General features: G+C 38.1%; 2 protein-coding genes across 2 annotated transcripts in view; one reads left to right on the top strand and one right to left on the bottom strand.

Moving 5' to 3' along the window:
- Nucleotides 1-2,292, bottom strand: part of LOC117715125 (killer cell lectin-like receptor 2) — an 18,387-nt gene extending 16,095 nt beyond the window's left edge. Inside the window, exons 1-2 of the mRNA XM_034511788.2 lie at nucleotides 2,155-2,292; nucleotides 372-484 (exon numbers count right to left, since the gene is read on the bottom strand). Coding sequence (XP_034367679.1) covers nucleotides 372-483 — 112 coding nt within the window. The 5' untranslated portion in view covers nucleotide 484; nucleotides 2,155-2,292. The remainder of the gene's footprint in view (nucleotides 1-371; nucleotides 485-2,154) is intronic.
- A 27,876-nt stretch (nucleotides 2,293-30,168) lies between these two features.
- On the top strand, nucleotides 30,169-49,854 carry LOC117714914 (killer cell lectin-like receptor 4). Its single transcript, XM_076940662.1, has 8 exons — nucleotides 30,169-30,284; nucleotides 32,048-32,211; nucleotides 33,588-33,677; nucleotides 34,550-34,771; nucleotides 38,562-38,704; nucleotides 42,570-42,673; nucleotides 49,395-49,550; nucleotides 49,630-49,854. The coding sequence occupies exons 2-7, from the start codon at nucleotides 32,100-32,102 to the stop codon at nucleotides 49,528-49,530; spliced, it is 807 nt and encodes a 268-aa protein (XP_076796777.1). The 5' UTR covers nucleotides 30,169-30,284; nucleotides 32,048-32,099; the 3' UTR covers nucleotides 49,531-49,550; nucleotides 49,630-49,854.
- Nucleotides 49,855-66,501: the final 16,647 nt, after the last annotated feature.

A 66,501-nucleotide genomic window follows, 5' to 3' on the forward strand; every position in this document is an offset into this window, starting at 1 on the left:
TCCCATTGTTCTACTCCGACCATCTGATTGTTTTTAGTTATAAGCTAACAACTAGAAGAAGAATTAGAGTTATAATTTCTTTCTTTTTTATTTTACTTTAAAAATTGATTTTCTATCTTTTAAACTAACTTTAGAACAATTTTGTATATTGTTCTAAATATAATATTCTCTATTCTAAATATAAATTTTGTATATTGTTCTAAATATAATATCCCACTAATATTCTCTTCTCTCTCTCACATCCTTGTAAACCACCAAGCCCAGATAAAATGGAAGGTTATAGTTTTAACAGAAGTCAATAGACAATGTATTCAAAAGTCAAAAGTCACAGTGCATAGAAGCAGGTGAATTTAATCACTTAAAGCACTTACCTCTGTGGCTAGCTTCTCTGGGTTCTTGAGTCTCATCTGGCCTCACTTGGTTCTGCAACCCTGAAGACTTATGAAATCTCACAGTTGCATAAGTGACCTCCTGCTCACTCATCCTGAAAGTATGTGAAGTATATTCTCTGTTAAAATGTGGCCTTGAGTGATTTCTAAAGAAAAAGTTGAATTGTCCACCAGTAGGAAGGTACCTAGATCAGGTGCTATGGTGGTGTAGGAAGGGGTAGGGTCTGATTAACTCCTTTAGGGATGCAAACATCACAACATAGACTGGCCCTGGTTTCCATTACAGGTGAGAACTTTTTGCAGATTTCTGTTAAAATCGTTTATACTTCTAATGGTCACAGCAATTATTATTAAGAAATGTGGAAAGAACTCAAAAATTTTTAATAAGTCATCATAATATTGACACAGCCTATTTGTTCAAAAATATCCAGCATATAAAATATTAAGGAAAATTAGTACCACTGAAAAACTTTTAAACAATTTGTTCAGATAAAAGATTCAAAGCTTTCTGAATAAATAAAAATTTTGCTTTAAAATTATTTACACATTTTGATAAACACATGACTTTAAAAATGTTATTGCACTATTTTCAATGATACATTTCTCTCGGAGTTTCCCAGACACTACTTTCAATAGAATATCTGAAAGTTGATATTGCAGGTGATCCAAGACTCTTCAGTTGAAGCCCCAATCAGCTGAGATGTCCAACCTCTCCACTCAGCCATAGTGTACACATTCTTCTCCATAGCTGGACCTGGTAAATGGTTTCAATTACGAAAGATCCTACTGAGTGAGGTAATCCAGACCTAGAAAGACAAATGCTCCTTGTTCTCTTTATTCTGAGGCTCCTGATGCAAAGTTTTAAAAAATGATACATAACCTGGAGTAACTTCAGCAACCAGTAAAGTAGAAATGGGACAATGCAGGGGTGGGGTGTGGGAGCAACAGAAAAAGGCATAGATGATACAATATGAAGTTTTAATCTCAAATAATTCCATGTAAAATCATGTCACATATAATATACATGCATATGATGTTCCTAGAGGAGGCTATATGAAAAATAAATTCTGTCATTATTCAGCAGACATGAGCTAATGCCCATGAAGGATACAATCTGATAATAGATATCCATATAGTAGTAAATTGTAAGTATTTGTAACTGAGCATGTGATAGCATTCTTATCTGGTTTTTTAGTTTATGGTGTTTTCTGACATTATTTACATTTTGCCTTATTTCTTGAGAAAAAAGAATCCTATTATAGAATTATTTTTCAAAACTGTTTTTTTTTTTTTTTTTTTAAGCATTATTATTGCTCTTGGGGTGGAGTTGCCCAAACCAAGGTGCAAGTGTTCAGAGGACAACTTTATAAAGTGAGACCTCTCATTCTACACTCATGTTAGTTTCAGGGATCAAACTAGGTGGTCACTCAGGCTTGAGTAGCAGGTATATTTACACACTGGTCCATCTCACCTGACTCCTAAAATGACATCTGTCAGATGAATAATATATAAATATTCAACCCTGTTAACTAGTTATGAACTCCATAGATCCCTCTACCTTAATTTCCTAGCACACAACATAAGTCCCAGCATACTTTGGAAGAAAATAACCAGTGCAGAATGACAGTTTTCACATGCTGCCAGAGTTAACCTGATCTAACACAACCAACAGGGCTTCCCCATTAATTCTGCTCTCATGTCACACCATATGAAGTTCTCTTGAGTACACTTGATCATTTGATAAAAAAACAAGAGAAGCTGTTACCTGTGTCTCTGCTCAGAGGTGATTCTGGTGGCTGTAATTGTTCCCCCAATTGGGGAAAAGTTGACTTTTCCCAGTATGTACCACTGAAGAGGCTCCAAGAGAAAAGGCAGAAATGAACTTCCTCTAAGTGATACTCCAGTTCATGATTTTCTGCCCTTCCTCTTTGCTAAAGCAAAAAGAGGAAATTACTTAATTTAAGCTGACTCTGAAAGAAAAGGAAAGTACCAACATATTGTGCCAGATGCTGCAAAAAAATGTCCTTAGTTGATATGTGAAGACTGAGAAGATGAACACACCTGCAGTGAGAGCTAAGCCAGTGTCCATAGCAAAACCACTAGGAAAAAGAGGGACTGAAGTTCCAGGGCTACAGCCTTGTAATAGATTGTTGGAAATTTTCTCTTATGTTACTATTTTCTGAATGTTACTTCTTGATTTTTAATTATGTGAATTGCAGTAAGTATGTAATAAGAATGCCTTAAAGCACTCACATTTCCACTGGTAAAGTCTTCCTTTACACTCTTCTAGCTTTTTTTCTTTTTTTCTTTTTTTTTTTTTTGGTTTTTCGAGACAAGGTTTTTCTGTGTGGTCCTGGTTGTCCTGGAATTCATTCTGTAGACCAGGCTGGCCTTGAACTCAAAAATCCTCCTGCCTCTGCCTCCTAAGTGCTGGGATTAAAGGCATGCGCCACCACTGCCTGGCTTTCTGCTAGCTTTTTAATCATAGATAATATTTACTATGAACATTGATGTCATTCCATATGGTTTACTGCTAATGTTTTCAAGGTGCTGGGAAACCAAATCTAAGAAAATGAGCATGGTCAGCAAATACATTTCCTCTGAGCTACAGACTCAAGTCTGGGTTTTGCTTTGTTCTGTTTTATTTTTGTTTCTTGTTTGTTTGGTTTGTTGATTTGTTTGTTGTTTGTTTTGATGTTGGTGTCTTTGTTGTTTGAGACAGTTGTTGTAACTCACTCTGTGGCTGAGGCTGACCACACTCACAGTCCTGTGGTCTTACTTTCTTCACTGCTGGATTTATACCTGTACTTCATAAACTTGGAGCATGTTTCTAATCCATATTCCTTAATAAATAATAAGCATGTCTTCATTTTATAAGTATTGATCTCAAGATTTTTAAAGCATATATAACTATTAATCATATATATATATATATATATATATATATATATATATATCATACATGAATTAGATAATCCTCAAATGCTGAACATTCTAGTTGTTATATTTTTGTTGTTGTTAGTTTAAAAACTACATGGTATATGCATATTAATACATAATATTTTTAACATATTAAGAAAGATATTTTATGCATGAAGTCATGGATTCAAGGAGATTTACATTTAAGGAACTCTGATATGACATCTAGTTCATTACAGTCTACCATCTAGACATGAAAATATTCACAATTGATATTTAGAGATGAGAGAGGGCAATCAATTTTTGTATGAGTTTTGCCCATGAGTTTATGATGAGAATTCCTGGAAAGAAACTGTTTCACCAAAGAAAGATTTACTGATTAAACTATAGTGGAGAGTTGGAATGTTTTGGGTTTAGCCTAGTGCTCAAAGTCACCATTCCTTGCCCACCTATGTCAAAACTAACGTTCTGTGAGTAATAGATAAAACCTTCATGGATTATATGAACTTAGCAAACCTGTAACTTCTATAAACCTGAAAGCTAAAAATGTCATGTTGATGACCTACTAAAAATCCTCCCCTCCTTGCAGTAACCACCTCTCTGATGTACTCACCAATATATGCTGAATTTGACTTGACTGATGACTTTCTTAGTTATGTAAAAGTAGAATTCATGGAACTACTTCCACATTGAAACATGGAGCCATGGTCACTAAAAATGGCTCTAGAATATACTGCCTTTCATTCCTTTTAAGGTGAAAGCTGTTTTTTGCATCAACAGGCCTTCATTCATAGATCTCATTGTTCAGGTTCTGAGAGGCCTCACATTCTAACCATGACAAAGACTTGAGATAGGTCATTAGGATCAAGGGTACATTTCAGAGTAGGACTGTGCTTGGCACATACAAAGGCCCAGGCTTGACCTTGAACAGCACAATAATGATAAATAAGAACAATAATACCAGTAAAAAATGATCACAACAAAATCAATGATAACCGTAACAGACAGGAGGTAAAATACTACTAGATTTCAATAGTTTGTTGCCATGAACTCATCCTTTGTAGAATATGTTCAAGTCTCTTACTAAACTCTACATTAATTTGATTGTAGTGTTTCCAACTTGTTGGCTCATTTTCTATGAAAAACTATTTAAATTGTTCTTCAATCAAGTGACAGTTATTAACCAAGATCTGGGAAATGGGAAATGGTTTGAGAATAGAAAAGGAACTGAAGATGCACTGACAAGCATGATGCCTAATAAAGTGTGTGTGTGTGTGTGTAAGAGAGAGAGTTTGTGTGCGTGTGCGTTGTGAAAGAGAGAGTTTGAGTGCATACATGCCATGTGGTGTACATGGTGGTCAGAGGACAATGTTGGGGAGTTAGTTTTTTCTTTTATCATGGATTCCACGGATCAAGTTTGAGAATGTCATCAGGCCTATGTGGCCAGTGCTTTTACCCACTTAGATATTTTGAAAGTCCCACTTTTGGTTCTTTAACTAAAATATTTCAGTCACCATTCAAGTCTGCCATTATCATGCACCTGAGGTCCCCTGAAAGAGTTGACAGATATTAATTCATCTAAAAATTATAAGAAAAGTTCCTTGTGTACAGTGTGGATGCTTTCATAATAACTCTAGCTAGGCTCTTTTATCTCTACTACCTTGCCATGGAGGAATCCCTCTCTTACTAGCCTACACACACACACACACACACACACACACACACACACACACACACAAAGAGGACATAGCAAATGGGGTGGAGGAGCAGCAGTTTTGAAGAAAATGGTCACAGTGTTCCAGTGCAGGCAGATTCTTGTGCTGTTTCAGCCTTACATGAGAAAGAAGTCAGCTGACTTACTTAAAAACACTGTGTAACTAACACTGGGCCTATGCCTCAAATACATCATTAATGCATGCACAACAGACTGATACAATGAGCACTTAGAAGGGCCTGGGTTTTAGATTTCCACAAAGCATGAGTCTGGCAGCTTGGTGTCATGAGTGAAAACACCAATCCAGGTTCCTGCGACTTCATGTGAGTCTCATCATTCACAAATTTTTTGATCACCATAAATCAGAAGGCCCGTTTCTTTATAGGAATGCTATGAAGGTTTTATAAGATACACATATAACATTTTGTTTTCTTGTGTGTGAGAAAGAGTCTCACTCTCTCTGGCTGGCCTGGAACTCACCATATAGACCAGATTGGCCTCTAAATCAATAGAGATTGCATGACTCTCCCAAGATTAAAGGTTTGAATTACCACACCCATCTTCAAATAAAGTTTTTAATCACACACTGGCAAATGGATAGTAAGTTGCAGTAAACTTTAAACATTATTATTTGCAGTCCAAAACTCCAATCTTTCCTTAGCATATAAATTTGAGCAAAACATTGACTCTTCAAACCTCTGTTTTCATGTAGTCATCAAGAGTGTGTCACCAAATTCTTAGGTTTTGAGTCAGGAATATAGACAGGAGCACTTATATTTCAAAAGAAATTTTTTTGAGCATTTTAGCATCCAAAAGCTTCTCTACGTCACAAAATAGACTAGATTTTCTATCTGATCATTTCCAAGAGTGCAGGTAATTGGAGGGTCAGCACAGGGAGGGTACATTAGCTAAAGTGAGAAGCTGACACATCTCACTGAGCCATTGCTTCTCTAGAAAACTCACATTCTGCCTACATCAGAGAGGTATACGTCACACTGCCTATGAAAATATTAATGTTGCTAAGACCATTTTATATCCTTATCTCTGCTGAAAGTGTGACATCTTTAACATAGAGGCTAAACACATGCACAAGGCACACCTCTTTGTGTTTTTGCATATTGTTTGCCTCTTATAATATCATGCAAAGACAGTAAGCAAGAGCTCCAGAGCTGTTTCTTCATTACATTATTAGTGGCAGATAAATAGATTACCAGTGTACTTGATGAAGAGGATGGTAATTAACAGGAACTGAACACTAAGTGATTCTTCTTTGTACAGAGCTAGGAGAACACCCATAACTGTAATGTTAAAGAGCAGCAGCTTCCTCTGAGCACTGAACAAATGAGCTCTGAATTAATAGAAAAATGTAAACTGTTAAGGAGCACAATTTACAGTAAAACTTATAGTAACGTCAGCCTGAACTGACTGACACTCCCAGTGTGCTTCTTTGACCAAAATGCGTCATAAAACAGGAAGCACTAAAATTAACACGACCAGCTAATAAAATAGAGAAGTGAAAAATGTAGAGAATTTTTCACACACACACACACACACACACACACACACGAATATATATTCATTTCCATGGCTGCTTTTCTACAAAAGCCTTTATTTGTGAAACCACAACTGCCCACACATTCATGTTGAGACAGACACAATCCAATCATAGTCCCACATTCAAACCTTCTGGTCATACCCTCTGACTGCAATGCCATCATTGCACAGCTGTAAGTTGCTCTTCCTATCACAGGCTGAGGTGAGGGACACCTGGAGTAGCCACCAGACTGAAGAAAGGTTGGGCTGATCATTTGCTTTACTGGGAGGAATGGATGTTCCTGGCCAGTGTTCCACCTCTTTGTAGTTCTGTCTTAAGGTGGAACTTACACCACTATGAAATGTGGTAAACTTCACAAGTTTTAAGAAGACCCCAAACAGCTCTATATTGAGATATCCTGTGCTTGTATCCACCCTGTGCATTTATACTCACAGCTATTTTAATACTCAGCCTAATCTGCCTACACACATAGTCCTTGATGGAATGAAGCACTGAGAGCAAGAAAATGAGAAAGATGATTCAGGAACGTAGTACAATAAAGGGGGTTCACAAGAGGGTTTCATGTGAATATCTGGACTTTTTCAAATCCATGCTTGGAGAAGATAGTTAGGCAACAATCCATAAGACCTTTGCTTTTCAGTCCCTGTTTTCTCACCATGTCATACTTCCGAGCAGAGACTCTATGCCAGCTCCTCCACTGCGTCCTCTGTGGAGTCTGCAGACTAAGCTCATCCTCCTTAAAGTGCTCATTATTTCAGCATTTTTTGGATGTTTGTTGTGATAAGAATGTGATTAAGAATGGCCTCTATCTAAGACAGATCTGGAACTTATGATCTTCTTCTATCAATCCTGTGAGTCTGGCATAACAATGTGAGCTACTTGAGTCTAACTTTTACATTTTTCCTGTGCTGTTAATTGTATATTTTTCTTGTTTGGATGAGATGTTTTATCCTGGCTCGTTATCCAGTAAACCAAGAATTATAGCTATTAAAATAATCAAATGGCTATATGGTGCACCTTACACCTTAGCTCTTTGTAACAGCTCTCATACATTATAAGTAAAGGCATAGTATAATAGTCGGATATTCACATAATATCTGCTTTTATTCATATTACTAATAAATATATTCACATAGAGGGCAAGAGAGATGGCTAGGGAGTTCAGAGAAATTAGCTATTTTTCCAGAGGACCTAGATTCATTCTCATGGTATCAACATGAAATTTAAGATCTTAGTGACTTTTTAGTCTTTAGACATTTTTATGATTATTTTTCAGTTAAATTCACTACAAGTTAGAATCAGCTGATATTAGACCCAGCATTTTCAGGCTTCTATTATGGTTTAAGAGCTATCTGCTCTTTAGGAATCTTAAAGGGTTTTGATACCACACTGGGCCAATTGAGGTTTCCAGTCATATGTACTAAGCAACCACTAGATTGTCAGCTTCCCCAGTAAGAGACAGTCACTGTGGGACTACTCCTTATGTTGAGACACCAGCATCAAGGACCAAACAAATAAACAGATCTTCAACTCACCATTGTGATACAGCCATTGTCAATTGTTTAACATGAGCAGAACTCATAAATCCTTATATATGCTGTCATAATTTGAATAAAAATGGCCCCCATAGGTTCATATATTTGCAAGCTTGGTCAACAAGTAGTGGCAATAATTGAGAGTGATCAGAAGGTGTGTGTGTGTGTGTGTGTGTGTGTGTGTTGTAGTAACTGTGGCCTTGTTGGAAAAACTGTGCCACTGGGAATGATTTTTGAAGCTTCAAAGCCAAAGACCCTCCCAGTCTCTGTCTCTGTCTGTCTCTGTTTCTGCCTCTGTATGTCTCTGTCTTTCTATCTGTCTTTTTCTCTCACTCTTTCTTTCTCTGAAGATCAAGATAAAGAATTCTCTGTTTTTTTTCCAGCAATATGTCTGGGCTGCATGCTGCCATGCTTCCTGCCACAGTGACAATGGAGTAAACTTCCAAAACTATAGACATGACCCATTTACATGAATTTTGTATAAGATTTATAATGGTCATGGTGTCTCTCTACAGCAAGAGAACCCTCACCATGTCATATGTATATGTATTTGTATGTGTGTTTGTGTTTGTGTGTCTCCTCTTTTCTTTGGTTTATAGATTGGTCAGATTGTTTAACTTAGGGAAATTCCAATGACTGTGTGCACATCTGACTAACAAAACAATTTTTCTCTCTTTTTTCTTATACTGATGGTTTAATAAAAGGAATGATGGTGATATGTTCTATGCTTAGCTTTCATCCAGTCTTGTCACTTTAGCACAAATATTTGTCTACACAAAAAAACATGTGATTAGCATTGTCTTACACAATGATAGATAAATCAACAGAGTTCACACAGCAAAAATGAGGAAAAGGATCACATATTTGTGAGCAGTAAAAGGGGCCAGATATTGTCTCTTGGCAAACAGGCTGCTAAGCCAGGACCTACAGATACACTGAACAAAGGAAGTAGCTACCTGAATACCTAAACTAAATCAACATTAAACAATAAAATATTGTCAAAGACCAGATTCAACACCACATGTCAACTGAGGAAGGCAGAGAAGTGTGGCATTGGTGATTAGGGAGGAGGCTAATAGAAGTTGATGGTGCCCCCTTCCCTGACAGCAGCAGCCCATTTACAAAATCAGCAGTAGTATTGCTGATAGGAGCAAAGTTTAATTAGCTGAGGCAGGTACTCTCTGTGAGTTGCCAGAAACTCTGAATTCCTTTAACTCTTTAGGGGCTTGCAAGAAAGAAAAGGAAAGAAAGAAAATTCCTACACTCACACATGCAAACTTAGTGAGTGAAGCAAACCAGGTTCTAACAAGATAGGTTCAACAAGCAAGTTCCAGCAATTTCACACATACACAAAACATACATACATATGTTTGTATATACATATATGCAGACAGATAGACATATATACACATATACACATATTTACAGTTTATCTATGCAGCAAAGCTGTAATAAGCAGGCTGCAGTAACTTTATTTTTTTCTTTCATCCATTTATATCCCCTAAGACAAAGTTTCTCTACCTAAGGAAAAATTACCTCACAGATTAAATGTTACAAAAGAGGGAGTTATAGCAGGATTGTTGATAATATATTCAAAAGAGTAATTTTATTTGCATTTCAATCTATAAGGTAATTATAATTTCAAAGCAATAGTTTTATATATTCATGACCCAGTTTTATCATGTTGCACACTTATAACCTTATCCATAAACCTGACCTAAAATTCATATTTTTCCTTAATCATAATTCTGTCTGAAGCCTATTTCTCTTCCTAGTACAATTTACATGCTTGTAGTGGAAGAAAACTCAAAGGATGTACAGTCTATTTTTGACTCTAACTTCAAATTTTCTATCTACTGTTTTAACTTCTTAAAATCGAATCAAATCGAGAATTCTATTAATCCATTAATTCATCTAAACAGCATTATTTCATGAAAGTTCATCTTCATGGTGATGTGCAGGAAATTTGTCCAATATGGTGGGTTAATACCCAATAGTTAATCATTGCAGACTATAGGCAGAAAGGGACTGTCTTTGCTCAATCATACCATAGCAAAAATATAAGGAATAGAGCAATGACAGGCCTGAGAAGGCATAGCAGCAGCAAGAAGCAATCCTGGGCCAAACACCTGGAGCCATGTTTCCCCAGAGTTCAACCATAGCAGTCATGTAAAACAGGGGGCTATCTCTAGGAAGCTGACTTGTCCACTGCAGTTCCTCTTGCATGACACCCACTAAAAATTAAATGAGAACATGATCTCTACTGAAATGAACAAATACAAACAGATACTTGACAAAGGAAAATATGAGAGTAACCAGTAAGCACTTAAAAATGGTCTGTATCACTAATGCTTTGAGAAATAAGAATTCCTCAATTTGCCATAATGTTAAATTTTTAAACCATTGATTAATATCAAGTATTGGTAAAGATGATAGGCAAATGGAATTTTCCCATACTGTGAAGAAACTAAGAAATTCAAAACATGTTAGAGGTTTTTTTGAAGTGAAAATGTATTTAACTTAGGGATTCTGATATCAGAGTTTTAGATGTTTACTAAAAATGTTAAATATATTTTCACACAATGACATACACACAGATTGGCATGAGAACTTTATTCATAATTGTCAAAACTCATAAACATATCATATGTTCACATGTGAATGACAAAATATTATATAATATTTGTGTAATAAAGTGATCTGTAATGAAAATAAATAACTGACCTGTAGAAAAATGTCAAATCTGTAAATGGCATAGAATTTAAGACTGGAAATAAATCTAAACAACTATAGACACTTGATCTTTGAAAAAAAGCCAAAACTATACAGTGGAATAAATAAAGCATCTTCATAACTGGTGTTGGTTAAACTGGCAGTCTGCAAGTAGAAGAATGAAAATTGATCCATATTTATCATCTTGTACAAAGCTCAAGTCCAAGTGGATCAAAGACCTCAAAATAAAACCCAATACACTGAATATAATAGAAGAGAAAGCGAAAAATAGCCTTGAATGCATTGAACAGGGGACATTTTCCTGAAAACAATACCAATGGCTCAGACTATAAGATCAAGAATTGTCAAATAGAACTTCAGGAAACTGAAATGCTTCTGTAATGTAAAGGACACTATCAATAGGACAAAATGGCAACCTACAGATTGGGAAAAGATGTTCACTAACCTTACAACCTCTATGGTTGTATATAATATACAAACACATCAATATATAAAGAACTCAAGAAGATAGATTCCAAGAACCAAATAACCCAATTAAAAAATGGGGCACAGAGATAAGCAGAAAATTTTCAACAGAGGAATCTCTCATGGTTGAAAATTACTTAAAGAAATGTTCAACATCCTTAGTCATCAGGGAAATACAAATAAAAAAGACCTTAAAAATCTACCTTACACCAATCTAAATGGATAAGATCAAAAACCTAAGTGACATCACATGCTAGTGAAGATGTGGAACACTCCTTCATTGCTGGTGGAATTGCAAACTGGTACAACCACTCTGGAAATCAATCTGGACATTCCTAGGAAATTGAAAATAGTTCTACCTGAAGACCCAACTATACCACTCCTGGGCATATACCCAAAAGTACTCCACCATACCACAAGGACACATGCCCCACTATGTTCATAGCAGCTTATTGGTAATATTCAGAAACAACCCAGATGTTCCTCAAAAGAAGAATGAATACAGAAAATGGGGTTCATTTACACAGTGAAATACTATTCAGTTATTAAATACAAGGACATCATGAATGTTGCAGGCAAATGGATGGAGCTAGAAAATATCATCTTTAGTGAGGTAACCCAGATGCAACAGAATATGCATGGTATATACTCATTGATAAGTGAATATTTGCCAAAAATCCGAATATTCATGATACAATATGCAGACCATATGAAGTTCAACAAGAAGGCCCAAGTGAGGATATTAGACTCTCATTCAGAAAAGAGAACACAATAATCATAGGTGGCGGAGGTAGGAAGGGATCTGGGTGGGAGAGAGGAAGTTGGGGGAAGAGGACCAGGTCAGGTATGGGGAGAGATAGGAGAGAAGGCCTGAGGTGAGGAGAATGAATGAAAATATGTAGCTGTGGGGGATGGAAGAACCTCTGGAAAGTTTTAGAGACCTGGGATATGAGAGGCTTTCAGGACTCAGTGGGGATGACCTTAGCCTAAATGCTCCACAGTGGGGATGTGGAATCTGAAGCGACCACCTCCAGCAGATAGACAGGGTACCCAGTGCAGAAGTGGGGCCACCCACATAGCTTTAAAATTTCTGACCCATCCTTGAATCACCACTGCTCAGAGGTTTCCTTAGGTTTTTTTTTCAACTCCCATCTCCAATGTTTTCTCCTGCTGCTTTGTCTAGTCATGTCCTACCAATAGACTGTTCTACCTGTGTCTTAGATGACAAGGTTCTGTATCCTAAAATTATTCCATTCATAGACTGAAAAAAACTTTTATGTTGATCATTATTATTTCCTCTGTGTGTATGTGTGTTTGAGAGAGAAATGCAGAAACAGAGACAGAGAGACAGAGAGAGAGGTTTATACATGCCATGTGGTATACATGGTAGTCAAAGGACAACTTTAGGGAGTTTGTTCTTTCTTACACTGGATCAAATTTGGCCATATCATCAGGCTTGTGTGGCTAGTGCTTTTACCCACAGAGACATCTTAAAAGTCATGGTTTTGGTTCTTTAAGCCAAATGTCTCTGAGTCACCACTCATGTCTGCCATTATAATACACCTGAGGACCATGGAACATTTTACAGATATTAAATCATCACAACAGTGTAAGAAAAGTACTATGGGTGTAGTGTGGATGCTTCCATAATAGCTGAAGCTAGTCTCTTTTGTCTCTTGTCCTGGGGTAATCCCTCTATTTATAGCCTACACACACACACACACACACACACACACACACACACACACACAAACACACTTGGAGGACATGGGAAGTGGATTGGAGGAGCAGCAGTGTAAAGAAAGTGGTTGCAGTGTCCCAGTGCAGGCAGATGCTTGTGATGTCTCAGTTTTCCACAGAAAAGACTCTGAAGAAGTCTGCTGACACTGGACCTATGCTCCAAATGCATGCACAGAATATGGATACAATGAGCACTTAAAAGGGCTTGGGTTTTAGCTTTCCACAAAGCATGAATCTGGGATCTGGGATGACATGAGTGGAATCACCAACCCAAGCTCCTATGACTTAATGCAAGTCTCACCATTCACAACTTCTTTGACCTCAAAAATCAGAAACATTCTGGGAGGACTGGCTGGTTTTGGCCAGCATTCCACTTCTTGGTACTTCTGTAGCAAGAACTATAGTTCACAACATTGAAATATAGTAAACCTCATAACTCTTCTCTCTGTCTCTCTCTGTCTCTCTCTGTCTCTCTCTGTCTCTCTCTGTCTCTCTCTCTGTCTCTCTCTCTGTCTCTCTCTCTCTCTCTGTCTCTCTCTCTCTCTCTCTCTCTCTCTCTCTCTTCCTGCAGATCCAGATGTAGAGCTCTCTGCTACTTATTCAGTACTATGTCTGGCTGCATGCTGCCATGCTTCCGTGTCATAGTGACAATTATTAAACCTTTGAAACTCTAGACATGACACACTGAAATGTTTTTCTTTGTAGGAGTTGCTATGGTCATGGTGATGGTGTCTCTTCACAGCCAGAGAACACTTACTAAGACATATATACACGTGTGTGTGTGTGTGTGTGTGTGTGTGTGTGTGTGTGTGTGTGTGTGTGTTCTTCTTTGATTTTTGGTATATATTACCTTATATTGGTTATCTTACAGAATTTCCAATGACCGTGGGCACACCTGCTTAGCAAAAACAATTTTCCTCACTTTTTCCTTGTAATGATGGTTTAAATAAAAGTAATGTTGGTTTAGAGGCCAATCCTACTCCATCTTGAGATTGTGTTTCATCTTAAAAGAAAAACAGCGTGAGAACTTGAGCCATAGCTGAACCCAAGCTGCACCCAAGTACCAGGAAAGACTGCATGGCTTGTCCTTGGCCCATACCTTAGAGTTACTCCCTAGTTACTTTCCTACAACAGGCAATCAACATAAGTCAGATTGTTTCAGATGTACTTTCAGATCATTTTATTGTTCATGGTTTTGCTTCAGAGCACATACCTATCAGCTTACAATAGTCATTCAGTTAGATGCTTGCCAAGCTGAAAACATTCTTGCTTGCTTGCCACTTCCTATAAAACTTTGTCCTGCTGAGCACTTGAAGCTCCTTTGACATCCCATCCTATGGCATCAGGGTTTGCTTTTACATCAGATTCAGCTCCTGGGTGGTGCTTTGGGGGTCTCATGAATGAGGCACAACAGTAGTGACATGTTCTATGCTGAGGTTTCATCATTTCCTATCACTTAGGGACAAATGTCTATCCTTAAACAAAAAAAAAAAAAAAAAAAACAGAAGGCTGCAATAACTTTATTTTTGTCCTTCAGTTGATTTATACCCCCTAAGACAAAGTTTCTCTATATAAGAAAGAATTACCTCAGAGATAAAATGTTACACAAGAGCAAGTTAAATCAGGTTTGTTGATAATAAGTTCAAAGCAGTTGTTTTATGTTCATTTCAATCTATAAGCTCATTATAAGATCAAAGCAATAGTTTTATATATTTATGGCCTTGTTTTATCATGATGCATACCTGTAACCTCATCCTTGGACCTAACATAGAATGAATGATTTTCCTTAATCATAACTCCATCCCAAGACTATTCTTCTTTCTAGTGCAATTTACATGCTTTTAGAGGATAAAGGGTTGGTGGGGTCATATTATATTCTTGATTCCAACTTTAAATATTCTATCAACTGTCTTAATTTTTAAAATTATTGGAATCAAATCAGGAGTTATATGAAGTCATTAATTTATCTAAACAGCATCATTTCATAAAAATCCATCTTTATGCTGATCTGCAGGAAATTTGCCCAATAGGGTAGGCTAAAACCAAGGAATCAATCATAACAGACTATTGACAGAAAGTTACTTTCTTTGTGAAATCACACCAAATCAAAAAAATAAGGAATACAACTATGACAAACACACATCAACAGCAAGAAGTAGTATTGGGATGAATCTCCTGGCAACATGCCTGGCCAGAGTTTACCCATCAAAGACATGTGAAACAGGGGGTCATCTCCAAGAAGCTCACTTGATCACTGTAGTTCCTTCTGCATGGCACACACCAAAATAAATAAAAATATAATCTCTACAGAGGTGAACAAATATGAACAGATATTTGGCAAAGGAAAACATGTGAGTGACCAATAAGTGCTTAAAATTTGATCAGTATCATTAGGTCATAGAATAATGATAATTTCTCAATTAGTCATAATGTTAAATTTTTAAAGCATTGATAACATCAAGTATTGGCAAATATGAGAGGAAAAGGGAATTTTCCCATTGTGCAAGATTTAAGATACTCAAAATGTGCTAGAAGTTCCTTGTGAAATGAACCTGAATTTAATATAGGGATTCTGATATCACAGTTCTGGATGTTTACTAAAGAAGTATTAAATATATGTTCACACAGAGACTTATACACAATTTGTCATGAGACCTTGATTCCTGATTGTCAAAACTTATAAACACATCATATGCTCACATGTGAATGACAAAATATTTTGAAATATTTGTATAACAATATATTGCTTTGTAACAAAAATAATCAACTGACTTGTGAAAAAAGCTTGAGTTAGTTAAAAACAAATAATGATAACAATGACAATATTGAAAGGTACAGGGATGTGTGGAGCCAACAACCAGAGAAATTACAGAAAATTACAGAAGAATATTACAGAGGTCTCCAACACAGCACAGGCCCTAAAAAGAACCTCCTATAGTCTCTCTGCTAAGTGATTAGGTGGCCAAATTGTACTGTTGACATTCATGTTTATGCTGTCAACCTTGGCCAGGGAAAATTCTCTTTGCAGTAGTAGGTGAGCAGTACAAAACTGCAGAAATCTCAAAGTGCTGAAGAGAAGAGAAAATGTATTTGGCTATATGGGGACATCTTGATCAAATCCCTCCCTTCACACCACCCAAAAGACTCAGAGAAAATCAAGGCAGAGGAAGCAGAAAGAGTGTATGAGACCTTTGCATCCTATAGCAGACAGTCCTCACCTGTGTTCATTATGAGCAATTACCTTCTGGACCATTGCTCTTCGTTGCCTAAGATTTGATCAAATACTGCCTTAAGCATGTTATCCTTTTCCCTGACCCCACCACAAATAACATGTACTAAAGTTAAGTCAAGATCACGTAAACTATCTAAACAGTTCCAAAACAACTAAGGAAATAGAAGCAGATGTTAAAATCCTCTCAACAACAACAACAACCAAAAAAAATATATCCCAGGGCCAGATGGTACAGAATTCTATCAGACCTTCAAAGAAGAGCCATTACCAATACTCCTCAAACTATTCCACAAAATAGAAATAGAAAGTGCACTACCTAATTCATTTTATGAAACCACAGTTACTCTGATGCCCAAACTATACGAAGATCCAACAAAGAAAGAGGATTTCAGACCAATTTTGCTTATGAGTATCTATGCCAAAATACTCAATAAAATACTGACAAGCTGAATATGGGAACAATAGGCTTCATTCTAGAGTTGCAGACATGGTTCTATTTATGACCAACATAATTTACTATATAAACAAATTCAAAGAAAAAATAAGATACAGCAAAAGATTTTGACAAAACCAATACCCCTTCATGTTAAAAGTCTTGGAGAGATCAGGAATTCATTGCACATACCTAAACATAATAAAAGCAATGTATAGCAAACCAACAGCCAACATCAAATTCAATGGAGGGAAACTTGAAGCAATCCCACTAAAATCAGGAACAAGACAAGTCTGTCCTCTCTCACTTCTTATCTATTAAATATAGTAATTGGTTCTAGCTAGAGCAATTCAAGAAGAAATGGAGATCAAATGGGTAAATTGGAAAGGAAGATGTCAAGATATCACTATTTGTGGATGATATGAAGGTATACAAAAGAGACTTCAAAAATTCTACCAGAGATATAGAGTTGATAACTTCAGCAGAGTGGATGAATAGAATATTAAATCAAACAAATCAGTAGCCTTCTTTTATACAAATGATAAAGGAGCTGAGAAAGAAATTATAGAAACAACACCCTTCACACTAGCCACAAGTAATATAAAATATTTTGCTGTAACTCTAACTAAACAAGTGAAAGATCTATATGACAAGAATTTTAAGTCCCTAAAGGAAGAAATCAAACAAGACCTCAGAAGATGGAAAGATCTTCCATACTCATGGATCAGTAGGATTAACACAGTGAAAATGGCCATCTTACCAAAAAATTCAATGCAATCTCCATTAAATTCCAACACAGTTCTTTACAGATATGGAAAGTTCATATAGGAAAACCAACAGAAAACAAAGTAAACAACAAGAACAACAACAAAACAGGATAGTGAAAAACATTCTCAATAATAAAAGAACTTCTGGGGGAATAAATATCCCTGTTCTCCAGCTGTACTACAGAGCAATTGTGAATAAATTGCATGATAGTCATACAGAGACAAAAAGGTGGATCGATGGAATAGAACTGAAGGCCCAGAAATAAACCCACACACTATGGATACCTAGTGTTTTAAAAACAAACCAAACCCACACCGTTAAAAAAAAAAAAAAAAAAAAAAAAAAAAGCATCTTCAAGAAATGGTGATAGTCTAGCTGGACCTCTGTATGTAGAAGAATGAAAATTGATCCATATTTATCATCTTCTACAAAACTCAAGTTCAAGTGAATCAAGGACCTCCACATAAAACCAGATACACTGAATCATATAGAAAAGAAACTGGAAAGAGTCTCGAAAACCTTGGCAAAAGGGAAAATTTCCTGAACAGAACACCAATGACTCAGGCTCTCAGATTAACTATTGACAAATTGCATCTTATGAAACTAAAAACTTTTGTAAGGTAAGGGACAGTGTCAATAGGACAAAATAGCAACCTACAGATTGGGAAAAGATCTTTACCAACTTTACACCTGATAGAGGGCTAATATCCAAAATATACAAAGAACTCAAGAAGTTAGACTCCAGAAAACCGAATAACCCAATTTAAAAAATGGGGTAGAGAGCTAAACAGAGAATTCACAACAGAAGAATCATGAAAAGACAAGAAGCACTTAAAGAATTATTTAAAGTCCTTAGTCATCAGAGAAATGCAAATCTAAATGACCCTGAGATTCCACCTTATCCCAGTCAGAATGGCTAAGATCAACAACTTAAGTGACAGCAATGCAGACCAGTGTCAGGCCTAACAGGAGGTCTAATCTCCATTCCACCTTCACCCTTCAGTCAGGTACACAGGTGGAGGGCTCTAACAGGCCCTAGAGAGATTTACATACTAATGAGGTACCTGAAAGCCAGAGGTGGAGCCAATTAAACATTCCTCCCCAGCCCCTCCCCCTCCTTCCTTCCCCCTTTTAACTCAGGTCGATCCTGGGTTTGAGGGGGTATGCATCCAGATCCATCCACTGTCTGCCATGTGAATAAACCAGTTTTGGAAACCCAAAGACTTCCTCGTGTGTTGGGGTCCTGCTGCCATGAGGAACCGTGAGGAGCTGGGCAGAGGCTTTTAGTTAACGAGCAGCCAGCCCCAACTTCCAGCTGGAGGAACCCAGAGCATTCCCAGCCGACTACCCACAACATGGAGGGAGGAACCCTGGGATCTCCAGCCTTATTTTTTCCCTACAGACCAGGATGTGGAGAAATAGGAACATTCCTTTATTGCTGGTGGTATGACAAACTAGTACAACCACTCTGAAAATCAATCTGTCAGTTCCTTAGAAAATTGGAAATAATTCTACCTGAAGACCCAGCTATACTACTACTGGGCATATGCAAAAGATGCCCCACCATACCACAAAGACATGTGATCCACTATGTCCATATCAGCTTTACTTTACTGGTAATAGCTAGAAGCTGGAAACATCTCAGATGTTCCTCAACTGAAGAATAGATACAGAAAACGTGGTTCATTTACACAATGGAGTACTATTCGGCTATTAAAAATGAGGACATCATGAATTTTGCAGACAAATGGATAGAACTAGAAAATATCATCCTGAGTGAGGTAACCAAGACCTAAAATAGCATGCATAGTAAGTAATCATAGATAAGTGGATATTAGCCAAGAAGTACAGAAATTCCCCTGATACAACTCACAGACCATAGAAGGTTTAACAAGAAGGAAGACACAAGTAAGGATGCTTGAGTCTCATTTAGAAGGGGGAACAAAGTAATCATAGGAGGCAGAGCGAGGGAGGAAATTGGGTGGGAAAGCAAAGGTGGAGGGGATAAGGAGGCCAAGATCACAGATGTGGGGAGACAGGAGAGAAAACTAGAGGTCACAAGATTGAATAGAAATATGTAACTGGGGTGGGGTTTGGTGAGGAGTTAGGTGAACCTCTAGGAAGTCCCAGAGTCCTGGAATATGAGAGGCTCTCAGGACCTGATGAGGATGACCTTAGCTGAAATGCCCAATCGTATAGAGAGGAAACCTGAAGAGAATAACTCCAACAAGTAGACAGGGCTTTCAGCACAGAAATGGGGCTACTCACCCATCTTTATAAATTTTGACCCAGAATTGTATTGTCTAAAGTAAATGCAGAGAAAAAAATGGAGCAGAGACTTAAGGAAAGGCCATCCAGTGACCAACCCAACTTTGGATCTGTTCCATTTGCAGGCACCAAACCCTGACACTATTAATGATGCCATGTTGTGCTTGCAGGCAGGAGCCTGGCATGTGTGTCAGAGAGGCTCAACCATTAGCTGGCTGAGACAGATGCACATACTTATACCCAACCATTGTACTGAGGTTGGGAACACCTATGAAAGAGTGAGGGGAAGCTATAGAAGGATTTGAAAGGGATGGCATTTCCATAGGAAGAGCAACAGTATCAGCTAACTTGGACCTTTTAGAGTTTCCAGAGATTAAGCCACCAACCAAAGAGCATACATTGGCCTGTTAGAGGCCCCTGGGGAACATTTGTATCAGAGAACTGCCTTGTCTGGCCTCAGTGGGAGGGGTTGTGTCTAATTATGCAGACACTTGATGCACCAGGGAAGGGGAATGCTGGGAGGGCTGAGGTGGGGATGGGGACGTTTATGAAGGAGGAGTACCCTCTCAGAGGCAAATGGGAGCAGTAAAGGGTGAAGAATTCTGGGTGGAGGACTGGGAAGAGGAGCAATAATTGGAATGTAAATAAAATAATTTAATAAAAAAATGAAGTGAAAAGAAAATGATGAAAGCCATGTGAAATGAGAAAATGTCTTGGTCCACAAGCGTCCCAACCCCTGCACTAGTGTTAGAGTGTGAAGGGTTCAGGAAACTCACAGTTAGGATGGGTCATAGCCAATCCAGTACCATTCCTCGTTGATATTATAGGATAATGCAGTTCACCAGTACCTGTTTGGAGAAAGCAGGCATGAAGAAACTTCTGTAAAGGAAATAATACATCTCATGACATACTTTCTGTCTTTTTGTGGGAAAGGGGCAATGATAACATGTCCCAGATACCCTGTGTCAATTTTCTGCCTCCATCCCTTCAGGTTTTTTTTTTTTTTTTTTTTTTTTTTTTTTTTTTTTTTTTTTTTGTGTACAGGAGTGTAGCTGCCTGCAGCCAGGAGTAACTGGGTTCTCCTGAGAGGAAGCCTAGGAATGGGAATGGAGGGCGAGAGAAACGTGGGGCCAAGACAAAGTATTCTGATCAAGGCCCGAAGTTTAATAATTTGCTTTCACATATAAAGGGGAAGCCCCACCCCCCAGAGTCTCGTCTCAGTTCAGCCGGGGGCTGAATAAGGAGATGGCAGTCCAGAAGGTGTCAAGGCTAGCTCGGCAGGCAGTCCATTCTTAGCTCAGGTAGCAGGCTCCAAGGTGCCAAGGCTGGTAATGCAATGCATCTCCTAGGTCCTACTGTTGCTTGGTCTATTGTGGTAAATGACTTGCAGGCCTTCTCAGGCCTGGGGGAAGGGCACAGAGGGGTATATCTTTTTTTATATACCTTTTTTATTTTATGAAGATATTGTTGTAATGTTTCATGGGTCTGTTCCACAGTCTCTTGTCCTTGACAATTATAAGAAATCCCCATAATATGGGTAATGTTAAGTTGCTACTAAGGAGTCTCAAATGTTCGACTGCCATAGCCAGTTCCATTATTTGTTTGTTTTATTTTTTATTATTAGGTACTTTATTTTTCTGCATTTCAGATATTATCCCCTTTCTCCACTCCCCACCCCAAGAAACCCCATCCTCCCACCTCCTATTTCTATGAGAATGTGCCCCCCACCCACTCACCTACTTCCACCTCCTCTCCCTCGAATTTCCCCTCTGGGGCATCCAGCCTTCAAAGGACCAAGGCCCTACTCTCCCGCTGATGCCCAACAAGTCCATCCTCCTGTACAAATACAGCTGGAGAGATGGGTCCCTCCATGTGTGTTCCCAGGCTGGCTTTTTAGACCTAGGGAGCTCTGGTTGGTTGGTATTGTTACTCTCCCCATGGGGCCACAGGCCCTTTCAACTCCTTCAGCTTTCTCTCTAACTCCTCCATTGAAAACCCTGTGGTTAGTTTGATGGTTAGCTGTGAGCATCTGCCTCTGTATATGTCAGGCTCTGGAAGTGCCTCTCAGGAGACAGGTATGTCAGGCTCCTGTCAGCATGCACTTCCAGACATCTACAACAGTGTTTGCATATGGTTATTCAATCTGGGAGGGATCTCTAGGTGGGGCAGTCTCTGGATGGTCTCTCTCTTCCAGTTGCTGCCCCACACTTTGTCTCATATTAGCTCCTGTGAGTATTTTGTTACTCCTTCTAAGAAGGACCGAAACACCCACACCTTCATGTTTATTTTTCTTGGGCTTCCTGTGGTCTGTGAGTTATGTCTTGGGTATTGTGAGATTTTGAGCTAATATCCACTTATCAGTCAGGGAATATCATGTGTGTTCTTTTGTGATTGGGTTACATCACTCAGGATAATATTTTCTAGTTCCATCCATTTGCCTAAGAATTTATGAATGCATTGTTTTTAACAGCTGAGTAATACTCCATTGTGTAAATGTACCACATTTTCTATATTCATTCCTCTGTTGAAGGACATCTGGCTTCTGGCTATTATAAATAAGGCTGCTATGAACATAGTGGAGCATGTGTCTTTGTTATATTTTGGAGCATCTTCTGAGTATATGCCCAGGAGTGGTATAGCTGGGTCTTCAGGTAATGCTATGTCCAATTTTCTGAGGAACCACCAGACTGATTTCCAGAGTGGTTGTACCAGCAAGCAATCCCACCAACAATGGAGGAGTTTTCTAGACAGATACCAGGTACAAAAGTTAAATCAGGATTAGATAAGCCATCTAAACAGTCCCATAACCCTGCAAGGGATTGCAAGCATTTTGCCATGTGCCAAGACTCGAGGCACCTGACACTGACATAAGAAAGCAGACATTCATAAATCTGTGCCTTTCAGTCATGTAGGAGGCCCTCCGCATGTAGAGGGTATAACTATAGGTCACAGAGCCTCAAGACAGATCTCCATATTAATGAGATACCTAAAGGCCAATTAAATGTTCTTTCCAAGACACTCTTCCTTGCAAAAGGTATTTAACTGCAGGACCACCCTAAAAATACAGGGGTATATTTTCATTCATTTTCCACCAATGCAATAAAAGTCTTAAGACCATAGTCTATTTCTCTTCTTTAAAATCCACCATTGGAAACAGTGGAACAGGCCTTCATCTATTGAGCTGCTCTCTAACCTCACACAGAAGAACTCTTTGCTTTCCCAGACACAGAGATACCCAGTCACCCACACCAAGCCATCTATGACCCAGCCAAGCAAAACATCATGACCAAGAACCTTTCTTCTCACAGAGGCAGCCAGAGCTCATCCTTCCCCTCTCCTCTCCTGCTGTGGGCAGATCTAGCCCATATGCCCTCACTTTGGTCTCAGTCCTTCTGCAGCCTACGAGCAGAACCTGAGAGCCCAAGTGCCTGAGGACCAGCTGATTCCTGGCCACATTTTGGACCAGGAACCCTTAAGCCAAGAGCCCTGGGTCCTCACAGGACATCAGACTGTGCTCCTCTACCCTGCGTAAAGTCCTACAGCTTCTCACAGCCTGATGAACACTCAGAATCAGCATGGAGTGAGCACAGTCAAATTCCAGTGCCTCTGTCCCCACGAGAGGCTCTAGCCATGTGGCTAGACAGAGGCAGGATCCACACATTAACCCATACACACTACAACCCACAATTCCATAAAATAAAAATGAAAGGAACACTACTCAATTCTTTTTATGAAGCCAGAATTACATTCATACCTAAACCACACAAAGACCCAACAATGAGAGAGAACTTTAGACCAATCTCCCTTATGAATATTGATGCAAAAATACTCAATAAAATTCTTGCAAACCTAATCCAAGACATATCAAAACAGTCATTCATCCAGATCAAGTAGGCTTTATCCCAGGAAAGCAGGAATGGTACAATATATGGAATCCAGCAACCATCAAAGTATTTATTTTATAAATAAACCCAAAGAAAAAACCACATGCTCATTTCACTAAATGCTGAGAAAGCATTTAACAAAATTAAATATCCCTTCATGGTAAAACACTTGGAAAGATGAGGAATTCAAGTCCCATACCTGAACATAGTAAAAGCAATATATAGCAAACCAGCAGCCAAAATCAAATTAAATGGGGAGAAACTTGAAGCAATCCCACTAAACTCAGGGACTAGACAAGGCTGCCCACTCTCTCCCTACCTATTCAATATAGTACTTGAAGTCCTAGCCAGAGCAATTAGACAACAAAAGGAAGTCAAAGGAATACATTGGAGAGGAATAAGTCAAAGTATTTCTATTTGTAGATTATATGATAGTATACTTAAATGACCCCAAAACTTTAACCAGAGAACTCCTAAACCTGATAAACAACTTCAGCAAAGTGGCTGGGTATAAAATTAACTCAAAAAAAAAAAAAAATCAGTAGCCTTCCACTAATCAAAGGATAAACACGCTGAAAAAGAAATTTGTGAAACAACATCCTTCACAAGGTGAAGATCACATATAATATAAAACATTTTTGTGTGAATCTAACCAAGCAAGTGAAAGATCTGTACAACAAAACTTTAAGTCCCCGAAGAAAGAAATCAAAGATCTCAGGAGATGGAAAGAACGCACATTCTCCTGGACTGGCAGGACTAATATAGTAAAAATGATCATCTTGCTAAAAGCAATCTACAGATTCAATGCAATCCCCATCAAAATTCCAATTCAATTCTTCATACAGTCAGAAAGAGCAATTTGTAATTTCATTTGGAATAACAAAAAACCCAACATAGTGAAAACTATACTCAACAATAAAAGAACTTCTGGGGGAATCACCATCCCATATCTCAAGCAGTACTACAGAGCAATAGTGATAAAAACTGCATGGTATTTGTATAGAGACCGGCAGGAATATCAATGGAATAGAATTGAAGAAGCAGAATGAACCCACACACCTATGGTCACTTGATCTTTGACAAAGGAGCTAAAACCATCCAGTAGCAAAAGACAGCTTTTTCAACAAATGGTGCTGGTTCAACTGGTGATCAGCATTTAGAAGAATGCAAATTGATACATTATTAACTCCTTGTACAAAGCTCAAGTCCCAGTTGGGTCAAGGACCTCCATATGAAACCGGATACACTAAAACTAATAGAAGAGAAAGTAGGGAAGAACCTCAAACACATAGGCACAGGGGAAAAGTTCCTGAACAGAATGCCAATAGGTTATGCTCTGAGGTCAAGAATTAACAAATGGGTCCTCATAAAATTTCAAAGCTTCTGTAAGGCAAAGGATACTATCAATCGGACAAAATGGCAACCAACAGATTGGGAAAAGTTTTTCACCAACACAACATCTGATAGAGGATTAATATCCAATATATACAATAAATTTAAGAAGTGAGACTCCAGACAACCAAATATCTCTATTAAAAAATGAGGCACAGAGCTAAGCCAAGCATTTTCAACATAGGAACCACTAATGGTAGAAAAGCACCTAAAGAAATGTTCAACATCCTTAGTCATCAGGGTAGGGCAAATCAAATACAATCCTGAGATTCTACCCCATACCAGTCAGGATGACTAAGATCAAAAGCTTAGGTGACAGTAGATGCTGGTAAGAATGGAAAAAGAGGAAGACTCTCCCATTGTTGGTGGGATTGCAAGCTGGTACAACCACTCTGGAAATCAATCTGGTGGTACTCAGGCAATATGTTGTCTAACATATTGTCTGAGTACCCAGTTACACCACTACTGGGCATATACCCAAAATATGCTTCAACATATAACAAGGACACATGCTCCACTATGTTCATAGCAGGCTTATTTGTAATAGCCAGAAATGAGAAAGAACCCAGATATCCCTCAAGAGAGAAATAAATACAGAAAATGTGGTACATTTACACAATGGAGTACTACTCAGCTATTCAAAACAAAAAATTCATAAAATTCTTAGATAAATGGATGGAGCTAGATAATATCATCCTGAGTGAGGTAACCCAACTAAAAAACAAAACACACGTTATACACTCACTGACAAGTGGATATTAGCCCAAATGCTCAAAATACCTGAGACACAACTCACAGATCACTTGAAGCTCAAGAAGAAGGAAGACCAAAGTGTAGATACTTTGGTACTTCTTAGAAGGGAGAGCAAAATATTTATGGCAGGAGGTCCAAAGAAAAAGTATGGAGCAGAGGCTGATGGAAAGGCCATTTAGAGACTGACCCACCTGGGGATCCATCCCATAACATTTACCAAACCCAGACACTACTGTGGATACAAAGAGGTGATTGCTGACAGGAACCTGATATAGTTGTCTCCTGAGAGGCTCTGGCTGAGCCTGACAAATACAGAGATGGATTCTCACAGCCAACCATTGGACTAAGCATGGGGTCCCCAATGGAGGAGTTAGAGAAAGGACTAAGGGAGATAAAGGTGTTTACAGCCCCATAGGAGGAACAACCATATGAATGAAAGCAACAACCTAGAGCTCCCAGGAACTAAACCAAAAACCAAAGAATGCACATGCAGTGACCTGTGGCTCCAGCTGCATATGTAACAGAGGATGGACTTGTTGGGCATCAGTGGGAGGAGGGATTCTTGGTTGTGTGAATGTGCAATGCCCCAGTATAGAGTCATGGCAGGATAAGGAAGCAAGAGTGGGTGGAAGGGTGGGGGAACACTCTTATAGAAGAAGGGGGAAGGGGCATGGAATAGGGGGACTTTGTAGGAGAAACGATGAAAGAAGATAATATTTGAAATGTAAATAAAAAAATTCAAATAAAAAAATTTCAAAAAGTAAACTTGAAACAATAACAAAAAAGAAAATATATGTTCAGTAATTCCTTCTACTCTGATGTCATACATAAGCTTTCCAAATAACTCCTGGCTGGTGTCTAACACCACAATATTTGTCTTTCAGTCAGGGAGCTGAGAACCCAGTGGTTGTTTGGTATAAATGGCTGTGTCCTTCAGTAGTCTCACTGTCGCATGGAAAATCTTTAGAAGTCCTAAAGAACAGCTGTTTCTTAGCCCATGATAGAAGCATGGAAATGCTGGCTCTGATATCTGCTGATTCTAAGTTGTGGTGAGATGAAATAAAAACACCATAAAAATGTCCTTAGACTAAAAAATCTCCAAGATGTTAAATGTGGGTTCTGTTAATCAAAACTGAGTTCTATGGAAAAGTAGCTGTAGGGAATATGGCTATTCTATATTATTGTCAGGACTATGAAAGTTAGCTGAGATTATTTGAAAATTACGTAATTGGACTCCTACAACTCTACTTAAAATGATTGGGAGCTGTTTGCTAGAAAAGGCTAAGGTATAAGTTGAACCATGAATAGGTTTTTCTGTTTTAATAGTGGTAACTGTAAGCTTATTGGTTAATGACATAGCATAAAACTTTTTACCAAAATAAGAAAAATAAATACACAATCAAAAGTAAAAGAAAGATACAAGGTCTGAATATGATAGATTATCCTGTAATCCCAGAAGTCACAAGTTATAGGGGTAAGATCAAGTGTTTAAGGAATGGCTCAGCTAAATAGTCGTTCTGGGCCATCCTGAACTATATCAGACCATACACCAGGAAAAAGAAGTTCACTTAAAAAGAAAGAGTGCTTTATAAAGGATAAACTGAACTTGCAGACTCCACAGAGGAGGCAGTGGAGTTCCATTAGAGTCTCTGCTATGAAACATGACACAGAGAACCAGGACTGAAGAGGCAAAGGTCTTTGTCATAGATTATTCCCTGTCTTCTTCAAGAGTAAATCATATCCCTGGGTATTGAAGAGCCAAGATATACATGGAAACACTCTTGTGGACTCCTCTTATCATGCTTACTACATTCCCGAGTCATCTTTCTCATTTCCTCTCAGCACTTGAGCACATCAAGGACTATGTGGATAGGTAAATAAGTCAGAGTGTTAAAATAGCTGTGAGTATAAATGATCAGGGTCGATACAAGCACAGGAAATCTCAAAACAGAGTTGTTTTGGGTTTCTTAAGACCTGTGAAGTTTACCATATATCATGGTTGTGAAAGTTCCACTTTAAAACACACAAGCACCAAGAGGTAGAGCATTGGCCAGGATCGGTCTAACCTTCCAGTGAAGCAAGCGATCAGCCCATCCTTTCCTGTGGGCTGGTGACTACTCCAGGTGTCCCTCAGCTGTGCAATTTTGGCTCTGCAGTCCGAGGTCTGACAGGAAGATTTGAATGTGTGTCTAGGATTATCTCTCTCTCTCAACATAAAAGTGCAGACAGTTGTGGGTTATCAAATTAAGGGTTTTACAGCAAAGACGTCAAGAATATATGTGCATATATATATTTGCACGTTGGTGTGTGTTTATGTATTTTTGGTGCTGTTTGTTTTCCACAAGAATGAATTTAAAAGCAAAACTCAAGAAAACAAAAATTTCTTCAAATACTTGACTGTTACATGGTCATGTGGGTTTTGTACTTCCTGTTTTATGCTGCAATATGATCAAATGAAAAAATGGAGACTGAAGAGCCAATCAATTCCATTCTCTTTGCAGTTACTCTATCTTTCAATGCTAATTGTGCTCCTTAACTGTTTACATTCTTCAATAAATTTAGAGCTCAATTGTACAAAGCTTACAGGAAGCTGCTGCTCTTTGGCTTTACAGTTATGGGCATGCTCCTATCTCTGACCATACAATCAAACACCCACTCTCTGTTCACGATCTGTTAACTACCCTCCTCCTTCACCAAGTACACCGATAGGCCGCTTATTACCCAATAATGCTATGGTTAAAATAATGAACAAATAGCTCTTGAGTTTTTTCCCACAGTCTTTGCATGATGTTAGAGGAGGCAAACCAATATGGAGAAAGCACAAAAAACTGTGCTCTGTGTATGGGGTTAGCCTCTCTGGTAGGGATCACACCCTCTCAGTAGTGAAAAGGATGTCAAAATGTCTTAGCATCATTAATATTTCTGTGGGCAGTGTGACATAAACCTCCCAGATGAGGGATGAATGGGGATTTTCTAGGCAGCAATGGATCACTACTTTAGATGTGTCAGTTTCTCACTTCTGCTCAAGTACCATCCCTGTCCTTTTAAATACCTGCACTCTTGAAAATGTTCAGATAGAACATGTAGCCTGGTTTCTGTCTTAGAGAAGCTTCGGAGGATAAACATAAGACCCATAACATTACCAAGTACCCTCTTATTTGTTGAAACAGCTACATTCCAGGAATGAACCCATGGGCAAAAATCATAGAAGAAAAATGACCTTATATAATCTCTAAAAATAATCAATTGTGAATAATTTCATGCCAACTTATAGGGTGTAAGTGAACCAGATGTCATAAGATAAACTATATCATAGATATAAACTATATCATATATATACATATATATGATATATATATGATATATATAGATATAAACTATATCATAGATATAGATTCTTAAATGTATATCTTTTTTAATCTCATGTCTTCATGCATAAAATGTCTTTCTTAGTATATTCTAAAAATTATATCATGTAGTTCTAAAACTATCAAAATACTACAAAACAACTAGAATGTTTAGAAGCAGAGGATTATTTAATTAATTTATGCTGTATATAAGTGATTAATAAATATATATGCTGTTAAGAATCTTGAGATCAATATTTATAAAATAAAGAACTGCTTATTATTTACTAAAAGTATCTATCAGAAACATGGTATAAATTTGTGTTGTTGTGTACAGCTGTAATTCTAAGACAGAGAAGAGTGAGGCCAGAGGACTGTGAGTGTAAGATCAGCCTGTGCTACATAGTAAGATACAATAAGAATCTCAAAACAACAACAACAACAACAAATGAACCGAAAACAAAACACCAGAACAAAATAAAACTGGGCCTGACTCTGTAGCTCAACAAACTGAATTTGCTGACCATGCTCATTGCCTTAGATTCAATTTTCCAGCACTATGAATATATCAGCAGTAAAACCACTATATGGAATGGCATCAATATTAAGAGTAAACATTATCTATGATTAAAAAGCTAGAAGGGTGTAAAGGAAGACTTTACCAGTGGAAATGTGAGTGCTTTAAAGGCATTCTTAATACATACTTTAAGCTGCTATTAGCATGATTCAAAATCAATATGTAACTTAAGAATATAATAACAAGACATAATTTACAACTGCCTATTTCAAAACTAGGAGCAGAGCAGTTTCAGTCTCTCATTTTTCTAGTGGATTTGCTAAGGACAGGTTTTGCTCTCTCTGCAGGAGTGCTCATCTTTTCAGTCTTATCAATTATGGACATGTCTTTTGCAGCATGTGGCACAATATTTTACATTTCTTGTTTTCTCTCAGAGTTAGGTTTCATTAAGCAATTTCCTTTTTTCGCTTTGGTAAGAGGAGGGGCATAAAATCATGAGTTTGAGTGTTACTCTGAGGTAGTTTAGTTCTGCCTTTCCTCTTGGAGCTTCTTAGGAGATACAGGCCAGAAAAAGGCCAACTTTTCCATCAGTTGGGGGATCAATTTCCTCCAAGAGAATCACCTCTGAGCAGAGACACTGGTAACAATAGCTGCTTTATTTACTTTCTCTCAAATGATCAAATAAACCCTAGAGATTTTCAGATGGTGTGACATGAGAGTGGGATTGATGTGGAAGCCCTGTTGGCTGTGTTAGATCTGGTTAACCCTGGCAACATGTGAAAACTGTCAATCTGCACTGGTGATTTTCTTTCAGAGTATGCTGGGACTTGAATTGAGTGCTAAGAAATTAAGGTAGCGGGATCTAAGCACTTCATTACTCTTCAACTGAGTTAAATGTTTATATATTATCCATCTGAAAGATGTCATAATTGGAGCCTGGTAAGATGTGTCAGTGTGTAAATGTATTTGCTACACAAGCCCTATCAAATACCTGAGTTTGATCCCTGGAACCCACATGAAGGTGGAATGATAGTGTAGCTGCCCATTGGTTATGGACTAATTAGATTCACCTGAAAGGGAGACTGGAAATGAAAAAGACAAGAAGGGGCAAGAGAAACAGAATATAGGCCTTTGTAGTAGGATCTGACGATTTTTTTAATTTCCTCTGTTTCTGTTGTTATGTCTCCCTTTTCAGTTTTTTTTTTTTTTTTTTTTTTTTTTTTTTTTTTTTTTTTTGTACTGTCTCTGTGCCCTTTGGCTAAAGGATTGTCTATCTTGTTGATTTTTTCAAAGAACAATCTCCTGGTTTTGTTGATATTTTGTACAGTTCTTTCTGTTTTAACTTGGTTGATTTCAGCCCTGAGTTTGATTATTTCCTGCCGTCTACTCCTCTTGGGTATATTAGCTTCTTTTTGTTCTAATGCTTTCAGGTTTGCTGTCAAGTTGTTAATGTATGCTCTTTCCATTTTCTTTTTGTGGGCACTTAGAGCTATGATTTTTTCCTCTTAGTACTGCTTTCAGGGAGTCCCACAAATTTTGATATGATGTGTCTTCATTTTCATTTAAATCTAAAAAGTCTTTATTTCTTTATTTCTTCTTTGACCAAGTTATCATTAAACCATTTCTAAAGATTTTGAGGCAGGAGACTTAGATGAGAGAGAATGTCTTTCTGGGTCTGTTTTATCGCACACAGTAGGATCTTTTCTGGTTGAATTCACTGACCAGGTCCAAACACAGAGAAGAATGTGTGGACTGTGGCTGAATGGAGATGTTGGATGTCTCAACTGATTGGGGCTTCAACCCTAGAGATATTTATGTGTCTTGGATCACCTGTATTAACCTTTAAATATTAGTATTAATATTTAAATATTAACCTTTAAATATGTAGTATTAACCTTTAAATATTCTTGGAAGGTAGTGTCTGGGAAACTCTGAGAATAATATATAAATAAAATGACTGAAAGAATATTTAATATTTATGTGTTATCAAAATATGTAAATAATTTTACACTAACATTTTTATTTATTCTTAAAGCTTTGACTGGTTGTTATTTGAATAGATTGTTTAAAAGTTTTTCATTGATATTCAATGGTACCAGTTTTACCTAACATTTTTATGTGCTGAATATTTAGAACAAACAAGCTGTGTCAATATTATGACTTATGAGTATATTTTAAGTTTTTGCATATTTCCTAAAAGTAATTGCTGTGACCATTAAATAAATAAACAACTTTAACACAAATATGCAACGTGTTCTAACCTGTAATGGCAATTGGGGTCAGTTCATGTTAGGGTATATGGATGATTAAGTAAGCTAGTCAGAACCCACTCTTTCCAAACCTTCTGTATCATCAGATCCAGGTATCTACTTAAAGGTGGGCATTTTAATTTTTTTTCCTTAGGAATCACTCAAAGACACAATTTAACAGAGAACATACTCCACATAATCCCAAGATGAGTGAGCAGGAGGTCACATTTTCAGCTGTGAAATTTCATAAGAATTTGAGATCACAGAACCAAGTGAGGCCTGAGGAGACTCAAGGGCCCAGAGAAACTGGCCACCAAGGTAACAGTGTTAAGTGTCTATAATCACATTGTTTAATTCATTTCAAACTTTTAATAATTTAAAAACATCCTACTGGCTTTATTAAAATCTATAGTGTTCCATTTGATCTGGGCTTGGCTATGCACAAGGGTGAAAGGGAAGAAAAAGTATTTGTTGGCGAGTATTGTGTATGCAATTGTACAAAATTAAGTTTAAAAAATAAAGCAATTAAGTTTTAAAATTTAAAAACATAAAGAAAAAAATATAACCCTACTCCTACTTTTTAGTTGCTATCTGGTAACAGAAGAAACCAGATGGGCAGATTAGAACAATAGGAATCTGTAAAAAAATAATTCTTGAAAATAAAGAAGAAATGAGAAACCATTAAGAGGCTTATTATTATTATTACCATTATTATTACTATTATTTAGTCTAGTAAAGTAGAATTCTGAAAAATTTAAAGATAACTAACAAAATAGGGCCTGAAAACACATGAAATATTCTAGAGACCCAAATCCTTGGAAATAAAGCTTATTCAGTAGAAACAATACTTTCACTCCCACCGAAAGTGGTTTATTTGTCATAAATATCTCTAAAATCTAATTAAACAAGACAACAAAAATTATCCATCAGAAGAGGAAGTCTCCTCCTGAGAATAAAGTTACAGAGGAAAGAAGAGGGGTTGAAAGGTTAGTGGGGGTGGGAATGGGTAAGCCACATTGTGAGTTCCAGAAAATGTCAAAGAATAATTTTGTTTATTAATGAAAAAGAGGAAATCTCAGTTTTTATTATTCTTTTTTTAGTTACTTTGTATACATTGTCTCATCTATGCTCCAAGCTGAGATATCATTCTTCTTTGATTTTCTAGTAATCAGAGGCATGAATTTCAGATTCCAAATGCCTTATACACAAAACTGCTTACTATTATATAGAGTAGAATCAAAACTACAGGGAAGAAGAGATAATTGAACTATAGGCCATTTCAAGGATGGGAATGTATACAGATCAGTTCTGGAGCAGGTTTGGTTCCTTACCAGTTCTCATGAACATCCGTCTCTCTACTGTAGAATGTACTTTAGTTCCTGTAGAACTAGATGAGGGCACATGCTCGTCAAGCAGATCCTTCTAGGCTGAGCCAGGAGAATTGACAATACAAGGCCAATGCTGAAATAAGTTCAAAATTTTGTGAAATTTTGTGAAACTTCACATATGTAGGAATTCTACATTGAGTGCACCTTCTGTAGAAATCTCCAATTTTGGCATCACATTTTAAGTCTGTTTGTATCATCAACTTTTGCAAAATTTCTTTTTGTTTCCATGCTATACAAACTATAATTAGTGTTGGGATGTGCTCTTTTCCTGGTGATGATTTTCTTGCTTTGTCCTATTAATTTAAGTGTGTTCAGTTCCCTGGAAGCTCATTGTGATAGCTCTTGGAATCCTCTGTTCCGTTCGGATGGTAATATTTGCAGTGTTGGTGACAAACAGTGAGTAATTGAGATACATTCTTTGTGACCTTCTGCCTAAAGAATAGCTTTAGTTATGAACTATGTAGTTACACACTCTGTCCATTGCCCTGCCTATAATTGGGGGATAAGTCAGAATCTCTGGACTTTAATGTTGACACACTGTAGTCTCTCATTCTCTTACATACCAAATCTGTCAGGTATGGGGCTGTTGGAAAACACTCCTTTCTGTCTCATGCTTGGTCATATTCCTTCTATGGACTTGATGATAGTCTGCCTTTAGAGCTAAAGTGATTTTAGATTTTACATAACCATTTTGTGATAAACAACTGTGCAAAAGTTGATGACCTTCTTTTCCTTGTTCTTCAATGTATACTGAGGTAATGGTTAAATAAAAAAAAAATTCATCTGTAAAGAGACATTAAAGGTTAAACTTTATTGGATTCCTTCACATTTAAAAGGAAACCACTTCCATGTTGTGTTTTAACATAGTTATATAAGTGTATATTTAGATTTCCATATGTTCCAATAAGAATTGTATTATTTCTTAACATTTATTAACTCATATTTTCATTCTGTGATAATTATTTGCTGAGTATTTTATTTAGGTATTCATTTTTAAATTTGTGCAATAAAAACTGAAGTGATTGGAAGTTACTTCCACTATAATTTTTTAAAGCTCTATTATTTATTTAACAGTCAACTTTTTCATAGAGAAATGTTGATGTATCTATTTTTATAGTTACTTAATTGAAGTGCTAATTTACAAATGTTAAGGTTCCAATGAAAGAAATGATATGTGTTGGCTGTCAACATGAAGGTTTTTGGTAATCTTAAATTTCAGTATTTATTTCTTATGATCATGTTTGATTTGACAATGTTACTAATTTTAGTTTTTCAGTGTAGTGAAGAAAAACATGAACTGCAGGAAACTCTAAAAAACTTCTTCCATAACTACAGCACCATGCAAAATGAAAGCTATTTAAAGGAAGAAATGCTGAGAAATAAGTCCATAGAATGTCATTCCTACAATAACCTTCTGGACAACCTCAAAATACAACAGAACAGATGCCACAGGCAAACCAAGATTGATTTAGATTGCTTACAGCACAGAGGTAAGAAGGTGATCTTGAAAAATAATTGTACTATTTTCTATTGGTTATTCCTCCAGAAGCTTGGAAGTCAAATATCAGCTAATGATGATGCTGTTGATGTGTGAGTTAATGGTTTGGGATTTCTTTAACTTGTGTCAGCACCTGGAACCCTGAAAATCCCTGTTTGGTCTAGGGGAAGCTAGTAGTTGATAGAACTCAGTGGCCTTTCTGGCTCCCACTGCTCCCAGAAGACGGAATCACAACTCAGCACCCCAAGTAATTCAGGTCCTTGTGGTTTACTGGAAAATCTGAATCTCTAACATTGTTGCTGACAGATGTGGGAGCTTTTAGTAAGACTGCATCTACCAAATATTTATGCTAAAATAGATATAGAACATTTACATGGATGCAGTCAGGAAAATTATTCTCTCTTTCTCTCTCTCTCTCTCTCTCTCTCTCTCTCTCTCTCTCTCTCTCTCTCTCTCTCTCTGTGTGTGTGTGTGTGTGTGTGTGTATATATATATTTCCATCTGACTTGTTTTGAGAGAGTTGGCCAGTTTGTAACAAAGAAAGCCTCCCTGGAGCTGACATGGGAGCCTCACCATGCTATGCACATATTGTAGCTGTCAGTCACACAGGGAATGAGGCTGGAAAGATGAAAAGATTATGTGTTACCAGGATCCTTTCTTACCCTTCAGTGTGACTGGTCATCTCTAACTGATACAGTTTATCAATTGTCATTAAACATTTTCTTCAGGATTTAGAGTTTAGAGTTGTGTATAATCTCACTGTGCTGCATTGATAGTAGGTAACGATCCTTATTATGCAAGGACTAACATCATTTAAACTGCTACATTATAAAATATGTGGCAGGAAATGTAAAAGCTCCAAGAAATATTGTTGAAGTATTTCAGACTCCTGAAAAAGTTATTGGATATTATTTTAAAATAACTTCATCATCCTTAAATGGTACCATAATGATTTAATTCCCATGATAAGGAGGCCGAGGGAGGAAGATTGTAACTTTCAGGACTGCTGGGGGCCAGCCCTGGCATGGGGGAGAGAGGGGGAGAGATTCCACTTCTTCCTTCTTCTCCTCCTCCTCTGCCTGGTTCTTCTGAAGGCAGCCCCTGTGCTACTGTAGCTGACCTGCAGTCAGGGATCCTGTGGCCAGAAACTGGCAGTTGCACTCCAGCCAAAAGACCAGCAAGGGGTTAAATAAATAGCTTTGTGCTATCCTAAAAGCTTCTTCTGAGGGTAAGAGACTGCAGGCTAGGGTGATTAACACCTGTAACCTAACAGCAGAGGATTAGGCAACATGGCCTTTGTTCTATCTCAGCAGGAACTGATGGGCTCTAACTTGGCTGGGTCCAAGGAAGAAAAGACACTTAGAAAAATTGCTATAGAGTTTATTAAGTGTAAAAAATATCCTATGAAAGCTATCTGAAGGGAAACGTGAGTAGGGAAGAAGAAAAGATTCTAACAAAGTAAAAATTCTAAGGGAGAAAAATTCTAAGCAGGGGGAAAAGGAAAAGATGAAGGGCTCCTAACTAACTCCATTCTAACTCCTCACTAACTAACCCCTCTTTGTTTTTGTCTTCAGTATTTATGCACCATTCAGAGTACATGATCACATGTTACAAAGTTCATCACAAGTTCATACCAAAATTTGGATCATAAATTGAAATAGAAGTTTACAACATAGAATGTTTACATGCATATCCATTAGGAGTAATTATCTAGCTATTCATCACCTGTCTAGCTCCACAGGATCGCAGAAAGTTTGAAACTATAAATTAGTGAAGTTTTGTATAGATAACCTAGGCAATATTTTCTCTTCTGTGCTGGTACCTATAATAAATCGTGGATTTCCTCTAGTGACCTACGTTAATTGCTTTACAACTTCTTGGAATGTGCTCTGAGCAGGAGAAGGTCTAGTTACTATCTCTCTCAGGGCAATTAACTGATAACACTCAGAAGACTGGCAGAGTTCTCTGCAGTTTTGACTATGACTGAGGGACTTAATAGCAGTCCCATTATAAAAGAGCTTAATAACCCTTGATACAATTTTAGGAATTCTTATAGGATCATCATTAAGACTTAAAAAGTCATCTATTTGCCTATATAATGTCACTACAAGACAGTACATCTTCGTGGATCTGCAGAGATCTGCTACAAAGGGGTGTACTATTGCTTAGTGATAGTTGCATAATTCTAATAATAATAATAATAATAATAATAATAATAATAATAATAATAATAATGGGTAAAGCATATTAATAGCAGGAATCTTTCCTAAAATCACATCCACCACAGCCTTGCTAATGGGGCACACTTGTCGCAGATTATATAATAATCCGAGGCAAGCATTTCAGGATGATCATCTGCTCATTATTAGCTTGTCCCATTATGGCTCCCGACACAGGACAATCTAGACAGCACACCAAATTCAAGGCCAGCCTGAGTTACACAATAATAGCTCTCTACAGGATGGCAAATGTTGGGGATTAAGTTTGTTAATAGAGCATATCCATCCTTAGCACCCCACTAAGCAAAATAATAGTATTGTGGTGTTCTTGTTATAGTAACTACACACATCTTAATGTCTTGACACATTTAAGCATGTGTTAAGCCATTGAGGGCATCCCCACAATCAGGAGACAATTCATATCAAAACCTCAACTGTACCTCTCTTATTTCTCTTAAAATAAGAGCATTTATCACAGACCATGGCACAATGCTAAATGCACAGTAGTGTGTGGACCAGTGTGGGCACAATGCATTACTGCAGATCTAAAATTCTGTCATCAGTTTCACTGCCTCTGAGTAGCAAGTGCTTATAGTCTGAGCTCCAGCACCTGGTATTTCACAAGCCCCTGCTTCATGAACTGGGCTGATTTAGAAACCTGATCTGCATGGAATCACAAGGTATGATGTTGCTGTAAATCTCCTACCCCAATAAGCCCACGCAAGAAAAATGCAACTCAGGTATATATTTATAAAATGCATATGTAATTGGGCAGATATACCTCTACACCACTTTCTTCCCCAGCTATCAAATCCCTGGTACTTGCAGCTTCTCCAGGCCATGTACTTCTGCTCCATCTTTCTTCCAACTCTCTCCCTCTGTCCTCCTCTGTCCATAGTCTCCTCCAACTTCTCCTCCTCCCCTCCTCTTCCTGTCTTTTCAGGAAAGTCTGCCTAATCATTTTCACCCAATAATTAGATATTTGTCTTTATTAGCCAATCAGATAATTAAGGGAAATTCCTCTACAGTATGGTCCTAGACCTGACATGGTTCACTTTGAACACTATCTTCAAGTTTATCCATGTTTGTCACATAGGCCAAGATCTTGCTATTGGGTTTCAGTGTGAGATATGATATCAGTCTCCAGCCAAGGGTGATGTGGAACTCACTGTATACCCAAGGCTGGTATGGAAGTCTCACATAGCCTAGGCTGGCCTCAAACTGGTAGTGACCCTCCTGCCTCTCTCTTTGGAGTGCTCTGGTTATAGGCGTAAGTTATAAAGCACAGTTGATTCATTTTCTTTAAAGACTAAATATCATTCTTTTGTCTGTATGTGCTACATTTTTTCTACTGAGTCATTCATGATTGACACATAAAATATTTCTATATCTTTACTGTTATTAACAATGGTGCATAAATCATAGGTGTGCAGGGTTCTTATAGAATCTCAATTTCTGAGACCTGTGAGATTTTACTTTTTTAAAGCACAGTCTTAAAAATACTTTGTTCTGATAACAGAAGACCAGAAGATACAGTTTAACCATTCACCTTCTCTGTTTCAGGCAAACGTGTGGAAGGACAGTTGTTCTGCTGTGGCATAAAATGTTATTATTTCATCATGGACAATAAAAAGTGGAGTGAATGTAAACAGATCTGCCAGGGTTGCAGCTTTTCTCTTCTGAAGATAGATGATGAAGATGAACTGGTACCACAGTCTCATACATATCTATTATTCTCTTAGACTTTGTCTCTATTCCTTGGATAGTGTATGTAAAAATACTGTATCCAGTATTTTTAGGAGAGACCTTTACATTTATTTATGTATGGTGTTCCTGTAATGTGAACCAAACTGTGCAGTAAGATTGTCTCAGGTGACTCCCTCCTACTCCCCACATACTGCCAAGACCATTTGGTAGAGCACATCATGTGACTGATATTTATTCTATAGACTGACAACTAAATCTCCAGAGTCCATTGTATAAGGTTTGCTCTTTTGAACCAGGAAGTGAGGCTGCCTGAGATGAAGAATAAGAGGACAACAGGGACAATAGTTAAACTCTGTGCCTGTCTGCAAAATGGAAATGATATAAGAATCATGCAAACTAATGGTTTTACTAGTTAGCCCCAAAGTGATGTTCCCTGAAACTGTCTATAATTTTTACTGCATAGAATTTTTATGTTTTGTAAAAAAAAAAATGATACCCATCTTTACAAGTGAGCATTTAATAGAAAAAAAGTTTCCAAGATTCTGACATTTTCTGTTTAAATTATTACTAATGAAATCTCTTAAAATACAAAGTTTATTTTTTCTGAATAAATCAATGAAGAACTACATTGAAACTTTGTTCATATATAATACTTATATAGTACAATATTTATGCATCAATCCAATACACACTTAAGCAACAACATAAAAGAATTTTAATGTCAAATAATAGTGTGATTTTTCCATTTGTTACAGTAAATATTTAAAATTATCATTATCATTATTATTATATTATTCACTTTACATTCCACTCAATACCCCCTTCCCAGTCAGTTCCTCCCATAATCCTTCCCTGTACCGTCTCTCCACTGAGCAGGTGGGGACCTCCCTGAGTATCCCTCCACCCTGACACAACAAATTTCTTGAGGCTAGGTGCATCCTAACACACTGAAGGCAGACTGGTAGCCCAGATAGAAGAACATATCCCACATACAGGCAACAGCTTTTGGGACAGACCCTGTTTCCTTCATGTGGAACCACATGAAGACCAAGTTGCACATGTGCTACATATATGAGAAGAAGTCTAGATTCAGTCCGTATGTATTCTTTGGTTGGTAGTTTAGTTTCTGAAAGCCCCAAGTTTCTCAGTTAATTAATTCTGTTGGTTATCTGTGGAGCTCCTTTCCTTTTAGGAGCCACAATATATTCTTCTTTTCTTCCATAAGATTCCCCCAACCCCATGCAGTGTTTGGCTGTAGGTTTCTGTACCTGGCTGAGTTAGCAAGAGGATAGAACTTCTCAGATAGAAAACAACCATGCTACACTCCTGACTAGGTGCATAACAGATCATCATCAATAGTGTCAGGTATTGGTGTTTGGCCATGGGATGAATTTCAAGTTGGGCATGTTTTGTGCCATTCCCCAGTCTCTGCTTTATCCACAATCCCTGCATTTCTTGGAGACAGGATAATTTTGGGGGTTCAAGTTTTGTAATTGGATTGGTGCCCCTATAGCTTCATCAAGTCTCCTTTCTGGCCACAGGAGAAAGTCTTGCCAGGCTTCATATCCCTAATGCTGTGAGTCACAGAGAAGGATACACCAATTGATTCTTTGGAGCCTCCTTTTTCCCAGGTCTCTTCCAGGAGATGCCCCCTATCTCCCAATCAGTTGCACATTTCCACACATTTTCATGGCCATCTGGCCATCCCCCATGCTGTTCCCCATACCTGATCCCCAGATCCTGGACTCCCCTCACAATTCCCTCTCCTATCCAGTTCCCTCCCTCCATTTGCCTGATAAGACCATTCTATTTCTTTTTTCAAGTGAGACTCAAGAATCCTTGCTTGTACCCTCCTTCTTGTCCAACCTTCTTGGGTCTATATAGTACAGCATGGGCATCATGTATTTTATAGCTAATATCAATTAATAAGTGAGTACATACCATATGTGTCCTTTTGGAACTGGGTTACCTTATTCAGGATGATATTCTCAAGATACATTAATCTCCCTGCAAAATTCATGTATTTGTTTTTCATAGATGAATGGTATTTTATTTTGTAAATGTACCACATTTTCTTTATTCATTCCTCAGTTGAGGGACATCTATCTAGGTTGTTTTCAGTTTCTTTCTATTATGAATAAAACTGCTATGAACATAGTTGAGCAGGTGTCTTTGAGGGATGGTGTAGCAGCCTTTGGGTATATACCCAGCAGTGATATAGCTGAATCATGAGGTAGAACTACTCCCAACGTTCTGAGAAATTGCCAAGTTGATTTCCAAAGTTATTATACAAGTTGTATGCCCAGTAGCAAGGAAGGTGTGTTCCCTTGATCCACATCCTCACTAGCATGTGCTTTCACTTGAGTTTTTGATCTAAGACAATCTTGACTGGTAGTAGATAGAGTCTCAGAGTTATTTTGAATTGAACGTTCCTAATGACTAAGCACTTTGAATATTTAGCTAAGTGCTTCTAGGCTACTGGAGATTCTTGTGCTGAGAATTCTCTGTTTAGCTCAGCCTTAGAAGATACAATAGAAGACATTGATACATTCAAAAAAGGTTAAATCTAAACAATTTCCAACACAAAACATCCAGGATAACTGGGATACTATGCAAAGACCTAACTTAAGAATAAGAGAAATAGAAGAAGGTAAAGATTCCTATCTCCAAACCCAGAAAATATTTTCAAAAATCATCAAAGAAAACTTTTTTAATCTAAAGAAAGAAGGGCTTGTAAACATAAATGAATCTTATAAAACATAAATTAGACTGAACCAGAAAAGAAAGTTCTCCTGCCACATAATAATCAAAATACAAATTATACAGACCAAAGAAAGACTATTAAAAGCTACAAGGGAAAATGGGCAGGTAACACACAAAGGCAGACCTATCAGAATTAGACACATCTTCTCAACTGAGACTCTAAAAGTTAGAAAAGGCTGGACAGATATATTGAAACCTCTAAAATACCACAGATGCCAACCTAGACTACAGTACTCAGCAAAACTCTCAACCACCATAGATAGAGAAAAAAGGATATTTCAAGACAGATCCAAATTCAAAGAATATCTATCTGCAAATCCAGACTTGTAAAAAATACTAAAAGGAAAGATCTAACTCAAGGATAATAACTACATTCAAGAAAACACGGGCAAAAATAATTCATACAAATCAAAATAAGGACACACACACACACACATGCTCAACATAATTAAATTTAATTGCAAACATATTTTAAGATTTAATCTGCCACTTAATGATATCTTCATCATGCTACTCAATTGTCATGTGTATGACATCCTAAATACTTCCAAATACCTCCCTATCTTCTCCTCAGTTTGGTTACCTCTAGATCTAAAGTAGGAAAAATTCCTGTCTGGAGAATGGAGCTTAATGCATAGCATTCCACACAGCAGTCCTTATGACTTTTTTTTGAAGACAGGCTATTACTTCCCATATACTTCTATAGTATTTAGGAATGCACATTTGAATAATGTCATAGAGCATCAGACATTGTTTAATGGTCCATGTATTTTATGGGCCTTTAGCTGGAAGATTGTAACTTCAAGGACAGGCTTGGCTATATCATGAGACTTGGTCTAAGAAAAACATTCACAAATCATGTTATGAACACAGTATCTTAGAACAACTGAAGTTTTTATTATAAATAATTCATTGAACTGATATCAGTTTTGACATAAATGGGCTACTAGTAGAAAGTCACTTTAGAAAATGAACATGGTATGACTGAGTGGTGGGAGGACAGCAGAGAATGACACAGGAATAATGGGAAAATTTCCTGCGTGTTCTTCTCTCATCCAACAGACAGAAATTTCATCATAAGGTGTATTGCTTCCTTTACAGAATTTGCTTCGGCTCCATATTACTTCAGTAAATTACTGGATTGGGTTGTCATATGAGAAAGGGAAAGTGGAACGGGCATGGACTGACAATGGCCCATCTAAACTGTGAGTTTCTAGACCCTTCAGATTCTCACACTGATGTGGGAATTGGGAGGATTGTGTTCAAAGGCTTTTCTCTCATTACATGGCTTCCCTCATTTTCTATAGAGCTCATGAGTAAGGACAAGTTACATAAAAGAGTCTCTGAGCAAGTGTTACAGTGGGGAGATGTATGGTCTAGAAGATGACCAAAAGTAGATTAATACTGCATACATCTCAAGACTGTGTCTTCTAAGATGCACAGGGCACTAGCAAGACAACAAATTGAGATGGTTTGAAGTGACTAAATTATTATGACAAATACAATGAGCCTGGGTCTCTCAGACATTCAGGTGACATTTTTTTTTTTTACTATTGTTAGTTTATATAATTGTTGGTTATTTATAAATAAAAAACATGTTTATATATGTACATACATATGTATGCCTAATTTCCATTTCAAGTTGTGTTAACTCCACGTTTTCTATTTATTTATAATCTGTTAGTAAACTGTTCATTGATTATCTTTATTAATACTATTTCTTTTTCTTGAGTATCTCACACACATAAAATATGATCATGCTACCCACATACAACCATTAGAGCATCCTCTGCATAAGTTCTAACATGTGCCTAGCTAACTATGTCTTCATAGTTAACTGTCCAATGGGGCATGGTTGTAGGCTATCTATTGGAGCTATGAAACACACTAGTGGCCACACCTTCAAAACAAAATGAGTCTTTTTCTAGCAGTAGTTACCTAAAAATAGTGATTTCTTATCCCCATCTTTGCAGAAACTATCTTGTCCAGAAGGCTGCGATTCACAGTGCTCTTTCCATTCTCTATGTCTTACCTTCTTTCTATGTCTTCTTCCCTGCTGTTCCCTGAGTCTTGTTGATGGTATGGAGAGGGCAAAGTTGATGTAGATATCTACTTTAGGGCTGAGCACGTATTCTCTTCTCTTAACCTTAAATGCTTTGACTAATTCTGTCTCTCTGCACTGAATTCTTCCCATTGTAAAAGAAGCTCCTTTGATGGAAGATGAGGGCAACCCAGATCTAGGCCATAACTATAAATGTTAAGAATGCAACTTAACCCCTGACCACATAGCAGAGTGGTTTTAGTTGTTTCCTACATAGGTCTTGGGACCACCCTCAATCTTATGCCTTGGATTTGGATTTCAACACCACACATGATTTTCTTGTGGTAAAGGCCACAGACACAATAAGAAGGCATCTATTTATTCTATAACAATGGAAATACTGGGCTCATCTTGCTTAGCAGGTCAGCATCACTGGATGAAGTGTAGGGTCCAGTGCAGGATAGGACTACTCCTATTTTTTCTCCCCTGCAACCTGCAAAAGAACCTTGTCATCCTTTGAAAGCCAGTCCATGGGAAGATATTTCAATATTGGTTTGAGATTGACTTCTCTTGTGTTGATGTCAAAGTGTAGAGTATTTCCAGCAACAGGGCCTTACCATGTCATTATGGTAATCAAGGGCAGTAGCAATTGCCTGTGCTGCATGGTGGACCTTTGCTATCTCCATGACCAGTATTTCCTGTGGAAGTATCCTTTGCCTTGAACTTTGGTTTTCTTTTAAAAACACAAATCTTCTGTAATTGTAACTTTTTGTAAAGTTAAATTTTATTTTCATTACATTTTTCCACAGAGTATATTTTGATCAGGTTCCCTTCCCACTACACACTCCCTGTTCCTCCCTACCTTCCTAACCATTCAACTTCATGTTATTTCATTCTCACAAAATAACAACAGCAACAACAATAACAAACAAAACAAAATGGGGAAATAAAATCAGTCAACTAAGCAAAATATTAAAAAACCCAAGAAGATAAAAATGGCCTCCAAACAAACAAGCAAACACACAAACAAAATCACATACACAAAATTCATCAAACCAGTGAGAAAACATGGAGTGAGTTTTGTGTTAGTCTACTATAAGTGTACTAACTGTTGGGTTTCATAAGGCCTTTTATACATACTTAGTATTGGTTAATCCATCCTTTACTCTCTCCCAACTGTTGGGTTTCATAAGGCCTTTTATACATACTTAGTATTGGTTAATCCATCCTTTACTCTCTCCTGTCCCTTATTTTTCAGTACTCATATGACTTTGTCCTTGAACCCTCATAATCTGCCATGTATTTATCATTTTTTCTGATTTTTAATATTTTTAGAAATACAAATTATAAAAAATCACCTCACAATTCTGTGTTTTCCTCTAGTAACTTTCCTAGGAATTTAGATGTTATGTTATTTTTATATAATTTAAAAATAAATTTGATTTTATTATATTGTTGATATTTTCAGGTAGTACTTCATCTCACCCAGGCTGTTCTTGAACTCCTGATCCTCATGTCTCCATCTCTCAGGTCTTGGCAATGCAGGCAGGCATGTCTGACCTATTATCTCTTGAAACATATCAGTCATACTTATATTAAAAGTGTTAGTTGGTAACCCTATTGTCTGTACTTTTGTGGGTTTAATGTACTGTTTCTGTTGTCTTCTGTTGATGATGTCATTTTCTTTTTGGCATTCATTGGGTTTCTTCTTTGACAGCTACAGAAATTGTCTGAGGCACAGTACACACAGTGATAAATTATTGCAGGAATCCTTAATTCAGTAAGGAAGTCTAGAAGTCAGAAGGCTTCTGTGGCCACCACAAGCACTTTCTCCAATGTAAAGATGGAAAAGCTTGCCCATTTGTTACAATGACAACTTCTAATGAGTGAACAGCTGTGAACCTAACTTGTGTTTCTTGTGTACAATTCTAGGTTAACATCACTATTGAGAGTAAAGTTAAGAGTGCATTGTGGTGAGGTGGGCTGTGAGAGGCAGCTGGGTGCCTGGTTGAGTACAGGCCTTAAACCCCAGACCTAATGGGATGACTTTGCTCCTGGGCCCCTGTTTCCTTTCACTTAGCTTTACCCCTCAGAGGTTTGAGTCACCCAGCACAGGTAGAGGGCAAGACTACAGGCCTCAGCCTCCAGATCTCTATATTAATAAGATACCTAAAGGCCAGAGGGCATAGCCAATTAAGTATTCCTTCCCAGACTCTCCACCCTCCTTCCTCCTTCTTCCCTATTTAAGTCAGGCCCACCCTGAGAAACAAGAGGGGTACAGCCAGATTCATTCACTTTTTGCCATGACAATAAACCTTTTAACATCATGGACTTCCTCGTGTCTTTGGGGCCTGCTGTGGAGAACCATGGAGGGGGCCTCAGATTACCAAGCCGCTGCTTGTAGAAAAGTCCTTAGACATTCCCACTGCAGAGGCTGCCGACTCAACCACCTAGCAGAGCGAGCCAAGCGAGTGCCTTAACCAAGAGTCTCTGACCCACAGGATGCTGCCAGGGCTTCTCTCTTCCTCACTCATCTTGGTTGCCGGCCAGCCCAGCCTGTATGTCCAGCCCATATGCCCTTGCATTTTAGTTCTTCCACAGCTCCCAGTTGTGTCTGGGAGCCCAAGGATAAAGACCACTGGGCCTCCTTTGTCAGCTCCCTAGGCCCAGAGTCCCTGGCTCAGAATCTCTGCCCCCGCGGGACTTCTGACTGAGAGCTCTCCACTTCCGGATATGTGGAGAGAACTCAGTCAAATTCCCATGCTTCTGCCTCCCTGAACCACGGCAGACACGCTGGATCCACAACTCTGACCAAAGGGACCCACACACATGATGCAGAATATGTGCTTCATGTGTATCTGTGAATAGTTAGTGTCTTTTGGATCCTTTTCTTCTTTGTCCATGTTCAACACACAACTTTAGTTGATTTTACTCAAATAAAATCTCATAACTGGCTAATGTTTATCTTCATTCCATCTGTAGCTCCACCCTCCTCTCTAATATTCCTGTGCTACATGGTTTTGTAATGTTTTATTTTTTAGTTAAGATTTTAAATTATGCTTAACAAAGAATGTAGTTATGACACTTAATATAACATCTGAAGAGACTGCAGCTGTGTTGCATGAAGGGAATTCAGTTAATCATCATGTTTCAGTGAAGTCTCATTGTTTCTGCTGGTCGGGGAGCAAGAATCTCAACAGCAGCCACAGACCCACTTCTGTGATTATATTACAATTCTCACCTATCTCCTTAAAGTGGAGGCATAAGAGATCTTGTCCTGTGTGTCACATAACTTATTTCTTCTTTTTATCTATCTTTTTTCCAAAGAATACAAGAGAAAACCAACTTTAATATAAAATTATTTTATAGAAATTTTGGAAAATAAACTTACTAATGAAAAATTAACATTACAGACTATATGAGAAGTTAAGTTTTAATCAAAATACCAGGTTTCTTTTTCATTTTTTTCATTTATTTTGTGTTATGTACACACGTGTGCATGTGAATTCCACAGCAGAAGTGTAGCTAGAAGGCAATTAGGGAATTATTTCTCTCCTACTTTGTAGGTCTGAATTCTGATTTCAGGTTGTCAGGTTTGTCAGTCATGTTAATGATCCAAAACAATTTTTAAGACTTTAAGAAAATTAAAATTTAAAACAATTTTTCAATTTTCTCTTAAATTTCTCTTAAAATTGTTTTAAAAGCCTAAGACTAAATCAATATAAGATTCAAACTTAAATAACTGCCTATTATATTTTTTAATTTTATAATGGTTTTTTAAAATTATTTATTTCTTAGCATTCCAGTCATTGTTCACCCCAGAGTCCCCCTCCTACAGGTCCTAATCCCATACATCCTCCCCCTTTGTGGAGCAAGTCAATAAGCTTCACTTTGCATCAGATGTGCCTTCAAATTTTTGCCCAGTTTGATTCTTGTGCTGAATTTCTGCAATGATGGGAAATGATGTGGAAGTTTTAGCAAAAGAAATCCTTTCTTTCCCCAAGTTGCTTTGGTCACAGTGTTTCATCACAGCAATAGAAACCATCAAGGTAAAATATTAAAATTTTGTAACCTTCTAAACTTGTTTCCTGCCCCTTGCCTGAAACCTGGACCCAAACAAGCAGACATGTGCTCTCTTGTAATACAAATGAGTGTGGCCTTGTGTAGAGTGTCATATGCTCTGCACAGATTTGTAACTGACTCCATATTTCTCTGAATCTTTCCATATTTTGTTGGCACTAAAATGTCTTACCTAAATCAAGCTGTTTCCTTAGACAGCATTTCATTCTTTTAGTAACAAAGCACTTTTATACTACACAAAAATATTCTACAATCTTCTTACTTTTATTTATTCAAATTACTTATTCAAATTTCTTATTCTGGTACCTAGCCCAGACTGTCCCAGATCTCAGAATTCTTCTGTTTTTTGACCATTTCCTCTGTGTTCTAGTGTATTCTTTTTATTTAGCTGCATTTTTAAAACAGAAGGTTAGATGTGGTCTCTATTATAACATCCCACAGACATAAGAGTTGTGTTGCATACAATGTTCAGTAGTGTGGGGAGCCTACAGAAGGCAGCTATCATCCTTGCAGCCATCTTGAGCCATATACCCTGACAAGAGACTTGATTACAACAGCCTACAACAGCTGAGCACACTCTGATAACATCTTGTTTTAGATACTCAGGATCTTACCTTGGGTGTGTGAGACTTAAGGAGTGTTTTAGAGCCGAGACTTAAGGGCATGACTTAAGGTGTGATTTAGAGATAAGACCTAAGGGTGTGACTTAAGGGGGTGACTTAGAGGCATGGCTTAAAAGTGAGACATATAAAAGGCAAGGGGAAGACAGAAGAAATTATTGGGCATTAGACGTTAGGCACTTGAAACAGAAGAAAGAAATTAGACACTTGACACTTGGAGTAGGCACTTGAGACTCGAGACAGGCAACTATTAGTAGTCACTTGAGACTTGGAAAGAGAACTCGGAAGAACAATGATTAGACACTTGTACTTGGATGAGACTCGAGACAGGCAACTAGGATTAGACATTAGAATTAGGTAGCAGGCACTTGGAAGAGAACTTGGAACTGGGAACTTAGAACTTGGAGGCACTAGGAACTAGGAACTAGGGACTAGGAACTCAAGACTTGGGACTTGGACTAGGAAGAGAGACTGAAGAATAAATGGGATTGAATCACACTTGTCTGGTCTCCATTCTTCCTGTTTGTTCTCAATCTCTCTCTTGTTGAACCCTGACCCGCAGAACGGAGCAGCCTGAGGCAGTGCGGGCTCTAACAACTTAGCCACCAAGGCTTTTGGCAGTGCTGGTCCCAACACTGACAGAACGGTCTGCGACATTTTGGCCCCCCAAACATAGGGCAGCTCGGGCCGCAACACAGTAGATAACCATGTTTCCATGAACCCATTAGCTATGAGGTAGGGAAGAAGAAAGAGAAATAGTCCAAAACAATAGTTACAAGCCCTCAGCTGTGACTAAATTTCTAATTTACCCTCTCTTCTTAAAACACAAACATAAGGCATTGTTCTGTGTGTCACACATATCTGTTTTACTATTACCGTATCATTTTATTGACAAGATATAAATGTGAAACAGGTTTAGGTAAAATAATTCTTTGGAAATATTGAAAATCCAATTTACCTGCTGACCAAGTAATTGTGAGTATGAAATCAGATGGAAACTTTTTGTGTGATCCTGAGACCATTTCTTGTCAATGATTTTAGAGAAAACAAAACATTTTGGTGGTGAACTTATGATTAATAGTTCTATAATCTGTATACTTTGGAGAATGGAAATTTTGAAATCATGATTTATTTCTGTGAATGGTAAAAATTAAGCAGTTACCCATTTTTGTTTTTGTTCTTCAGTGCCTTGAACATAATGAAAGACAATGTAAAGCGTGAAAGATGTATGTTCTTATCTAAAAACAGATTAGAAAATAGTAAATGTGAATATTCCTACCACTGTATTTGTGAGAAGAGAATGGATAAGTTCCCTGATTGACTCACCAACAAGATTTAAAGGTAAAAATGAAATGTGCTAATTCTCATTTGCTTCCAGTAATAATTTGTGATGGCTTAAAAACTGATGTTTTGTTCACAGGACTTAGTCCCCTGTGTAACCAGAGAGATGAGCTAAAGAGGTTGGAAATGTTCTCTGGAATCTGATGTGACAGAGCAGAAGCTTCTTCCTTTTTGATGGAGAGAGGATACATCTCTGGTACATGGATGCACTTTGCCCCAAAGCCTCCAGGACTCTGATCTTTCTGCTATCCTGAACTCTTATGAAACCTAATAAAGAAATCTAATAAACACCCTGAGTATTTCATTATGATTAGAATACATCTTATTTGAAAGCACACTTATGAGAATGTTGTTGTAGGTTTTGGTTTCTCATTTGTTAGTCAAGTAGGTTTTGTTTGTTTTGCTTTTGTTTCATTTTGAAGTTTTTCTCAATGTTATAAATATTCCTTTTGGTCATAAAATATAATTTCAAGTTTGATGAACAGTTGCAAGCATAGTTCAAGGAAATGCTGATTATCTTTTATCCAAGGCACAAGTTGTCCTACTGACCTGGTTTGATCTTATGATGAGTTGAGGCCTTATAGAAGTGGTGCTAATAATTGAATTTGCAGAGATGTAGTGGCTTAACACTGTGATATTGGTAATTAGGAGGCTCAGGCATGATTGCTGAAAAATCAATACAGTGAGAGCCTATGTCATATAACCAAACCAAACCAAATGCAGACACACATGTTTCTCAATATTTTCCAGGAACAATGCTTTATATTATACAACTGTATCAATGATCAAACTCAGGACAATTCGTATTGATACAATAACTTGTTCTAATCTAGGATATATGTACCTAGCCACTGAATGGATACTATCAGTATATCCACTGACTGGATATGTCACTTCCTCCATGTTCAGGGTACTGTGCATTCAGTGATGGTGTCAGTTTACTGTTCTTTTGTCCTGAGTAGGTTTTTATGTTTTCTGGTGGTTCGTTTTTGGTATTAGCTTTTGTTTATTTGTTTGGTTGTTTGTTTGGTTGGTTGGTAGAGGTTTTTTGTTTGTTTCTTCTGAGAGAACTTCTCTATGCTTTACCCTGGCTGTCCTGGAACTCCTCTGTAAAACAGGCAGAGTTGGAACTCAGAAATTCATTGGCCTCTGTTGCATGAGTGCTGGAATCATCTTCTGGAATGAGGCTTTGTATGGAAAAATACACCCACTTTATGTCATGAGAAATGCACACACACACACACACACACACACACACACACACACACAACTTGGATCTTGCTGTGTAGATAAGGCTACCCTCAAACTCATAGAGATTTTTTTTTTGCCTCCCAAGTGCTGGGATTAAAAACATGTGGTACCATACCCAGCTGAGAAATATGGGTTTTTAATAAATAAGTTCATTTTCTTATCCTTGATCATACCCAAAGAGAGCATTTTCTTCTCTCAAAGTCCTTTCTTGTTCCTGGTTGTGCTCTTACATTGAAAATTACTTCTATTTCCATTAAACCTTTGTGTCTGCCTCTTTCTGCTCAGCCAATTTTTAACATTGACTTACAATTTCTTATTTTTAAAAATAATATTTATTAATTCTTTAATAATAGTATACCCTCCTAACTCCCTATAAACTCAATTCTATCTTCTATTTATTTTCTTTTTTTTTTGAAACCCTTCAATCCAAGTTGTGTTGTCCAGCAACTCCTAGGTGTGGGACCTGTCCTGGAGCTGGTTCATTGAAAATATTGACAAGTTCACAAAGTTTCTGATTAATTAACCAAAGTATACCGAGAAGATTCAAGTTAATAAGATCAAAGACCAAAAGTGAGATATTCTAACAGGCACAAGTGGGAAACTCAGGGGACCATAAATGCATATGTTAAAAAATTACATTTACTCAGGTGACCATTAGCTGCCACTAACCTTGGAACACAGGAGAAACACTTCCAAATTCTTTTTATGAAGTCAGAGGGTTTTTAGAATTGAATATCCTCTTAACAGATTTTTTTCTTTAATGAATTTGAAATGACATTCACTGGTGATTCTTCACAGTTCTGGTTTGAAGTTTATTTTGCCAGATATTAATGTACCTGTGGTTGCTTGTTTCTTAGTTTTTTTTTCTTGGAATATATTTTCCATTCTTTCCTCATAAGTGAGGTGTGTATGTGTGTTCTCCTGCCTTGGTGTCAGATAGTTGGCCTGTTTGCTACAAAAGGATCCTTCCCGGATCAGTATGGGAGATTCAACATGGTATTCACATTTCTGTAATTATGTCAGGGATGGATGCAGTGAATGAGACTGAAAAGGTAAAAATATGAATCATTACAAAGAACATTTCTTACTATTCATCTGGACTGTTAACTTTAATTGATATGCTTATCAGTCATGATTAATTATAATACCATAGGCTCTTAGTTGCCCCTTTATCCTTAGACTCCATTTCTAACATATACATAATGGAATACTAGCCCAGGCAGTTGTTTTATACAGAGATATGTAATGGCAGTATGTTTTCATGTAATTTGAGCAAAAGTGTGCAATAAGAGTTTCCCAGGATGTTCCCTCCTACTTCTAGCTTAGTGGCAAGACACTGGGTCTGTTATAGGAGACTTGCTTACCAAAGTGACACTTATGTCTTAGTAATCTCATTGCTTTCTCAGGAATCTGCAAGACAGTCCATTACAGAAACACATTTTCCCTGAATAAGCTTAACCCTTTGGTACAACACATCTTGTAATGACTGTTATCTCCATAGTGTGCCACCTACATCCTCAAGGCCATAGTCTAGGCCTTGCTCTTTGTCACCCAGAAGTGAGGCTGCCTGAGATAAGTAATTGGATGGCAACAGAGAAATAATGACCTCTGTGTGTGTCTACAGAATGGAAATTATATGAGAACTGTGGAAGTGGATGATTTGTAAGTGTTAACCCTTGTTGATCTTCACTGAATCTGTCCATAATATGTACTTCCTAATGTTCTTATGTTTTATAAAATATGTCTATCTTTAGAAATGGGTACAAATTGGAAAGGAAAAAGTCAAAATATCACTATTTGTAGAATATATGATAGTACACTTAAGGGACCCCCAAAATTCCACCAGAGAACTCCTACACCTCATAAACAACTTTAACAAATTGGCTGAATATAAAATTAAACAAACCAACAACCTTCCTCTAATCAAGGGACAAACAGGATGAGAAAGAAATTATGAAAATGACACCCTTCACATATCACAAATAATGGAAAATACCTTGATATGACTCTAACCAAGCAAAATCTGTGTGACAAGAAATTCAAGTCTACGAAGAATTTCTTTCATGGCCTCAAAAAAAAAAATCTTCATAGAGTTAGAAAGAGTAACTTGAAAATTCATCTGGAATAAAAATATTCAGAAGAATGAAAACTATTCTCAACATTAAAAGAACTTCTGGTGTAATCACCATCCCTGACCTCAAGATGTACAATAAAGCAATAGTGATAAAAACTCTATGGTAGCCATCCAGTCTGTGCTGGTGCCCTTAGCAGACCTTGAGCACCAGCTTTTCACCCAATCCCACAACACTCAGAGGAGGTTAGACTCCCAGGAGCTCTAAATGCCCAGGATTGTAGGTGAGGAGTCCTCAAGACACCCCCCTAACAGGGAGTAAGTGGAACCCTCTGGGACCCAGGAACTTACTCCTGGCCAGTGGCATGGGGTTTTTCTGGTCTCTGCTGTTACACTGAACAGACCTTGGGCGCCAGTTCTGTACCCTATCCCACAACACACAGAGGAGCCTGGACCCCCAGGAGCTCTAATACTCCCAGGAATATAGCATCATAGGATCACAGGATCTTAGGAGCTTGGTCACACCAGGATTTCAGGATCCCAGAGGCAGCCTGACTCCCAGGAGTTCTAAAACCCAGGATTTCAGGATCACAGGATCAACAATAGCAATAACAAACAAACCAAAAGGGAAAAATAAAATCAATCAACCAAACAAAATAATCAAAAACCCAAGGAGACAAAAATTGTCCCCAAACAAACAAGCAAACATGTAAACAAAATCACATACACAAAAAACTCCAAACCAGCAAAAAAATATAGAATGTTGGTCCACTATAAGCTTACTAACTAGTGGGTTTTCATAAGGCCTTTTATACATCTTTAGTTTTGGTTAGTCCACCCTTTATTCTATCCTGTCCCTTATTTTCTAATACTCATCGACCTTTGTACCAGAATCCTCAGAATCTCCCTTCTGCCTTCATATCATGTATTTATCATTTTTTTCTGATTGTTAATTTTTTAGAAATACAAATTGTAAAAATCACCTCATAATTCTATGTTTTCCTTTAATAACTTTCCTAGGTATTTAGATGTTATGTTGCTTTTTGTATAATTTAAAACTAAATTTAACTTTTATTATTTTATTGATATTTTGAGATAAGGGTTCATTTCACCCAGGATTTCCTTAAACTCTTGATCTTCATGTCCCCATCTCTCAGGTGTTGGCCATGCAGGCAGACATGTCTAGCTTGTTTATTATCTCTTGAAAGATATCAGTCATACTTATAGTAAAAGTGTTAGTTGGTAATCCTATTATCTGTATTTTTGTGAGTTTCATGTGCTTCTTCTTTTGTCTTCTGTTCATGAATGACATTTTCTTTGTGGAATTCATTGGGTTTCTTCTTCACCAGCTACGGAAACTGACTCAGGCATGGTACCCACAGTGATAACTTTCTCAGGAATCTTGACTTCAGTGACTGGGAACATGACAGATCTGGCTCACTTCTATTCTAAGTGGGGCCCTGTCACTATGAAAAACCAGTTTTCAAACTTTCAGGAAACCTCTCTCTTCTAAAGACACTCTTACGCAGTCTATTACAGAAGTGGTCAGAGGACAGAGATAATTAGGACTGTTATTAATTTTGTTATTAAATTTGTTTATTAATTTTGGTTTGTCTATATGAAGTATTTCACACAGACTAACCCTGGTCTTCCTGGCTCTATCTCCCAAACACTGTGATTTCTGGTGCCACAGAGTTTATGAATTTGTTTATAACCTATAGCAGCATACAGAGACACAGATGGGCCAGTGGTAATATTTAGAGTGAGGTGCCAGCAACTGAGATGATATGTGCATCCAGGTTAAGAGATCTTTGTTGATGACCTTGACCATGCTGCAAAACAGATCCCAGGGGAAGATGTACTTGCTAGGGCCAGACCTGAGACTTCAGTAAGGAAGTCTAGTAGGCAGAAGGCTTCCTTGGCCACGACAAGCATTTTCTCCAATGGGAAGGTACAGAAGCTTGCCTATCTGCTACAGTGACAATTTCTAATGAGTGAGCAACTGTGAGCCTAGCTTGTGTTTCTTGTGTACATCACTGTGGGGAAAAAAAAAAAAAGGCTTGGGGATCCCTTGGTTCCTCCTGCCATGCTGTGAGTAGTCGGCTGGGAATGCTCTGGGTTTCTCCAGCTGGAAGTTGGGCCTGGCTGTTCATTAACTAAAGGCCTCTCCCTGGCTCCTCACGGTTCCTCATAGCGGCGCAGCCCCAACACACGAGGAAGCCCTTGGGTTTCCAAAACTGGTTTATTCACATGGCGGATCGTGGATGGATCTGGATGCATACCCCCTCAAACCCAGGATTGACCTGAGTTAAAAGGGGAGGGGAGGAGGGGGGAGGGACTGGGGAGGAATGTTTAATCGGCTCCACCTCTGGCCTTCAGGTACCTCATTAGTATGTAAGTCTCTCTAGGGCCTGTTCACACCCTCCACCTGTGTACATGACTGAAGGGTGGAGGTGAAATGGAGATTAGACCTTGTGTTAGGCCCAACACATCACTATGAAAGTGAACCATAAGAGTTCATGATACCACATATGTGCTTCATGTGTATTTGTGAATAGTTAGTGCCTTTTGGATCCTTTTCATCTTTGCCCATGTTCAACATACATCTTTAGTGATTGTACCCATAAGGATATCTCATGGATGCTTAATGTGTTTCTGCATTCCTACTGTATCTTACCTGTCCTTTCTGTAATCCATGGGCCATGTAGTTTCATTTATCTTTCTTTTCTCTTTCTATAATAAATTTAAACATTTTGTTTCTCCCTCATTTGAATCCAACTTTAAAGAAAGGTAATTGTTAAAGTTTTATCCCTTTGTGATTTCAGCCCCAGGGTTGTTGGCAGAGTTCATTCTCTGTCTGGTATTCTTTGACATAGATTCTCATTATGCTAGCCTTGTTCAAAGTCACTGTATTTTACAAACCTGTCTTGAACTCCTGAACAGCCTGGATTCATCATTTAATATTTGAATGACAATTCCACATAGATTCATTTTTCTTTTTGTCCTGGATATTAGGAGAAAGACTGGCTGCCAGGCTATGTTGATCTTCTGAAGTATCAGCTCTGCTGAAGCCTAGGCCTGTATAGGAATCTGCTTCCTGACTGTTCATAAGTGTATTGAGTGAGGCTTTATTAGTTAATAGTTAATGAGGTCCTCACTCTATATCCTAGTCTGACCTGAGTTATAATCCTCCTAATTAAACCTACCTAATGGTGAGGTTATAAGCCTTGCCTTTCCTAGTGTTTTATATTTTAGTCAACATTTTAAATTACATTTTCCCAAGAATGTATCTGTGGCACTTAATACACCATCCTGCAGAGATTGTAGTTGTATTGAATGCAGGGAATTTAGTCGATCACCATGTTTCAAGGAAGTCCCATTGTCTGTGTTGGCAGGGAAGCAAGAACTGCAACAGCAGTCATAGACCTTCTTCTGTGACTGTATAGCAGTCCTCACTTTTCTCCTTAAAAGGGAAGCATTTGTGAACTTGTCTGGTGTGCCACGTAACTTCTTTCTTCTTTATATTTATCAGAGGAAACCAACTTCAATATGAAATTATCCCATAGAAATATTGAAAATTAAATTAACTTTTAAATGAAAATGTAACAGTGCAAACTATATGAGGAGTTAAGTTTTGATCAAAAGAATATTTTTATTTTTCATTTTTATTTTGTATATTTTGTGCATGTGCACTTCACAGCAGAATTGTACCTAGAGGACAATGAGGGAATTGTTTCTCTCCTACTTTGTGGGGTCTGTAGTCTGAACTCAGTTTGTCAGGTTGAGTGGGCCATGTTGCCGGACCCTGCTCCAGATGGGGTCCCACAGAGTCTCCGGCTTGGTGGAGGACAGAGTGCAGACAGCCTTTGTCTCTGTAGCTGCCCCTGCCCGCGGGCGGTCCAGGGTAGTGTCCAGGGAAGGTCTGCTGCTGCCTGTTGCCCTCTCTGCAGCAGAGAGAGGAGAACCCAGAAGGCACTCTGGGAGAGCCGGTGTCTTCTAAAGTGTTACAGCTCTTTGCTAAGCCGGGAGGTGCCTGCTAGGTAGCAGGAAAAGAGGGCAGATCCCTTTCCCAGTGTTAACAGCTCTGGAGCCAGTGAAGCCTCCTCCCCCACCCCCCAGCCTGCGAATAGGGGAGGGTCCACAACAGAAGCTTTCCAACAACATGGGATGATTCTTGAGTGCACCTTTACTTCTTAATTAAGCTCAATATATACAGTTTGGGGTAGGTGAATGTTTTAGCAGCAGATGATCCTATTGGCTTGGTCTGAGGATTTAGGGATGCCTCATATGCATGAGGAGAGCCTGGGGTACTATTCCTACATGACCCCATGGCCATAAACCTCTCTCTGTGGGAGGGGCTGTGAAGGGCAGAAGCTGAGAGAGACAGGGGACCAAGGACAGAGCTGAACATCCCAACTGAACTGTCCCAAAGGGTCTCCGGGGTTCAGAAGCTTGTTCGACCAGGCGCCTGGTTGTCTCTCATAGCTCAGCGCCCCACACCATGTTACTGGCCCAAGACCGTTTTTTAAGGTTTTAGGAAAATTAATTTTTTTTTTAAATTAATACTCTTATTATTAAGTCCATACTCTGTATACTTTGGTCAATAAACTTTGTTTTTAAAAACCTGAGTCTAAAGCAATATGATTCAAACATAAATGACTGCCCATTGCATTTTTTGTTTTATGATGATTTTTTTAAAAAAATTTATTTTATTTATTTACATTCGAGTCATTGTCCTCCACTTCTGGTCCCCCTCCCACAGTTTCTCATCCCATTCCTCCTCCCCCTTGCCTCTGAGAGGGTTTTCCCCACCCCACAGGCCTCTGCCCTCCCTAGAGCCTCAAGTGTCTAGAAGGTTAGGCACATATCCCACTAAGGCCAGACCAGTTATTCCTCTGCTATATACTTTTCAGGAGTCTTAGACCAGCCCGTGTATGCTGCCTTGTTGGTGGCTCAATCTCTGGGAGCTCCCTGGGATCCAGGTTAGTTGATACTGCTGGTCTTCCTATGGGGTTGCCTACCCTTTCAGCTTCTTCACCTAATTCAACCACAGGGGATTCCAACATCGATCCAACAGTTGAGTGTAAGCATCTGCATCTGTCTCAGTCAGTTGCAGGTATGGCCTCTCAGAGGACAGCCATGCTAGGCTTCTGTCTATAAGCATATCATAGCATCAGTAATAGCATCAGGCTTTGGTGTCTTCTCATGAAGTGGATCCCCAGATGGACTGGTCACTAAACCACCTTTCCTTCAGTCTCTTCTCCATTTTTGTCCCTGCAGTTCTTTTAGAAAGCAATAATTCTGGGTCAGAAATTTTGACTGTGGGTTAGTAACCCTGTTCCTCCAATTGAGGCCCTGTCTATCTACTGGAGGTGGACTCTTCAAGTTCCCTCTTCACATTGTTGCATGTTTTGGCTAAGGTCATCTCCACTGAGTCCTGAGAGACTCTCACTCCCAGGACTCTGGTACTTTCTAGAGGGTTCCCCCACCTCCCAACCCCAAGGATGCATCACTACATAAGACAGAACAAGTACATTTTTCAGTTTCTCACATATGACTGTGGTAAAGCCTGCTCCTGTGTTTATGAAAAGAGAGTAGATAAATTCCCTGATTTAGTATGATGAGTGAAGGAAAGATAAAAGTAGAACATTTTGTTATTTTGTTGATGTCTTGTAATGATTTGTGACTCCTTAGTGACCACAGGTCAAAATGTTTTAACCACAGGTTTCAGTCCACTGTACAAATATAGTGACGAGCTGAAAAGGGAAGAAGTACTTTTCTGAAATCTGTCTTAACACAGCCAAAGATATCTTTGTCTGTAGAACACCAAACACTAAAGGATTCTTCTCTGTTTCTCAAATGACACAGAAGCAAATCTCAACAAACAGCACACACTTTGTTGTCACTAGAATCAACCATTTCAATATGTCATGGCTCTGATAGAACAAGAACTAAGATGTCATTGTGGGTTTCTATTTATTTGTTGGTTGGTTATTGTTTGTTACTTTTTTGCACATAAGAGAATTTATACTTTTAGAGTACATTTACTAGCTGTAAAATATATGTTCAGTTGATAAATAGTTGCTTAAGTTGCTCAAAAAACCCATTCAAAATTTCATAGTCTATACATGTCCTTATTCATTCTCTAAATCTTTTGGATCCATTTGATAAAAGTTGAAATTTCACAGATATAGTAATATTCACTGCGGCCAGATGCTCAAAATAGCTCAAGACTTACAATCTCATAGGTACATGAGTTTTGGGGCAGCCTAAGCTACACAGGATGTTTGAAGTTATTGTGTGCTACAGAGTGAGACTCTGTGTCTTATGAAGCCTAATACTAAGAATGATATGATAATAATACTAAGCTGTCCAGAAATACTTTCTAGAGTGAAGCATTTTTTAACATTTTTTTAAAATTTTTTTATTTTTTTATTAGATATTTTATTTACACTTCAGATGCCATCCCCTTTCCCCATTCCCCCACCCCTTAGAAAACCCCTATCCCATGTCCCCTTTTCCTTTTTGCATTTATACATTGTTTTAAAATAATGTTAATTATAAGCGTTATAAGTTTGGAGTTGTTCAATCAGAGGTGTAACCCACTGACCAACCTAGATATAACAACTATCTTTGACTGGTGGAGATACATGAATATCTGCCTCCCTGTCTCCCCCCTCTTTCTCTCTTTCATCACCTAGCTTCTCCTCTCCTTCTTCTCCTCTTCTTACTCCTTTTCTTCCTCTCAGTACTCCTCCTACACATCACCCTTCCTGGTAAAATGAAACTTTTCTCTCAAAATACAATTAGAGCATAAATATGCCAATTTGTACCAGTGAGGTACAAGATAGTCCTAATACCCCGTCCATCCTTTTGTTAACTAAGCAGCACCTCTGTCATCTATCCTAACTAAAACATTTAGTTCTGAACCTGGCTTTAGGATGAATGTCAGCTGACGACCATCCACTCAAGTCTTTTACTGTAAATAGCTATAAGTTTTCAACCCCATCAGAAATCCAGAATGACTGAGTTAACTATAATTGTGGGAAGCACAAAGCATAGCTTCTAAAACTTAGCCAATTATAGAGACCTCTGAACACCTGAAAAGCCCCTATACTACCGAACGTTGGAGCATCAAATCTTCAGCCTTCTGGCCCAGAATCATCTGACAGACCTTGGTGATGCAGGATTATTAAGGACTGATTACTCTGTCTAGGCAGACATAATCAGTCAACTATTCTGCATGTGTGTCCTTTTCTGGACAGTAATTTGTCTGTAGATGGAGAGAGGCAATTCTTGCCTAGTGGCTGTTACCACACAACTGGAGTAACTCCAAGGATGCTCAATTTCTTCTTAGAATCCACGACAGGAAGCTGTCAGGAGCAGATACGTCTCTAATCAATATGAACATTAATATATAAATATATGTAGTGTCAGTTCTATGGACTTCTGATGTTTTGAAAACCAACTATCCATGTAAGGTAACCTGGACTGTTGTCTGTTCACCCCTCTCAGCTATTTCTAAGTAAAATATGGAAAGCACCCTAACAATAAACTCAAAAATATGAATTTGCTATAGTCCCTAAACTCATAGGTTAACCGTCCCAAATCAGTTAAAAAAGTTAAAAAACGGCTGGGTCTAGGCATTCTATTCCTAAATGTGTTATACAGGCACAATGCCCATGATCGTATCAATATTCATCTCATTTTTATATTAATAAGAGGCTCGTACAAATGAAAACCTTAAATTTGAGGTCAAAGTAAATTTTGTACCATTTAAGAAATTATAACTTCATCTTGATAATAATTATACAGATTTCTACCAATAGGTTATGGCTATGCAATAAGTCCTAGCTAATCCCCCCTGTTCCAACAAAACCACTACTTGTCCCTAGAAAGACAGACCATTATTAACCACATTAGTCCCCAAGCTCAGGGAATAGGGGCGCTGACTCTTCTTTAACTTCTTCAAGCTGATTAAGGGCATTGAGATTTTAGAAGAGGGGTGGGGGGAAGAGTAAGTTGATAAGCCTCTGATGCTGTGTCTTCACTGAATCCAGATGGAATTCCAGGACATCAGAGGTTTGGGCAGGTCTGCTCAGTATGCTTGCTTGATGAGTAGATACACCAAGGCTGTGTATTCTGCAATATACAATTCTCAGAACAAGTTTTAGTATCAAGAGAAAAAAAAAATTTCCCACCCCCAGGGGGCTGACATTTTTTTTTTAAAGATGTTAGTTCTGAAGACTTTTTTTTCCTGCTTGTTAAAATTGGTTGTAGTATTTACGCTTCAGATTTTATCCCCTTAGCCTACTTCCTTCCACCACCCAGAAACCTCCCATCCCATCCCCCTCCTCATGCTTCTATGAGGCAGTGACCACACCTACCCCCCCTCACTATCCCCTCCCTGCCCTCACATTCCCCCCCCACTGTGTGTCCATTTTTTTTTTATGGGACCAAGCAACTCCTCTCCCACCTATGTCCAACAAGGCCATCCTCCCCTACATATACCTCTGGAGTCTTGGGTCCCTCCCTATGTGTTCCCAGGCTGGTGGTTTAGACCCTGGGGGGGGGGGGGGGCTCTGGTTGTTTGGTATTGTTGCTTTCCACCTGGGGTCAATAACCCTTTCTGCTCCTTCAGTCCTCTCACTAAGTTCTCCATTGGGAAACCCCTGATCATATCAGTGGTTAATTGTGAACATTGTCCTCTGAGTGTGTTAGTCTTTGGCTGACCTCTAAGGAGACAGCTATATCATGTTCCTCACATTATGCACTTCCAGCCATCCACAACAGTGTTTAGATTAGGTGGCTGTACATGGGTTGAATATCCAGGTGGAATGGTCTCCTGATGGCCCCTCCTTCAGTTTCTGTCCCATGTTTTGTTTCTCTATTTGCTCCCTTGAGCATTTTTGTTTCTTGTTCTAAGTAGAACTGAGGCATCCCCTCTTGGTCTTCCTTCTTCATGAGCTTCATGTGGTCTGTGGGTTGAGTCTTCGCTAATCCAAGCTTTTGGGCTAACATCCGTGGAGATATATTTGTGTAACTATCTTCTTTTGGGGTTTTTGGAAGATTACTTTCTTGCTTTTTCTAGGTTGTAGTTTCCCTCCTTGTGTTGGAGTTTTCCACCAATTATTCTTTGAAGTGCTGGATTTGTGTTGAGATACTGTGTAAATTTGGATTTGTCATGGAATATTTTGGTTTCTCCATCAATAATGATTGACAGTTTTGCTGGGTATAGTAGTCTGGGCTGGCATTTGTGTTCTCTTAGGGTCTGTATGATATCGGTCCAGGATCTTCTGGCTTTTATGGTCTCTGGTGAGAAGTCTGGTGTAATTCTTATAGGTCTGCCTTTATATGTTACTTTGCCTTTTTCCCTTACTGCTTTTAGTATTTTTTCTTTGTTTTGTACATTTGATGTTTTGACTATTATATGTTGGGAGGTATTTCTTTTCTGGTCTAAACTATTTGATGTTCTGTAAGCTTCTTGTATATTTATGGACATCTCTTTCTTTAGGTTAGGGAAGTTTTCCTCTATAATTTTGTTGAGGATATTTACTGGTCCTTTTAGTTGGGAATCTTCCCCCTCATCTATACCTATTATCCTTAGGTTTGGCCTTCTCATTGTGTCTTGGATTTCTTGTATATTTTGGGTTAGTATCTTTTTGTATTTTGCATTTTCTTTGACAGTTGTGTCAATGTTTTCCATGGTATCTTCTGCACATGAGATTCTCTCTTCCATCTCTTGTATTCTGTTGGTGATACTTGTGTGTATGACTCCTGATCTTTTTAGGTTTTCTATCTCCAGGGTATTGTCCCTTTGTGATTTCTTTATTGTTTCTACTTCCATTTTTAGATCCTGCATGGTTCTGTTTAATTCCTTTTCCCATTTGGTTGCATTTTCTTGCAATTCCTTAAGGGATTTTTGTGTTTCCTCTTTAAGGGTTTCTATCTGTCTACCAGTGCTCTCCTTAAGTTCTTTGAGAGTGTTATTTATGTCTTTCTTAAAGCCCTCTATCATCATCATGAGAAGTGATTTTAATTCTGATTCCTGCTTTTCTGGTGTGATGGGGTGTTCAGGGCTTGCTCTGATGGGGGAGCTGGGTTCTGATGATGCCATGTAACTTTGGTTTCTGTTGCTTACATTCTTGCTCTTGCCTTTTGCCATCTGGTTAACTCTAGTGCTGCCTGTACTTGCTGTCTCTGACTGAAGCCTGTCTTTCTAGTTATCTAGCTTGTGTCTGATCTCCTAGGGGTCCAGATGTCTCTGTGATCTTTTCCAGCTGCACTGATTACAGTGGTACCTCTAGGATGCCTCAGGATATGGTGCCTCCAAGGTAGTAGTCCAGCTAGGTGTCTGCTGTTCTGGGTGCAGTGTCTCCTCTAGAATATCTCAGGATATGTTGTCTGAAGCTCTGAGTTCATTTGTTCTTCTGTGGCTCTGTATTGAGTGGACCTTCCAGTATGTCTCAGGTGGAATCCGGGGTCCACACAACAGCAGACCTGGCAGAGGTCTGATCCAGGCCTCAGATCTGAGAACTAGTTTCTAAGACACTGTCCAAGTTAGAGCACCTGGGATCCCTGCTTCCTCTGGGTTCTTGGAGGTTGGGGACAGAGCTGCCACCCAAGATCTGCTCAGTACTCTGGCCCAGACCGGAAGGAACCAGTGTTCCGGGCCAGGAGTGGGGAGTGACTTCCTGGGTCCTTTTGGTTCCCAGTTACTCCCTGTTTAGGGCGGGCCCTGCTGTCTGCTTACCTAAGATACTGCCTGAGTTCGGGCGCCTGGGATCCCCACTTCCTCTGGGTTCTTGGATGTTGGGGACAGAGCTGCCACCCAAGATCTGCTCAGTGCTCTGGCCCAGACCGGAAGGAACCAGTATGCATTTTTTATAGCATCATAATTAACCTTTAAAATTTCAGTAAGGATCTACTAATATGTTTTAATCCATAATCCATATTCATAATTATCAGTTTTTGGATCATGTCTATTGATATTTTTTCATATTCAGGATCATGCAGTGTATTCACTTGTAATGTCCTTTATTTCTGAGACAGTTTGGCTCATTGATAATTAAATTTAAAAACCCAAGTTTTGATGTTGGAGTCTGCATGTAATAAAATTCACTGAGTGTTAGTCTTGAAATATATGAGTTTTGTAAATATGTACATCTTTTCAAGCACCATTCTGCAAACTAGTTTGATGCCAACTTTACAAAAGCATTGTCATCTGAGAGAAGGGAATCTCAATTAAGAAAGTTCCTCAATAAGATGTGGTTGTAAGCAAGCCTGTAGGGCATTTTTTTATTTAGTAACTGATGTCGGAGAGCACAGACTATTTTGGATATCACCCCTGGGATGGTGGTATCGGGTATGCTAAGAAAGTAGGCCAATCAAATTTTGAGGGGTAAGACAATAAGCTGCACTGTCCATCAGATGTGCCTTCAGGCTCATACCCAGTTTGGTTCTTGCCCTGAATTTCTCTGATCATGGACAATGATGAGGAAGTTTAAACAAAACAAATTCTTTTCTTCCCCAAGTTGCTTTGGTCATGGTGTTTTAGCACAGCAGTAGAAACCATCAAACTAAAACAGGACAATTTTGTTACCTCCAAAGTTCTTTCCTGCTTCTGGCACCACCCATGGCCCCAGGTAAGGAGACATCTGCTCTCTCTTACTATAAACAAGTGTGATCTAGTGCACAGTACATATATATTGCACAGATTTGTGATTGACTCTCTATTTCTCTGCATCTTGTTGTCACTTTGATGTTTTAGCTAATTCAAGCTGTTTTCTTAGATTGGAGTTTCATTCATTTCCTTACAAAGCACTTTTATACTGTACAAAACATTCCACAATATTTCTCCATTCACTTGTAAACATATGTGTTTCTAAATTTGACAATTATGAATTTTGACAATTTCAAAAGCTGTAATGTCAACTCAAGTACAAATCACTTTGTGAACACATATTTTATTTTTATTAGCTATCTTTTATAAACATCTGGTACATTCTGGGATGCTCCTTTTGCCCATTTTCGATATATTCATGTATTTTTCTGACTGTACCATGAGCATATCTCATTGCTGACTAATGTACATATTCATTCCTAGTGAATGTTACCTGTTATGTCTATGCTCCATAAGTCTCTTAGTTTAGTTTCCTTTATCTTGCATGGTTTGGGGTTATTGTTGTTATTGTTGTCTTTGTTGTTGTACATTCCTAAATTTGGTAAATTTGAATATTCCATTTCTTCTCATTTTAAATTCAAGATTCAAAAACATTGACATATTTTGCTAAAGACTGATCCCTTTGAAGTCTTACTCCCATGAAGTTAGGGTGAATTTCATTCTCTTTCTCTCAGTCTTTGACAGACTTTCATTAACCAAGACTAGCCTTAAACTCCCTATATGTAGAAAGTTAGCCTTGAACTGTGATCCTACTATTTTAATCCCTACAAAAAAGGACTAGGAGTCCCACTAGGTCTGGCTAGATTTATCACTGAGGATCTCCATTTTGAGTGCATTCTTTAGTCAGCCGCCTCTATTAGGGAAAAAATGGCTACAGTGCTTCCCTGACAATCCGAGTTTCACTCCAACTCCTTCTAACATCTCAGCCTGGAGTATAATCTGATTTCTGTTAGTTTATACAAGAGGACCTTAATTATTAATTTTTAAATAATTACTTATTTACTTAGTGCATTGCTATATAACCCAGAACTCAATCCTTCTGTTTTGGTGGCAATTTGCCTGTGTTCTAATTTGTTATGGTAGTTCTAATTTGTTATGGTAGTTGTGGCCTCTAATATAACATCCTGCAGAAATCAGAGTTGTGTCCCATACAGGCAGTTCAGCAGATTAACATGAAGTCTCAGTTTCATTATGAGGTGGGCAGGAAGAAAGGGAAACAGTCTAAAGCATTAGTTACAAGCCCTCATGTGTGATTGTATTTCAAATCTCGCCTTTCTCTTTAAAACATAAACATAGAAAACCTTGTTCTGTGTGCCACACACATCTGACTTACTATTACTCTAGCATTTTTATTGACAAACTATCAATGTGAAAGCAGGTTTAGCTAAAATATTTTTAGAAAAATTGAAACTTCATTTTACCTGCAGACCAAAAAATTGTGAGTGTGAAATAAGATGGAGTCATTTTATATGAGCTAGGGACCATATCTTTTCAATTATCTCAGAGAAAAGAAACCATTTTGGTGTTGAATTTATGATTAATATTTCTATATTCTGTATAATATGGCCAATGGAATTTTTTAAATCCTAACTTATTTCAGTCAATGTTCAAAGTTAAACAGTTTCATATTATTGTTTTTGTTTTTCAGTGCCTTGAACATAATGAAACACAATGCAAAGGATGGAGGATGTATGTTCTTATCTAAATCAAGACTAGATAATAATAAATGTGAGTGGTACTACCCCTGTATTTGTGAGAAGAGACTGGATAAGTTTCCTTATTGACTCACCAACAAGAGTTAAAGGTAAGTTGCCGTTTTGTCCTATTAACAGTCCTTTGCTTACAGAAGCTTTGCAATTTTATGAGGTCCCATTTGTCACTTGTAGGTCTTAGACCATGAGCCATTGGTGTTCTCTTCAGGAAATTTTCCCTTGTGCCAATGTGTT

The sequence above is a fragment of the Arvicanthis niloticus genome, chromosome 9 (genome assembly GCF_011762505.2).
Source record: "Arvicanthis niloticus isolate mArvNil1 chromosome 9, mArvNil1.pat.X, whole genome shotgun sequence".
Lineage (NCBI taxonomy): Eukaryota > Metazoa > Chordata > Mammalia > Rodentia > Muridae > Arvicanthis > Arvicanthis niloticus.

Excerpts from the sequence above, each read along its gene's own strand:
- LOC117714914 (XM_076940662.1), top strand. The coding sequence starts at position 32,100 with ATGAGTGAGCAGGAGGTCACATTTTCAGCTGTGAAATTTCATAAGAAT. Across the intron at positions 33,678-34,549 it reads TGCAGTGTTGGTGACAAACA|TTTTTCAGTGTAGTGAAGAA; the intron begins GTGAGTAATTGA and ends TACTAATTTTAG. Across the intron at positions 42,674-49,394 it reads GACAATGGCCCATCTAAACT|TGCCTTGAACATAATGAAAG; the intron begins GTGAGTTTCTAG and ends TTTGTTCTTCAG.